Source organism: Tasmannia lanceolata, unplaced genomic scaffold, assembly GCF_043159265.1.
Source record: "Tasmannia lanceolata isolate RefF3 unplaced genomic scaffold, GAP_Taslan_0.1 ptg000003l, whole genome shotgun sequence".
Taxonomy (NCBI): Eukaryota; Viridiplantae; Streptophyta; class Magnoliopsida; order Canellales; family Winteraceae; genus Tasmannia; species Tasmannia lanceolata.
The window spans coordinates 37,938,430-38,010,518 of NW_027518680.1; the positions used below are offsets into that span (position 1 = coordinate 37,938,430).

At 41.2% G+C, this 72,089-nt stretch overlaps 1 protein-coding gene across 3 annotated transcripts; it reads right to left on the bottom strand.

Annotated features, from left to right (window-relative positions):
- Positions 1-8,726: 8,726 nt before the first annotated feature.
- LOC143854341 (protein WVD2-like 5) lies at positions 8,727-55,049 on the bottom strand. 3 transcript variants are annotated; one of them, XM_077364241.1, is made up of 9 exons: positions 54,699-55,049; positions 53,316-53,588; positions 52,898-53,236; positions 52,691-52,749; positions 52,398-52,472; positions 52,199-52,298; positions 52,030-52,101; positions 51,833-51,943; positions 8,727-9,435 (listed from the first exon to the last, which is right to left on the bottom strand). In XM_077364241.1, the coding sequence occupies exons 2-9, from the start codon at positions 53,580-53,582 to the stop codon at positions 9,019-9,021; spliced, it is 1,440 nt and encodes a 479-aa protein (XP_077220356.1). In that variant the 5' UTR covers positions 53,583-53,588; positions 54,699-55,049; the 3' UTR covers positions 8,727-9,018. The 3 variants fall into 3 exon arrangements, with proteins under 3 accessions (XP_077220356.1, XP_077220363.1, XP_077220346.1); XM_077364248.1 differs by having other exon boundaries at positions 53,316-53,519; positions 54,699-55,048; XM_077364231.1 differs by having other exon boundaries at positions 53,316-53,637; positions 54,699-55,048.
- Positions 55,050-72,089: the final 17,040 nt, after the last annotated feature.

The window sequence follows — 72,089 nt, forward strand, 5'->3', positions numbered from 1 at the left end:
GAAACTGAAAAAAATCGGTTCTTCGGTTAGTTCGGTTAAAGAAAATAATAGATAAAAGAATAAAGAGGGGAAGAAGAAGATATAATTACCCTCTCTGATTTTCTTCTTACAATTCTAAAAAAATATCATTCTCTGTGTTCCTCCTTGAAACCCTAATAGAACCTCTCAAAAAACTTTCTCTTTCAGTCTACCTCATCCAAACCCTATTTCTCTTTCAAATGAACCAGAAGTTGTTGGCCATGGAGATGGGGTGCCGGAGTTGGAGTCTTTGAGAGGCGGAGGCCGCGGAGATGGGGTTGCCGGAGTTGGAATCTTGGAGAAGCGGCGGACAAACCCTAAACCAAGAGTAAAGAGAACTAGATAAGAAAAGAAAAAAATGGCTTTGTTTGTGTGACCTAGGTCACGAAAGTGAAATAGGAATTTTAATTTAATATTACTTAGTAATATATTCACTCTTAAGTTTACACGGGACAGCCTCTTGTAACTGTGTATTCTTTTTAGTATAGCGGGGGCTTTCCCAAGTAAAAAAAGGGGTGGATATATCAATTCACTTAGGGAGTCAGGGTTGTTCAGATGAATGCAATTAAATATATTGACCTGTTGTGGTCCACTCACTACTCTTTTGTTCACTTGCAATTAATATTCACATGTCCTATCTTATATGTCACACTATCTGCTTTTTATGGCCACTGGCACAAAAGTCCCCTCACGCCTTGAAAATATTAGAGAAACTAATGCAAGTGGACAACAATAGTGATAAATATTGTTTTCGGTTTTTCGGTTAACCGTATTTATTTATGTTGGAAACCGAAACCGAAAACCGATTAATACCAAGTTTCAAAACCGAAACCGAACCGATTTTACAGGTAACCGAACCGGAACCTAAAATCCTAATCGGTTCGGTCGGTTAATTCGGTGTTAACCGAATAGTGCACACCCCTAACAAGGAGATCACTTCACTGCCATTACAATTTTTTATGAAGATAACAGTCATTTTATTAAAGCTAAAAAGCAAGATACAGCAGCCAAACCATGCAGGGGCGAGACATCCTGTGCATGATTAATACCAAGATGATACAGGCCTCACAACAGTTCGCCATGATACATAGATCAGCTTCAAGCCTTAACACCATACTGGTTTGGATGCACCTATAAACTATCCAAACCATCGAATGTGCTCCTCTGCCCAAACCATCAAATGTGCTCCCCTGCCCCCTTAATAAGGCCTGCTATAGCCAGAGAATATTTTTTCACCCTTGATTATGGGGGAAGCCTTCACACTCCAGACATCATTTATATTATCAGCTGATTGGATGTTGACCTGTCCCCTTTCTGCGCCTTCCTTTACAAGCTTACTAGCCTCTTCGTTCGAAGATATGTGCATTTGTCGGAACTTTGGCGCCATTGATGCTGCAAGAGGGTCCTATCACCTTCGAATTAGATGAGCCTCTTCGATAATCAAGTGACCCGATCCATTGGCTACAAATTATTTCTATCCCCATAGGAGTGCTCTTGCTTCCACTTCATTTGCATCCATAGACCCCTGTCGGACCAGAGAAAGATAAGAAAAGGCAACCATCGGATCGAGTCTCAAAAAATTCCTCCAGTACCCATTGGGCCTGGATTTAATTTGAGCTTCCCTCAAATTTGAATTTAATCCACGCATTTGATATCGGACACCACCTTGGCGTATCCTTTGCTTTTTATTTTTCTCAGAGGTTATAGCCTTCAATTCTTTAGAATTTGCCCCACGCTGTAGCTAGGGCTTCCTTACTACTTTTAACCCACGCTATGAGGTCGGATTTGGTGTCAAACACTAATCTCCCCTAGTTGCACGTTTTTTCTATGAAGATGCAATTGTTCCTCAGCAACAACTATTGAGACGTGAAAGATGGAGTTCTAGGCTACTAATTACTCTATCTTTCAAGTTACACCTAAACCTAAGGTTCTAAAACACCCTCTCCACCCCCTCTCTCCCTCCCTCCCTCGCACCTAGTAGTCACCCACTCTAACTTCCCCAGTTGTCGCCCCTAGGAATAGGCTCGGAAATGCATGGCACAACACTTGTAACCCAAAACCTTATCCCCCCTGCTACAAACCTAACATAGGGTTTAGATACAGACCTGGATTGACATATAGACTACCATGCATCCAAGCCCTTGCCTAAAGATGTGTCTCTACTCTCCCAATCCCCCCAACCTGCCCCATATCTATCCCCAACCAATTGATGCCACAATGAAGACTTCCTTCCCCAAATCTCCATGGCCATTTTTCTAATAAAACCTTGTTTCTCATTTTTATGTTGCCAATCCCTAGCCCACACTACTTCTTCAACAGATTTACCTTTCTCCAATTCATTAAATGCTTGAGCTTTCTCTTATTCTCCCCTTTCCATAGAAAATCTCTTTGAAGCATTTCCATTTTCTTGCTCACTTTGGCCGGCACTTTATAAAGTGATAAGAAGTATACAAGAAGGTTGGCAATGCCACTTTAATTAGAGTAATTATTCTGCCAAACTACAAGTATCTTCTCTTCCAAGCCGCAAGTTTCCTCTTCATCCTTTCAGTTACTGTGACCCATAATGTAGCTTTAGGTATCCCAAACCCCAATTTTAGCCCAAGATGAGTAATAAGAAAACCTTCTACTCTACACTCCATTATAGATGCAAAGGCCACCACTTCCTTCTGATGCATATTGATATTTACAATGGAGCTCTTTGAGAAATTGATCTTTAATCCATAGCACATCTCAAACCATTTAAATGCTCTCTTTAGATTATTCACATATTCTTGCTCGTCTGATTAAAAAAAATAATGTGCCATCAGGATTTATTTTTTTTGAAAGTTGACAAAATATATTTATTTATACTATGAGAATTACATTGGGGACTAGAGGTCCCAACTTGCATTTACATAGCATAATTGGTCAAGAGCATACTCCTGATTCTAGAGGTGAAACAAAATAGAAACTACTCTTAATTACAACATGATGAGGATCACTAATTCATCCAGCTAGATCTAACACAGCAACTTTGAACACACGGGTCTATGACCAAGCCAACTTCCGAATCCACCTAATTTTCTTCACTCCCAAATTTCTTAGGACAAGTACAGGCTCTAAGGAAGGACATCACCCGAAGCAAATGACCAAAAAGTCTATCAAGCTAAAGGGAATCAACTTCCAAGCGTATGCTCCACAAAATCCAAGTAAAGATCAATGCCTAAAACAGCCAAAGATATTGAAGCATGGTGAAGATCTACATCATCTCATTCGCTCATGTACTTCCTTTGGAGTAATGAAATCCACCCTCTTAAGAAACAAAACACCCTGTAAATTAAGCAACCACCCTCTCACCGACCACAACCATCACATCCTCCTTACAAAAACACTCTGAAGATACCACCACCTATTGAACATAACCTTCATACAAAAAGATAGCACTTCAACAACTACAATCCCACTCGATCTGAGAACGAACCTCTAATCACCGATAGTAATAAAGTCTTAGCACCACGGCCGCGGCCACTTCGCTAACTATCTGTATCCAAGCATGGCAAAACCCACCTATTCCGAAGAACACAAAACAAGAAAAACCTAACACAAACACACAAACAACCTAAAAACGAACTATTTACAAGAGAGGGCCCGGACAACAGTTTCTTCAGGGTTCTCGACCCTTGGCCCCCCCTTTTCTCAACCCGCTTCCCGGTATCCTTATCATTATGCTTCTCCCTTTTTTCCTTCAAATCCCTTGTCACCATAGCCACAAACATCTTTTTTGTAGTATCAAAGTCATCGTCATAGCCTATCCCAAATACGTCTCCTATTGCCATCATTTCATCAAATTCATCAGAGAAATAACCGCTTTCCTCTGCAACCCCTGAACTTTCCTCGACCATTTTTCCTTTATCTTTAACTTCTTCTCCCTTTCCTAAGCACTCTTGAACCTCCTGGCTTGCTTCCATATCCAACGAATCACGAGACTCCTTAGATTCCACTACCGGACTTACCACTAGTTCTTCTAGCCTTTCTATCTCTGCCGCCCTCTCCTCCTCCCAGCGCTGACGACAGATCATCCTTTCCACTTCTAAAGCGTCCTTGAAATGAGGGAGCTTATAGACGGGAATGAACGCATTCTTGACATTTCTTTTCCCAGTTAAACTAAAAAACTCTTCCATGTTATCCCTTGCATCTTTTTTGAATTGTTTCCATTGTCTTTTCAAAAGCCCCATTAATATTTCCCTCGGAGTGGGAAACTTCTCCGATGCCATTTGCTCGTCATACTCCAACTCCTTTAGCAGCTCAAGATCCCCAACTTCAAAAGAGCTTTCCTGATTACCATTCCTTTTCCTAGTATGGGGTCCTTCCTCTTCAAACATGGTGGGAGAGGACAGTTTGTCAAAGTCTTTCAAAAAATTGTTTACTTCAGAGAGAAAATCTTTCTTACTATTGTCTTCTTTTTTAGGACGGCCTTGAAGCTATCTTTTAAACAGAGAGAGACCGCCTTTAGTAGCCAATAGATGTGCCTCGACACGCGTGACCGTCCTTTCCAACACGGGGACGCTTCTTTATCTGGGAAAGATTGACATGGACCTCATGATCCTGACATTTATTAGATTTCGACCCCCTCGATCTTCCTTTGTTCTTTTTGTTCCCATTAAAGAATCTATTTTTTAACTTGACAGCCTTTTCGTCTACCGCCGATTGCAGATCAAAATTGTCAACAATATCCTTTCGGATAGCCTTCCCCATGAAACCGCGTGCCTCAGCATTTAAGGATTTTTGGTTCGCTCCTTTTCCATGTCTATCTATCATCCCTCACAATGATGATTTCTTGCTCTCTGATTTCCCTGACGGCTTTTCAATACCCAAAGCAAAAGGCGGTTCAAAAAACTTTGAGGGCCCATCTAATGGCTCCCTAGCATTGCCAATTTTGCCCTCAGAATTTTCCAGTGGATTTCGTATCTTTTCCGGAGAAATGTCTTTCTCTGACAACTTTCCACTGGAGACATGAATTTCAGGCCCCTCATGAGAAATTGAATTATCCTTGGCACTGGAATCCCCTACCACCGACAAGTCCACATTATTAATAAACTCCTCAGCTTGCATTATCTCCCACCGGATAGATATTGGAATCTACCTTAAGATTGATAAATGGGGCAAGGATTTCCACATCGATGTGAGGAGCTTAACAGATGCAAAAGCCAAACAATGATCATGGTTGCCAGAGAGCTTGGTCTCTAGGACATGACCAAAATGCTGAGCCAAGGCCTCCACAGTGAAGACTGACAAGGCATGAAGAGGGATATCGTAGAATCTAAGTCTAATAGTCATCGCACCAGTATTGAGAGCGGGGAACCAGGGTTGAAGAGATACTATCCACCCAAAGCATCACCACCGCCCATCAGGATTGATTTGGCATGGGATTCATATTCAAAACAAAACAAAATAGCCGAAGGGCTAATAAAGAATGGTTTTTTAAGCAGAGGAAGGGCCCAGAATCGTTTGGCCCATCCCCAAACCTCCTCCAAGAGCCAAGCATTATTTTTTAAACTACCAACAAGATAGCATTTAAGGGTCCACTTTCGTTCCTTCACTAGATCCAACGGTATATTGATTACCGGAGAACCATCCTTCTTTTCAGCACAAGGGGGTTGATTAACCTTGGGAACCCAGACCTTTGCCACCTCAATTTTCTCTTTTAGCCCAGAGCATTTCCTACAAACACTGCGCGATCCGAAGTTTTTATATCTACAATTCAAACACATCCGGTCGCTGCCATGTTGATGCGAGGGAACATTATTTTTTAAACTACCAACAAGATAGCATTTAAGGGTCCACTTTCGTTCCTTCACTAGATCCAACGGTATATTGATTACCGGAGAACCATCCTTCTTTTCAGCACAAGGGGGTTGATTAACCTTGGGAACCCAGACCTTTGCCACCTCAATTTTCTCTTTTAGCCCAGAGCATTTCCTACAAACACTGCGCGATCCGAAGTTTTTATATCTACAATTCAAACACATCCGGTCGCTGCCATGTTGATGCGAGGGAACATTCCTATTAAATTTTGTATCCCATCTTCCAGGGAATTTTCTAGTTCCGAATTCAAATCTTCTCGCCAGAGTATCCATGTCCTCAATGCTCCCCAAGGACCGGGAATGGGATCTGGGGGAGGCCCCATGGGGTCCCACAAGGCTACCCCCTTGACCCAGCAAGATCAAGGATCTACGACAGCAGAGGTTGAAAATTCCAAGTGAATGAAATACTTCCAGAGCAGAGTATCCACATTCATCAAAGGCTAGAAAAGACTCGGCCAACTGCTCAAAGATTGAAACCGCAACTACAAATTACCATACTAGGTGCATTGTCTAAGCTTTGGCCAACTGCTCAAAGATTGAAACGGCAACTATAAATTACAATACTAGGTGCATTGTCTAAGCAAAAAGCCACCGTGGGACTATCTCGGCGATGACTATAGTATGTTAAAGATTTTTCAAAATCAAGTGTTTTTGGTCAAAACAATTTTTGGAAAATATTTTCTTCAAGTGTGTTTTGGAAAAAGAAAAACTTTTCTTTGGAAATAGTTGCTTTTTGCAAGAGAAAGAGAATAGTGTAATGTAGTTGAAAAGATAGTCCCAAATCGGATGAGAGAAAAGAAAGAGAAGGGCTTATAAAGCACTACACTTTTCTATTACTTGTTTGATTGCACATTGGGTTGAACCCATGGTTGGACCCGCGGGACGGTGCAACGCACCGTTCGCGCACGCGCACGCGCACACGCACGCGCGGCGTGGGCAATGGGCTATAGGGCGCATAGTGGCGCTTTATTGGCGCTTTTTTAGGCGCACTTTGCACTTCGCACGCCGCATCGTAGCGAGGAGCGATTGGAGCCTTTAATTTTTCCAGATCTGATCTGGACCGTTGGATCTAGACGATTGTGGATCGGTCTAGTGGGTGGGCCGAATAGTTCAAAGGCCCATCAAGCCCAAGCCCAGTGTCGAATAGTTCGATTGGGTTGGGCTTTGATTCGAGCACAACGGTCGGCCCAGCGGGCCCAGTGCTCCAACGGTCAGTGGGTGCGATCCATTGGGTTGTGTCCCTTCCCAACGGTCAAGGATCTAAGGGGTGCGATCTGTACCATAGATGGATCATCTAACGGTTAGATGGGAGGACGGGAATTTAAATATCCCAACAGACTCTCTAGGATTGATCTGGTTCGTTGAATCGCGTATGGGCGCGATCTAACGGCCAGAATTCAAACCGATCTGGAAAGACTCTATACAGGGGTGCTTTTCACACTGAAAAGACACCAGAGGCTCTATAAAAGTTGCAGAACCCAACCATTTCAAAGGACAATCGAATTTACCCATTTCTGGATAAATTCTTAAGACTTCTAGTGCATTATACTCTCTTTCTTGCTCCCACCAAAATTTGTTTTACTAAACTATTTTCTTATTGTTTATCTAATTACTGTTATACTGCAGTAACAGAAATTAGACTGATTCTCTCAGGCTTGTAAGATTCTAAGGGCATTTCGGATTTGACTCCGCTTGTGCATAGCGTCGTCAAATTAGTAGGACATTCCTACTGGCTTCATTGTATCTTGGAGGCAGTTCGCGGATCCCCTTTGCACACTTCTAGTGGGGGCGAAATCTGTCTTAAGGAAAGCGATTTCGCGCCTTGAAGCAAACTGGTTACTGCTTTTTCTTTCCAACAGATACAGAATTATTTCTCTAACATAGTATTCCCTAATGGTCATCCCGTCATCAACAATTTTCAAGTGCGTTAGCATCCATCGTCACCAAAATGGCTCCATGCCTTTAGTGCATCCTTTCTCCTCTGCCTTTTCCAATAGTAGGCTAAGGGCTTTCGCCACCATAACGAATAAGCATGGAGAGATTGGATCTCCTTCCCTTCGACCGTAGTAATCCCAGAGAACCCTACCGGGGATCCATTAAGGAGAATCGAGAACGAAGCTGAGAATATGTATTCTTTGATCCATCCCCTCCATCGATCTCCAAAACCAATTCTTCTTTGGATATGTTCCGGAAACTTTCAATCGACACGGTTTTATAATTTTTCTATACAGATTTTGCATAATATTCCCTTTTTACCATGTAGTTTTTGCTTGAATACACCACCTCATATGCAATAAGCATGCCATCTAGAATTTTTCTGTCTTCCACAAATACTCCTTGAAATTTAGATATGATATTTCCCATTACCGCCTTCACCCTTCTTGAAAGAACTTTGGCCAAGATTTTATGAATACTACGAACCAAGCTTCTAGGTCTGAAATCCTTGAACTCAATTACTGTCTCCTTTTTTGAGATTAGAGTAATGAAGGTAGTGTTGCTTTCTTTCCCAGCCTTCCTCTTTGATGGAACTCCTCCATGAAGGCCATCACATCCTTTCTTATGACCACCCTACCTTTGAAAGAAAGTACATACTTTTTCATTTAGCGACTAGTGCCCTCAAGGCCATCACTTGAGGGCACTAGTAATAGGCTCGCAGTTATAATATTGCCCAATAATATATTTCATTTCGCTACTATTTTTTGAAAGGAAAGTAAACTAACATAGCATGTAACTGCTCACTGATCAGACTGCAATTCTGCAATACGCTTCATTCCTAGCTTAGCAAAAAATTTTGCTATGAACCTTTAATCACCGTCTGCAAAACACAACTCCCAGCTTTACTCTAATGTCTACTTACACACCAAAAAAAAAAAAACACGTTAATGTATACCAACAGCTCTGTAGTCAGGTTACAAGAAAAAAAAGGAATGAGAATAGCAAATGTACTTCAAAATTAAATACAGGGGAGAGTTTCAATCACAAATACTAACACACAAGAGTGGCAGCTATGAACATAAAACATCACAACAACCCATAATACAAATCTTCTTCAAGCCTTCATCAGTCTATCAAAAGTACGTCTACAGTCTTATTGGCGACTTCCTCCTTTATTATAGAAAAACGACATCGATGGCTCTGTGAATACACCACACCCTTTTCAATGCTGCTCTGTGGAAGGCTCACAGGACACAGCTTCTTCAATAACGGGTTCCTTCTCAACATGATTTGGTTGCTCTTCAAATGCAGATGGCTCATCTAGTTCGAACTCGGCCGGGCTGGGTTCAGCTTTTGGAGCCGACTGGGATTCTAATTTGTGTTGTTCTGGCAGTTTTGCAGGAGTTTCCTCATCTGGATTTGACAGTGCAGATTTTTCAGAAGGCAATTTGGGGAGAGACTTTCGATGTTGCTTCTTAAAATGTGGGGAGGATTCTTTGGTGGGACCATTCCGGGAGGTTCTCTCGTCGAGGCTCAGCCGGGCTGATCCATGGGTGTGGTTGTCATTTCCTTCGCCATCGGTTGATGGAGAACCCTTATGGCGGCCAAGCTTTGGAGATTTAGCCCTTGTTGGTGGTATCTGCATCACAAAACACAATAACAATCAAAAGAAGTTCAAGATATAGAGCTCTTGATTGCTAAAGAAAGGCAGACTGAACTATGAGGTTCAAAAACTTTATAGAGCTCTTGATTGCTAAAGAAATGCAGATTGAACTATAATGTTCAAAAAACTTGACTCGAATTGGGAATTCTCTGACTAGATGCAGTTTGGCCAGTCCCTGTAGAATCTAAACACTGATTTTATTAAAACTTATACAAGTTGGGGTCACTAACTCTGTCAAGTCAAAGACAGAAATAAGAATGATCTTGCCTGTGATAATGAACGTTTATTCGACCTAGGGCATGTTTTGCAACCATGAAAAAAAATTATGGAATATTTGTGAGCCCAAGGTGAGAGAAGGGTAGACTCCGTACTAAGAAACCACTTCAGTTGACAGCCAAACACTACTAGTCTACAAGGAGACTATTTCACTGCCATTATATTTTATTTTATTTTGTGAAAGATAACAGTCATTTTATTAAAGCTAAAAAGATAAATACAGCAACCAAACCATGCAGGGGTGAGGCATCCCGCACATGATTAATACCAAGATGATACGCCGCTTACAACCGTTCACCACAATACATAGATCACCCTAGAAACTGGTTTAAGTGGTAACACTACAATGACGAAATAGAACTACACATTCTATTATATATTGCACATCAATAGATCACATCATAATATAGGTAATGCTAAATGCATCACCTCACTTTCATGCATGTGTGGACCGTTCCCGCCAATGGGAAGAAGTGATACGGTCGCACCCTTCACGGCCTGGGGTGAATGAATGATAATTACAGACCCGCTTCTGTCAATGGGAAGTGATATGTTGGTAACATGTGCGGCCGGGGTGAGAAATATTGGCATAGCCGCTCCTGCCAATGGGAAGGATACATTGGTACCCCTGGCGGCTGAGGTCAGTTATAAATGATACATTAGCATGAGTGTAGTATATGTGAAGCTGAAAGTGAGTGAGCATGCATGAAAGTGAGGTGATGCATTTTATGTTGTTGAACATTACCTATATTATGATGTGATATATTGATGCACGATACATAATAGAATGTGTAGTTCTATTTCATCATTGTAGTGTTACCACTTAAACCAATTTCTACTTCTTCAATTGAGCAACAAATACGGGATTGATTTTCAATTTTAACAAAACATATTGATAAGTAAGAGAATAGTTATAATTAAAGTTTATTCTGCACTTATTTAGAAAGGAAATTTATTTATAAAAGGATAGTAGTTACTTAATACCAAGCAAAAGCACACCAAAGCGAGGCCTAGAAAAACGAAAGAAATGAACAAGAACTATTGGGACTGAGTGGCTGACTGATTGGAGGCCTGATTGGTTGCCTAAACCGCCTGAGTGACTGCCTGAGCCACAGCAGAAGGAGCGCAACATCAGAGGTCCGTCTTGCAACTTGGCTTTTGGTTTTTAGCCATCACCACTGTGAGCAAGGTAAGGAGCAATCAGAGAATCAGGAAGACCAATTTCTTCATCTTCCAAATCATTCAGAGATGAAATTGCAAACTCGTGTAAACTTGAACGACTCTGGTCACCGTTTTATAACCGAGAATTTAAACGAGATTAATTGACGTTGATACAAAGGACCCATAATAATTGAATCATTTTCACTTAAATGACCCCTACAATATAAAGGTGCTTTTATTAATATTTTACTTGAAATAGAAATAGAACTTAATGGGTTACAAACCTATAGGGCAAAATCCTAGGCAGGTGAGATTAAAAAAAGGTAAAAGAAGTCTAAAGGGAGAGTTAGTGGATGACGCTTTGGGTTTGAGAAGAATAGAAAATAAAAAAAGTGGCACGCGAGTACGGAGAGAAGAGTAAGACATGTGTATTGGGAAGACAGAAAGAAAAGAAACTGGAACAAAGTGGCTGCGAACACACCCATTGTTTTTATGCCACCAAGGGCACCTGCAATACTGATCCGATTACTTTATAGTTATAAAGAAAGGATAATAATAACAACACAACCATACCTTAATAATTGCACAGACCCAACTTTTCATTTTCTATTTAATTGCCTTCTGAAAGCTTTTGGGGAAATGTAATAACCTGTTGCCAGGTTTTTGAGCTATTATCATTTCCCTAGGAAATTTACTGATGCAGTGCCAACATGGCAGCCAAGTCATGCCTAGGTGGTTTTGGTGGAGTTCCAAGGTGCATTCCCGCATTAATGTTGCTGGACCGTTTTGAACCTGATTTTTGGGATTTTAAATAGAAGAATCATGGAAAGTGGTATACTACAAAGTTGTAGGTCTCTTTGAGATCTTTCCAACAAGTATTTGTACTCAAAAATTGGCCTAGTGGTTAGAAAGTTGTGGCAGTTTTAGTGGACTGTGTCTGTGGGTTCCCAAAACAGTCAAAGTCAGTGAGTTCCAATGCCATTTATGTAAGTCCCTAAGCTAGCTAATGGAGGAGCTTGAACGAATTTGCTTTGGTTTTATTTTATTTAAATAGTTAGAAACCATCTTTAGAGGGGATTTTGGATGTTAATTAACTTATGTAATTGATGGAATATCAATTGGGCTGAGCATTGCTCCCATTTTCTTGTTCTTCTCTAAGTTGTGTTCTTGAGTTCTATATTTTCTTCTTCTTCCCTTTTAAGCACCCGCATTATTTACACAAATATTTAATAATTATACTGAACTTAACACGTACTAGGCATGTACATTTCCCTTTTTAAATAAATTTTGTGTTATACTCTTTTACTTGTATAATTCCACAAACTCAGCTTGTCTTTTTTGCATTAAGTGGCTTAAGTGATAAAATGAGTTCGTGCAATTATTCAAACATGGTAATGCCATTATCAGTAGCCAAATTTTTTAGCAATATAATTGAATATTTTCGGATTTAATATGATTTCCCGTTTCTTTTGAAAGTGTAGACTTATGAAAGTTTGTGTGCATGCAGGTATATCCCCAAGATGAGTGGGTAAAAGTACAAGTGGAGCCTATTTGTTCAGTGATCTAAACCATTTATCTATTAGGTCATTCGTTGGGTGGCACTTAAATGGATGGTGGGAAAACAAATTGTGTCCACAACAGCAAATTGGTGAGCCAGAATTGTTCGAACCGTGTGAATTTTCTTGTATGGCCCATCCATAGCTAGGCCAAACAACTTAGTGGTTTGGATGATCAAAGAATTGGGCCCCACTTATAATTCAAACATTGTTCGATCTGTGTGAATTTTTTTTCCAACTCCGTTAAGCTGGACCCATTTGTATGCCTGCTTCCTAACAATTTTAAGCTACTCATCATCAGCACAATCAGCACGATCATGACCCTTTAGTTGAGTGATCCTATGATCCTATCACAATTATTATATGTCCGATCAAGGGCTAGTTGATAGTAAACATAAAATACAATACCCTAACCAATCGTTGGAGTTGTCCATACATGACCTAAATTCACTAACTAGTTTCTATAATGGATGGTCGAGCGTTTAATTTTCTAATCAAAATGTCTGAACCCCCGGATTCGATTCATTTTTTCCTTCTAATTGTTTTGACCTGATCAATACATAACAAAAGTTTTAGAGTCGTCAAATGGTAAAGATTTCTAAGCCATAGATTAAGCCTACCATATGAATGAAATAGATCATTAACAAGTCATTAACCACCTGCATGTTCTCATGTTAAGCACTAATCCTATTATTTTAAGAAAAAATAGGTCATCTTATGCGCTACTCATCCAATAACAAGCATATGATTCTCATTTGCATTTGCCTCCTTTCCCAACAGCACCCTCCTTGCCTCCCTTCCCATAGATTAAGCCCACCATATGAATGATATAGATCATTAACAAGTCATTAATCACCTGCATGTTCTCATGTTAAGCACTAATCCTGTTATTTTATGAAAAAATAGGTCATCTTATGCGCTACTCATTCGATAACAAGCATATGATTCTCATTTGCATTTGCCTCCTTTCCCAACAACACCCTCCTTGTCTATCTTCCCCAAAACCCTCTCCAATTCTCTCCAACCCTAATCCAACAACTCTCTTCACCTCTACCATCTCCACCTCCATTCCTAACCCTCTCTCCTACAATCCTAGTCTACTAAAGCCCTAAACCTCTCTCTTAACACTCCTTCCGTAGACCCCTGTTGTTCCTTTCTCTTCCTCAAACCTTCTTCATGACCTAAATTATCTCACCCCTATTTCTCCTCTGTCTCCGTTTGAAATGCAAGTGTGGCAACCCAAGAGGGGGGTGAATTGGTTAATTAAAATTTTTAGCTTAATTAGTTTGAGAGATTAAAATCAATTTGCCAATTTTAAGTTAATTATATTAAACCCTAGTTCAAATATTAAGATAATAAAATTAGAGTTTGAATATTACTATCATGCATTCACTAACCCTTGTTCAATTAAAACATAAACACATAAGGGGGTTGGAGGCATGGTTTTAAATTTTAAATTTCGGATTTCGGTCCGAAATTTTGATAATTTCAGTAATTTCGGTCCGAAATTTCGTTTAAATGCCATTATTTATTTTTATAAAAAAGCGTTAAAAAAACTTCGGCCGAAATTTCAAAAATTCGGTGTGGAATTTCGAACCAAATTACCAAATTTCATACCGAAATTTCGGTTCTCGGTGGGGTCCGAAACGGTTACCGAAACTAAAATTTTAAACCATGGTTAGAGGTTACCAATAACCAAGTGAGAAGAAAGGAGAGAGGAGGATTCACACCACAATGAGGAGACACGATTTTTATAGTGGTTCGGTCTATCAAAATGACCTACTCCACTCTTCCAAGTTTAGCTCCTTGGGTACTCCGCTAATTGTGAGATTTTAAGCCTAATCTCCAAGCTTTACAACTCCTTCACCTCCGAAGGGACAAACCCTCTACGCTCCGGATTCTCCTTTGTTAACAGGCCGAATCCTAGACCCCCAATACAATCAAGCTTCTTCTTCAAAGGCCGAAGAGGAAACCCCTCTTCACGACTCCAAGATTCACCTTTCTTATCGGGTCGAATCGGAGACCCTCTTACAAACGAAGAACAAATAAAAGAAAAACTCTCGAGCCTCTTGATAGGCGGATTACAAAGATTCAAGCTCACAAAAACTCTCTAAGAAAATAAGCAAGTGAAAGCCCTATGGAGATCCTCTTGTTGAATGTAGATTGCAAAATCAAAGCATAGAAGAAGAATAACTAAAAACCTTATATTTTAAAGTGTAAGCTCAAAAGGATTTGAAAATGATCTTCCAAAAGGTTGCTTAGTTGGTCTTGGATAGGGTATAAATAGCCCATTTGAAAATATGACCGTTTAGGGGTAAACCGTAAAAAACTGGGTTGAAAAAGTCAAGCTGCGCAGGCCCCAACGGCTACTTTTTTGAACAGGCGCGGTCGACCGAGGCATCGCGGTCGCCACTCTATCAGGCGCTCACTTTATAATTTGAAATTTCTTATCATTGCGGTCGACCAAGGTACGGCGGTCGTCCGACGTGAGCAACCTGGACTTTCTTATTTTTGTCGAGATCCCTAACCGCGGTCGCCCAGCCCAATGGCAGTCGACCGGCCCGACCATGATGGAGTGTTTCTAGATTTCCAGGAACACCTCCGCGGTCGTCTGGGAAGCCCCGGTCGACCGGCCCACTAAATTCTGGTAGGGGCTGGACTTCCAACCACCTTACCGCGGTCGCCCAGGGAACCCCGGTCGACCAGCCCTGTTTGAAAATTCATTTTTAATCCGAGGGACTGTGGGCCATGGTCTTTGGTCTTTGGTCTTTGGTCTTTTGTCTAAGGTTTTCAAAGATGTTTTGGGGAGTGTATGGTTTTCAAGGATGTAAAAATTGTTTTATTAAAACCATTTGAAAACCTTTGTAAGTGCAATTTACAGAAATCAAGAGGACTCTAAATACAATCTAAAAGTGTATACCATGAGTCTTCTTGGAATGTCTTCGCTCCTTTGCACTTTCTTGGACTACCTTGACTTGTGACTGAACATCTTCAACTCGACTTGGTTCTTGTGACTCCCTCCAATCTTCAAGACATGTTGAGAGGTACATGAGGTGTCACCATGTTGGTTCATCTCCAAGCTTCTTCTTGATTCTTGCTAGGTATGCTTGAGGGATCTTTATCTTGAGCTTCTTGACTTGAACATCTTCAAATGATGATATCTTCACTGTAAGTGCAAGCTCTTGATCATTATGTGTGTGGATCCGCAAGCCATGTGTTGTGTTAAGTTGTGTAATGACGATATGACATATCAAATTCCTGTATAGAGCACAATAGCTCAAAGCAACACATTAGTCCATAAATGCTAATCAATTTGGGTTTGCTAGCAATAAAACAAGAAGGTAAAGGTGAATGTTTGAACCCATGGGAACCCTTGGGCTTACACCGTTGCTCCGTTCTCCTTGGATTATCTCTATACTCATTCTGGGTGGTGCTATTATGCACTACTTTCACTCGATCTGTGGATCAGTTCGCTGATGTGTTTACCAAGTCATTGAGTAAAGCAAAGCTAAATGAACAGTTAGTTGTTCTTCAATTGAGCAATAAATACGGGATTGATTTTTTATTTTAACAAAACATTTTGGTAAGAGAATAGTTATAATTAAAGTTTATTATGTACTAATTTAGAAAGGAATTTTATTTATAAAAGGATAGTAGTTACATAATACAAAGCAAAAGCACACCAAAGAGAGGCCTAGAAAAACGAAAGACATGAACCGCCTGAGTGACTGCTTGAGCCACAGCCGGAGTGCAACATCGGGGGTCCGTCTTGCAGCATGGCTTTTGGTTTTTAGCCATCACCATTGTGAGCAAGGTAAGAAGCCACAAGAGAATCACGAAGACCGATTTCTTCATCTTCAAAATCGTTCAGAGATGACATTGCAAACTTGTGTAAACTTGAACAACTCTGGTCATCGTTTTATAACCGATAATTGAAACAAGGTTAATTGACGTTGATACAAAGGACCCATAATAATTGAATCATTTTCACTTAAATGACCCCTACAATATAAAAGTGCTTTATTAATATTTTAATTGAATAGAAATAGAACTTAATGGGTTACATACCTATGGGGTGGAATCCTAAGCAGCTGAGATTAGAAAAAAGTAAAAGTCTATAGGGAGAATTAGTGGATGCTTTGGGTGTGCAAAGAATGGAAAATAAAAAAAGCGCACGAGTACGGAGAGAAGAGTACGACAGGTGCATTGGGAATATAGAAAGAAAATAGACTGGAAAAAGTGGCTGCGAACACATCCTTTGTTTTTACGACACCAAGGGCATCTACAACACTAATTCGATTACTTTTTTTTTATGGTTGGGCCTCCTTTCTTTTTTAGGCCACCCTTTCTCCTTTTTTAGGGTGTTTCTTTGGCGTCCTTTCTTTTTTAAGGCCCCCCTTTTTCTAGGGTTATTTTTTTAGGACTCCTTTCATTTTTTAGGCCCCCTTTCTTTTTTTAGGCCTTCTTTATTTTTGAATTGCTGGAATCAGGTTGTCTTTAAAGTTCTTGTTAAGTTTGAACTTTCTATATTTCTTAACCTTTTGTTTTGTGCATTAAACAACTTTGTTAACACTTTCGGATGAGTACTAGCTAAGTATTAGGACTTCAGTTTTCTTTCAGCTTGCAACACCGAGTACTAGCTAAAAGGGGGCCTATAAAAAGAAAAGAGGCCCAAAAAATACCTTGAAAAAAAGAAGAGAAAAAGGGGCCTAAAATAGAAAGGAGGCGAAAAAAAACCCTGAAAAAAAAGAGAAAATGGGGGGCTAAAAAAAGCAAGGAGGCCCAAAAAAATACCATAAAAAAGAAAGCAATCGGATCAGTATTGCAAGTGCCCTTGGTGGCATAAAAACGACTGTGTTTGCATCCACTTTTTCCAGTTTCTTTTCTTTTTATCTTCCCAATACACCCGTCACACTCTTTTCTCCGTACTCGCGCGCTTTTTTTTATTTTTCATTCTTCGCAAACCCAAAGCGTCCACTAACTCTCCCTATAGACTTCTTTTACTTTTTATTTAATCTCATCTGCCTAGGATTCCACCCTATAGGTATGTAACCCATTAAGTTCTATTTCTATTTCAAGTAAAATATTAATAAAAGCAATGTTATATTGTAGGGGTCATTTGAGTGAAGGATTCAATTATTATCGGTCATTTGTATCAACGTTAATTAACCTGGTTTCAATTCTCGGTTATAAAATGGTGACCGGAGTCGTTCAAGTTTACACAAGTTTGTAACTTCATCTCTGAACAATTTGGAAGATGAAGAAATCGATCTTCGTGATTCTCTTGTGGCTCCTTACCTTGCTCACAATGGTGATGGCTAAGAACTAAAAACCATGCTGCAAGACGGGCCCCCGATGTTGCACTCCGGTCGTGGCTCGTGCAGTCACTCAAGCAGTCCAGGTGGCCACTCAGGCCCCAATCAGCCAGCCACTCAGGCCCCGTAGTTCTTGTTCATGTCTTTCATTTTCCTAGGCCTCGCTTTGGTGTGCTTTTGCTTGGTATTATGTAACTACTATCATTTATAAATAAATTTCCTTTCTAAATAAGTGCAAAATAAACTTTCATTATAACTATTCTCGTACTTACCAATATGTTTTGGTAAAATCGAAAATCAATCCCGAATTTATTGCTCAATTGAAGTAGAAACCGGTTTATATAGAGCTCTTGATTGCTAAAGAAAGGCAGACTGAACTATAAGGTTCAAAAACTTTATAGAGCTCTTGTTTGCTAAAGAAATGTAGATTGAACTATACTGTTCAAAAAACATGACTCGAATTGGGGATTCTCTGACTAGACGCGGTTTGGCCAGTCCCTGTAAAATCTAAACACTGATTTTATTAAAACTTATACATGTTGGAGTCACTAACTCTACCATGTCAAACACAGAAATAGGAATGATCTAGCCTGTGATAATGAACATTGATTCGACCTAGGGCATGTTTGGCAACCATGAAAAAATATTATGGAATATTTGTGTCCAAGGTGAGAGAAGGGTAGAGAGTGCTAGTGAGAGAGAGATTGGAGAGGGCTGTGACCTATGAAGCATGGGTACTCTCCGGAAGACTGCGCACCCGTGTCGAGTGCGTATTGGGTGCAGATGCGCCCAGGTACTCCTTGGGTGAGTACCCAAACATCATCGAGAGGATGAGGATGTACTCGGGCGCATCCGCACTTCAATCTTTAAAAAACATTCTAAAGAGAGAAGAATACATTCTAAAAAAACTTAAAAAGCACTTCATTCTTCTCTTGAACTTCAAGACTTCAAGTCAACTTCACTTCTTAGATCTTCCTAGTTTTGGCACTCTAAATGCTTTCCAATTAAGCTTGTATGCCTCGATCCAAGCTTCTTTGAATGCAAACTAATGGGATCTGTTAGGCCTAAAATCGGTAACAGTTACGGCAGTGAGGTGTGAGCTGAGCTGGCAGACCTGAGGGGCTGAAGTGAAGGAACTAAGTCTTGCACAAGAGTGCACAAGGTCAGAAGACCAACCCGGAGTCGTTGCTCCGGACGGGCCCTTCGACACTCAAGTCAGTATGAGCAGGAGTGCAGAGCCAAAAGTTTTAGGAGTGGTGGTTCAGAAGTTCCCCCTTGCTTTGAGCCTTGAGAGGCCTTTTATAGCGAGAGCCCTGGGTGGTTGGATTACCTACCCTAAGACAGGTGTCGGCCCTTTTGTGGGTTTAGGTTTACCTGCTCTTGGCAGATTTACCAGACTGCCCCTGGCAGGTGTCGAGTTCGTGGTAGGCCCTTCTGGGGCCACGTGTCGACAGCTCATTAGTTGTTGTTTGTCATACCCCATCAGTTGCCCCCCAGTTCTCCAAGTCATTATAATGATTTGGGGAAATGCGATGAGTTATGTTCCTGAACGGTAGAGTGAGCTGGTGTTCGGGATGGCACGATGAAATGAAGTAAGAGGTTCGGTTGGAACTAACCGGCCAAGCCGTCTGTCCGGCCTGTGACGGCCAGAGGTTGAAGTGTAAAATCTGTCCGGTCAAGCCGTTTGTCCGGCCTGTGACGGCCAGAAGTTGAAGTGTAAGATCTGTTCGGCCAAGCTGTCTGTCCGGCCTGGGACGGCCAGAAGTTGAAGTGTAAAATCTTTCCGGCCAAGCCGTCTGTCCGGCCTGTGACAGCCAGAGGTTGAAGTGTAAAATCTGTCCGGCCTGTGACGGCCAGAAGTTGAAGTGTAAAATCTCTCCGGACAAACCGTCTGTCCGGCTTATGACGGCCAGAAGTTGAAGTGTAAAATCTGTCCGGTCAAGCCGTCTGTCCGGCCTGTGATGGCCAGAAGTTGAAGTGTAAAATCTGTCCGGCCAAGCCGTCTGTCCGGCCTATGACGGCCAGAGGTTGAAGTGTAAAATCTGTTCGGCCAAGCCGTCTGTCCGGCCTGGGACGGCCAGAAGTTGAGGTGTAAACTCTGTCCGGCCAAGCCGTCTGCCCGGCCTATGACGGCCAGAAGTTGAAGTGTAAAATCTATTCGGCCAAGCCATCTGTCCGGCCTAGGACGGCCAGAGGTTGAAATGTAAAATATGTTCGGCTAAGCCGTCTGGCCGGCTTGGGACGAACACATTTTTTGTCGTTTAGTGAATGCGTCATATTCTGGCCGGCTTGGGATGGACACATTTTTGTCGTTTAGCGAATGCGTCATATTCTGGCCGGCTTGGGACAATATCCCGCACTCCAGCACTTCGTAGATAACCCTCAATCACTTGGAAGGATTTTTTTATTTTTCACTGTACGTGAGTAGTCTATACGTGCGCATTTACTCGCCCCTTGCCTCGAAGTGTGTGCCCTCCATTAATGAGTGACACGTGGCGCTACCTGATTCATGAATGCGAACCGCCTCAAGCCTAGAGGCTATAAGAAGAGGTTTTCACCCTTCATTTTTCACTTTTTACTTTCGCCTCTTTGCTTTTTCTCTCTTTTTGCTCTGCCTGTTCGGCTCGGGTAGCTTGTGGTTGTGGTCGTCTACGAATTATGAGCATTTCTCTTCAGACCGGTAATCTTCTTTCAGCGTGTCTTTATTTGATTCTTTTCCTGTGTCCCTTATGTCCGGTAGTACCTCTAGCTCTGAGTCCGGTTCTGGGTCGTCTTCACGGGAGTCCGCGTCCTCGGGCAGTTCGGTGTCTAGTTCGTCGGAGAGGACCCAAACGAATCCGCCCAGGGTTCCCGGCCCGTATATGGTGAGTCCTAGTGTTAGTGTAGAGGTTGTAGATAGTGGGGACGAGGTGATTTCGGATTTAAATACCACCCCGCTTCCAACGGATAGCTACTTCCGAGCAGAGGCGAGTGCAGATAGTGATGCTGCCGAGGCGTCCACCACATTCCTTCCGGGCCGGGCCGTCGAGGTCACTGCTAGGGCTCGGATGGACACCGATCCCAAATATAATATTTAGGCTCTTTACGAGGAGAATATCTTTGATGAGTCCAGACTAGGGGACATTAGAGATAGGTATTGTATTCCCCAAAGGTTCAGGCTGAGGGCCACGATAGAGGGAGATAGGGCCTGCAACGACAGTACCCACATCTGTATATATGATGAGTCGTTAAGAGCCGGGCTCAGGTTCCCTTTGCATCCATTCTTCGCCGCAGTCCTTCAATATTACGGCCTGGCTCCGGCTCAGGTCGCGCCGAACTCATGGAGGACGCTGGTCAGGTTCATATACCTCGTCCAGGGCCGGCTCCAAAGGAGCTTGTCCATACCGTTGTTCCGGATGTGTGCGCACCTGAAGAGGCATAAGGATGGAGGTTGGATTTACATCAGCCAACGCCCTGAGGTGAAAATGATTATTGGCATTCCATCCTCCTTACACCTATGGAAGAACAGGTTCTTCTATGTCGAGGACGGCGAGCCCACTGAGCCCTGGTCGGTTCCTTTGAAGTGGGACACCCCGAATACACTTGCGTTGAGCCGCAAGCCGCTCTTGGAGGGCGAGGATATGAGAACGTTTACTCTAGTCTGTGAGGAGTTGCATCGGGAGGGCCTGATTCATTGTGCGGACTTTTCTAGGGAAGAGGTCCTGGTCGGGCTCGGCATTAGTACTGCGACCCCGGCACGTATGTTGCTAGTCTTGCTTTTGAGCTCCTCTTTTCTTTCTTTGTCTCTGACCGGTTTTTATTTGTCCTGTTGAATTTCAGAAATGCAGACGCAGTCAAAGCTGGAGAAGGTGAGGCAGGGGGCCTTTGGTAGGGGCCAGGGCCAGCAAGGCCAGAAGAGGAAAGCCCCTGAGATTTCAAGTCCCGCGCCGACTAAGGACGCACCGCCCCCCAAAGGCAAGCCCACAGTAAAGTTGGTCGGCTCCTACGGCCGGGGAGCGGGGACCTCTAAGTCAGGGGACGCAGCTACCGGAGCCCGCCCCACCCCCGCGAGGTCCAGGGACAACGTCTTCCGGCCTAACTGGGCCGTTCAGAAGAGCGACACCGGCCTGGGTGACAGCCGGGTGGCTATGGAGATCATCACCAAAGGCCTACTGAACCAGGATCAGCTCCGGGTTTTGAACGAGCCTCCAGATGCGGCCGATGAGGCCATTTTCTCCTCGCTTTATCAGATCGGATTGTATTATCACGACTTTCGCGAGAAGAGTCGGAAGTTCTCTGCCGCGATCACTCAGTCCGAGGAGGAGAACGGCAAGCTGATGCAGGAGGCTGCCGAGCCCCATAGGTCCATCGGGGAGAGGGATGAGGAGATAAAGAGGCTCAAGGCAGAGATGGCCGCCCAGAAGCAGAAGGCCACCGAAGCCCTCAATGCACAGAGGGAGAGAGCCCGGGAGAGGCAGATAGGGGCCGTGGCAGAGGCCGAGCAGAAGAAATAGGACGAACTCATCAGTTTGTCCACCGAATCTTACAAACTAGGATTCATGGATTGCCTTGAGCAGGTCAAGGGATCCAACCCGAATGTCGCTCTGACGGGCATCGTCCTTCCCGATCCGCCGGTGGCCAGGGATGATGACGAGCAGGACACCCCTGCAGCAGCTGACGCCCCAGGGGATGGGGGTCACGGGGTGTCTTGAGCTTACCACTTTTCCCTTTGCATCGTTTCAAAATTCTCTTCGTAATGGCCCTTGGAGGCCCCACTTTTTGTAATGGTCTTTGGAGACCCAACTTTTTGTAATGGCCCTTGAGGCCCAACTTTTTATGAATAGAAGTTACATTTTGCTGTCTACTGTTTCCGCTTGTGTGCCTTTGACTAGTATCGATTAACTCAACACTGTGTGCCTTTGCCAGGGCCCGTTCCTGACCAGGAGTGCGCTCCCAGTCTTTGTGGAGACAAGCCGGGGCGAACCAAGCAGCAAGTACCCAAGTTTCGGAGGCGGTTTGGTTTTTCTGCCCGAGCCCGTTCCTGACCAGGAGTGCGCTCCCGGTCTTTGTGGAGACGAGCCGGGGCGAACCAAGCGGCGAGTACCTAAGTTTTAGTGAACTGGGTTTCGGAGGCGGTTTGGTTTTTCTGCCCGGGCCCGTTCCTGACCAGGAGTGCACTGCCAGTCTTTGTGGAGACGAGCTGGGGCGAACCAAGCAGCGAGTACCCAAGTTTTAGTGAACTGGGCTTCTGAAACGATTTGGTTTTTCTGCCCGGGCCCGTTCCTGACTAGGAGTGAGCTCCCGGTCTTCGTGGAGACGAGCCGGGGCGAACCAAGCAACAAGTACCCAAGTTTTAATGAACTGGGTTTCTGAGCAGGTTTGGTTTTTCTGCCCGGGCCCGTTCCTGATAAGGAGTGCGCTCTCAATCTTTGTGGAAACGAGCCGGGGCGAACCAAGCAGCGAGTACACAAGTTTTAGTGAACTGGGTTTCTGAGACGGAGTGCTCGGAGATTTACAAAGAAACAATATCCTCTTTATCATTCACATTCGAGCGTACTCACAACGGCATTGGCTTTTGCGCCAAGTGGCCAGCTATTGATAGTATTTTCGGAGGTTCTTTGAATTCCAGGCGTGGGGTAGTTGGTGCTCCCCAAGTGTCTCCAGCTTGTAACTCCCCGGGTGAATTATCTCTTTCACTCGGTACGGCCCCTCCCAGGTCGGGGAGAGTTTGCCTACCTTCTTCGGTTGGGAGATAGCAACCTTTCTCAGGACTAGGTCCCCTGCTCGGAATTCTCTTGGGCGTATCTTCAAGTCGTGATAGTTGGACACTTTCTGTTTGTAGGCCGCGACCGTGATTCGGGATTCTTCTCGGGCTTCCTCTAGCAAGTTGAGGTTTGTGCGGAGCCCATCTCCATTGATCTGCTCATTGAAGTTGGTGACTCTAGGAGACGGGACGCCAACATCGACGGGTATTACGGCCTCAGTTCCAAAAGACAAGTTGAATGGCGATTCCCCCGTAGCGGTGCGCGGGGTGGTACGATACGCCCAGAGGACGTGATAAAGTTCGTCTGCCCATCGGCCTGCCTTCTCGTCCAGCCTCTTTTTGATTCCCTGGAGTAGGATTCTGTTCATTACTTCGGTCTGCCCATTCGTCTGAGGGTGCGCCACTGAAGTGAATCTCTGTTCGATCTTCAAGTCAGAGCAGAATTTTCGAAAGTTCCGGCAGTCGAACTGTCTGCCGTTATCCGTTATCAAGACGCGGGGTATCCCGAATCTGCAAACGACTGACTTCCAGAAGAAGGTCTGCACGTTCTGCTCTGTGATCTGGGCCAGAGGTTCAGCCTCCACCCACTTGGTAAAATAGTCAATGGCTACCACGACGAACTCATGTCTCCCGAAGGCTGGCGGAAAGGAGCCCAAGATGTCCATCCCCCATACTGCGAAAGGCAGCGGGCTGATGATCAGGGCTATGGACACAGCAGGTTGATAGATGGTGGGAGAGAACTTTTGGCATCTCTCGCACCTTTTGACCAGGTCCAGAGCATCTTGCCTCAAGGTTGGCCAGTACAGGCCTCTCAAAAGTACTTTGATGGCCAGGGCCTTGCCCCCCAGGTGTTCCCCGCAAATTCCTCCGTGCGTCTCTTGCAGAGCGTATGCGGCGTTGCTTGGCCGGAGGCAATTTAGGTATGGAAGGGTGTACGACCTTTTGTACAGGCTCTCATCATCGAGGAAAAATCGGGCTGCTCTCTGTATCACTTTGCGGGCTTCCTTCTTGGCTTCGGACCCGCTACGTAGGTACTCAATGATTTCGTCCATCCAGAACGGCTCGTGCTCGACCTGCATTACTTCGACCCCCTCATTTTCGATACTAGATTTCTGCAGAAATTCCATACATATACTCCCAAGAGTGGTGTAACCGGATGCAGCCAGCTTAGACAGCACATCCGCTTTTGCATTTTCCGTTCTAGGGATTCTAATGACCTCGAAGTTTTTGAACTTGCTGGCTAACTGGCGGACCTTGGAGAGGTACTTGATCATGCGCTCGTCGCAGGCCTCATAGACTCCTTGGATTTGGTTTGCGACCAGCTGGGAATCGCAATACGCCTTCAGCCTTTGGGCGCTGGTCTGGACTGCTAGGTTCATTCTGGCGATGAGAGCCTCATATTCTGCCTCATTGTTGGACGCATGGAATCCGAACCTTAGCGCACAATCCTGAACAAAGTTATCGAGCCCAGTGAGAATCAAACCGGCTCCACAACCAACCTTGTTTGAAGATCCGTCCACATATACTTCCCAGAGCGGCTCGTCGGACAATGGGTTCTGTTCTGCCGGTACAGGGATGTCTTATGTTCTTCCTGGTTCAGTCTCAGCTTCCGTTCGCTCCCCAGTTGTAATTGCATTCTCTGCAACCGGGGTTTGGACGACTTCGGATTCGATGCTTTGCTGGTGGATGGTGCACTCGACCACGAAGTTTGCCAGCACTTGGGCTTTTATCGCCGGCCTAGGCAGGTACTGGTTATCAAATTCGCTTAGCTCCACAGCCCATTTCACAAGTCGCCCTGAGGTGTCTGGTCTGTAGAGAACCTATCTGAGCGGCTGATCAGTCAGGACCTTTATTGTGTGAGCTTGAAAATACGGCCTCAGTTTTCTGGCCGCCATGATCAGGGCGTATGCCAATTTCTCAACCCGCTGGTACCTGATTTCAGCGTCATGTAGGACTTCGCTGACATAGTACATCGGTTTTTGCTGGTTGTGCTCTTCTCAGATTAGCACAGCTGCCAGTTCCTGGGGGCTTACGGATAAGTACAAAAGCAGCTCCTCCCCCGGCTCTGGCTTTGTCAACAGCAATGGAGAGGACAAATACTGTTTTAACTCTTCGAATGCGACTTGGCACTCCTATGTTCATGGTGCCGTTTTAATTCCTTTGACAATGTTGAAGAAAGGCAGGCATCTCTCTGCGGACTTTGAGATGAAGCGCCCCAGTGCGGCTACCATTCCGGTTAGCCGCTGTACTTCTCTAATGGTCCTCGGTAGAGTGAGCTCCACCACGGCTTTGATCTTTTCCGGATTGGCCTCTATCCCTCTTCAGCTGACCATGAATCCTAAGAATTTTCTCGAACTGACACCGAAGGTGCACTTCGTGGGGTTGAGCTTCATGTTACGCTACCTTAGGACTTGGAATGTCTCTTACAGGTCGGAGACATGATCTTGTGCACTTTGGGTTTTGACTGGCATATCATCTACATAGACTTCCATGTTACGGCCGATCTGTTTCTCAAAGAGCTTGTTCACGAGCCTCTGATATGTGGCCCCGGCATTCTTTAGGCCGAAAGGCATGACGCAGTAGCAATACGTCCCCTGGTCTGTTATGAAGGAAGTCTTTGGTATGTCTAATTCGTACATTCTGATCTAGTTGTACCCGGAGAAGGCGTCCATGAAGCTCAGCAGTTCGTGACCTGCGGTGGCATCTATCAGCTGGTCGATTTTTGGGAGCGGATAGCTGTCCTTGGGACAAGCCTTGTTCAAGTTGGTGAAGTTGACGCAGGTCCTCCACTTCCCATTGGCTTTCTTCACTAGGACCACGTTCGCCAGCCAGTCCGGATATTGAATTTCTCAAATGAAGTCAGCCCTCAAGAGCCTCTCCACTTCTTCCTTGATCGCCTGCCGCCTTTCCAGGGCAAAATGTCTCCTTTTTTGTTTCACCGGTCTACAAGTGAGATCAACACCGAGTCTGTGCGTGCTGACCTCCGGATCTATGCCGGGCATGTCTGCGGGAGCCCATGCAAAGACGTATGCATTGTCTTGAAGAAACTGGGTGAGGTTCTGCCGGATGTTACTGTCCAGAGAGGAGCCGATTTGGACGACCTTCTCACTATCGCCTTCGCACAGAGGAATAGAGATGAAGTCTTCGGTAGGCTGATTCACCTGGGCTTCATCTCTCAGATCAAGTAGCTCAATCGGCAGCGACTGAGGCGTTTTTGCCTTTGAGTGCCATGGCATAGCACTCCCTGGACTGTGGTTGATCTCCTCTGACTTCACCAACGCCGTTTGGTGTTATAAACTTCATTTCTGGTGATATGCTGAGGCGACGGCGCGGATGAGGTTCTGGCCGGGTCGTCCCAAGATAACGTTGTAGACCGAGGTGGCCCTCACTACCAGGAAGTTGACCATCGCGAAGGCTTGACAGGGCGGCTCCTCGACGAGGACTGGGAGTTCAATCTGTCCTTCTACTTTTACGATCTCTCCCGAGAAACTGAACAGGTCGGAGTTTGCTGGCCTCAAGCGGTCGTCTCCTATCATCATTTGCTTAAAAGCATGATAGTACAGGATATCAGCCGAACTCCCGTTGTCGACAAGGATTTTCTTCAACTCCCAGTTCGCGACGAGCATGGTTAAGACTAGTGCGTCGTCGTGAGGTAGTATCAAGTTGTTGAGATCGGCATCTGAAAAGGTGATTTCGTTCTCCGTCTTCATCTTTTTGCTGCATGTGTGCACGGCATTAACTCGGCGTGCGTAGGCTTTTCGAGCAACAGATGATGTGCCCCCGGCGGTCGGTCCGCCCATAATTGTATTGATGACTCCCTTGGGCTGGGATCGGTGTATCTCCGGCTGTGGACTCGATGGTGGGGGAGATTGATTCCGCGCAGGGGGCGGTTGTGACCGCTGAGGGCTCTGGCCCTGGAGCCTCTTCTCCTTGCACTCTCTCCTGTGGCCATCATCTTTGACATATTTTTTCAAGTATCCCCGACTGATCAGCAACTCGATTTCTTCCTTGAGCTGCCAGCACTCGTCTGTGTCGTGCCCGTGGTCCCTGTGGAGCAGACAATACTTCGACTTGTCTCTCTTGTTTCCCTTGGAGATCATCCTGGTCGGCCACCTTAAGAATTCTTCTCCTCTAATCGCGGCCAATATGTGTCTCCGGGAGGTGTTGAGAGGGGTAAAATTTTCCTCCCTCCTCTGGGGGAACCTCTCTCTTCTGGGGGCCTATCATCCCTACGCTGCTTGGTAGGGTTCTTTTCCTCGGAGGTTCTCCTCCGGTTTGAGTCTAAGGATGGCAGAGTCTCCTCCACGGCTATGTATTCCTCGGCTCCGGCCATCAGATCCGCCAATGAGGGCGGGTTCTGGCGAGCTACTAATCGGCGGAAGTCGATGGATTTGGCGCCTGCGAGGAGTGCGTTCATGGCGGCTGAAGGATCCAAATTTGGCACTTTGAGAGCCTCCCTGTTGAAACGGCTGACGAATGTTTTCAGAGGTTCATTATCCTCCTGCCGCAAGGCCATCAGGGATGCTATTGTTTTCCTCGGTTTCAAGCTGCTCATAAAATGGCGGACCAGATCGTCCCCAAAGTCCTCAAAGTTGTTGATGGAGTTCGGCTTGATCCTCGAGTACCAATCCCGGGCTGCACCGGTCAGCGTAGTCGGGAATGCTCTGCAGAGGAATCCGTCAAAGGCGCCGTGGAGGAGCATCATAGTCATGAACGTCTCCAGGTGGTCTACAGGGTCGGTGGTTCCGTCATATTGCGGAACTGTCGGCATTTTGAACCCTTTGGGTGCTGGCGCGTTCATAACATTATCGGTGAACGGAGGTCCGCTCGAGTACGTCTTCGCAGCGGGCCGGACTTTATCCTTTGCCAGCTCTTCTATACGGTGGTCTATCTCTTCTATCCTCCGTAGCATTGGATCAGCCCTCTGGTCTGCTCGGCCCAATGATTTGTTTTTCTCTACTGAGGGACTCGCGGTAGAGCCGGAATAACTTTTCGGACTCCTTCGATGATCCCGGGATCTTTCCCGCGGCGCACGGTCTTCCTTGGCTTGGTGCTTTTGCGCGGAGCGAGATCGTGACCTCTGGCGGCGGCGAGGCTCTGTGTGGGCATGCCCGGTTCTGGAATGATGGACTCGCCTTGTGGAGTGGTGGGTCCGATTTCCACTAGGGCGCGCTGTCTCTTCCTTATGCGCACTCGACCTTTCCTGTACAGGTCGTGGGGCCTCTGGGGGATACTAGGGAGGCGCTTGGATCAGATGTTGGTATTGACCGACAAGAGCGGTCATCTGTCGAAAGAGAGCTTGAACTTGATCCGGAGTGGGAGTGGGATTGAGATGTTCCGAATGAGCCGGGCTCTGCTCTGCTGTTGCAGAGGGAGCTACTACCTGCTAGGCGATTCGGTCACTTCGAACCCCGCGAGGTACCACAGTGCGGGTAGCTCGGGCAGTTGGTACTCAAGTACTCTTCCGCCCTGCCATTTTGTATAGGGGATTTGAACAGCTTTTAGTTCAGGGTCCCACGGATGGCGCCAATCTGTTAGGCCTAAAATCGGTAACAGTTACGGCAGTGACGTGTGAGCTGAGCTGGCGGACCTGAGGGGCTGAAGTGAAGGAACCGAGTCCTGCACAAGAGCGCACGAGGTCAGAAGACCAACCCGGAGTCGTTGCTCCGGACGGGCCCTTCGACACTCAAGTCAGTATGAGCACAAGTGCAGAGCCAAAAGTTTTAGGAGTGGTGGTTCAGAAGTTCCCCCTTGCTTTGAGCCTTGAGAGGCCTTTTATAGCGAGAGCCCTGGGGTGGTTGGGTTACCTACCCTAGGACAGGTGTCGGCCCTTTTGTGGGTTTAGGTTTACCTGCTCTTGGCAGATTTACCAGACTGCCCCTGGGCAGGTGTCGAGTTCGTGGTGGGCCCTTCTGGGGCCACGTGTCGACAGCTCATTAGTTGTTGTTTTTCATACCCCATCAAGATCTACAACTAAAGATAATCAAACTCATTAGTGATACAAAATCACTTGAGATTGGAATCATCAAAACAAGAATGAGATGCCAAGGGTGGGAACCATTGAGCTTACATTCTCCCTCTTTTCAATGATGACAACCACAAGGGATTTTCCAATAAAAGCATATACATTTCTCTCCCCCTTTGGAATCAACAAACAGTTGGGGCAAGAGACAAATAAAGAGCATAAAGTTTTCAATTATTAAGCTCCCCCTAAATCAAGGAAATTTTGAAAAACAACAACTCTCCCTATTAGATTGACAAATATAATAGATGAGGGATTGACAAAAAGATATACAAAATAAGTTAAAGCTCTCCCCTTTTGTGAAAATAACTCCCCCTATCAAGGATAAAAACTCAGAACAAGAGGGAAACACCCTTTTTTTTTTTGATAAAAAATAAACATGCCAAGGTAAGCAAATAACCAAGAATATATTTGAACCTTGGGCTTTAACTCACAAACTATGAAGGATATTCAAGATTTAGCACAAGCCCCTAAACTAAACCAATTTCAAAATGAAATCAAGTTAGGGCTTTGGGAGTCCAAGCTTTCTTGGTCCCACATCTATCCCTACTTAGCTTAGATGCCCATTGAAATTGATAATGTCCATGAAGGCCACAATAATGACATCTAACTAAGGGGTTAGCAAGAGTAGTTCGATTATGATAGACGTGTTGAGGTCTTGAACTAGCCTTTTCGATGATTATGTCTATAATTTTGTCTCCATTCATAAAACCATATAAACACATCCTTAGCCTCTCATTTTCATTTTGAAGATGATTTATTTGAAGATTAAAAATTCAAATTTTTCATCTTCAAATGACTTGGATGAACTTATCATATTTTGAAAGCTCAAAACATGAGTCAAGTTCACTCAAGCGACCCTTAAGGGTCTCATTTTCAAGCTTTAAGTCATTTTTCATTTTGGCATGGGCTTGAAATCTAGAAGAAAAGTCTTGATTTAAAACTTCAAGTTCTTCTTGAATTTGAGAAAGATTTTTCTTTAAAACTTTACTTTTAGACATTTGCAAATCCAAGGTTTGGCAAACTTCATTATAAGACATTTCATTATCACTAGAACTTGAACTAGAAGATGGATGGGAACATACCTCATTTTCATTCTCTTCGGTGATGGCCATGAGACATACGGTCGGATCAATATGGGCCGAGATACAAAAGTTTGATTTTTCTTCCTTGGAGCTCTTACTTGATGAAGAACTACTCCTGTCACTAAGCCAGTCCCAATTTGCCACATGTGCTCTAAACTTCTTCTTCCCAAATTTCTTCTTTTTGTTCTTGAGGAGAGGGCAATCCGGCTTTATGTATCCGGATTTGCCACATTCAAAACATCTTATAGGGTCCTCTTTCTTTTCTTTCCTTTTCTTTTCTTCCTTTTTCTTCTTCTCTTTTCTTCCCTTCTTCTTCTTCCACATTTTCTTAAACTTCTTGAAAACTTCCAATTCATCGCTATCGGAACTTGAGAAAGAAGATAACGATTTGGCGGTAAAGGCAATGGATTTTCCTTTGTCTTTCTCCTTGAGCCTTGATGCTTCGGCTTGTTGGTTCTCCCTTCTCTTCATCTTCATTTCATGAGTAATGAGGAATCCAACTAACTCATCTAACTTCACATTATCAAGATCCTTAGATTCTTCAATCGTCGTGACCTTGGGGTCCTAACTAAATGGAAGACACCGGAGAAGCCTCGTCACCAATTCCAAATTTGTATAAGTTTTACCTAAACCTTCAAGCTCATTAACAATATTAGTAAAACGAGAATACATTTCTGAAATTGATTCATTTTCATTCATTTTAAATGCTCCAAGCTCACTAACAAGAAGACTAACTTTAGACTTCTTGACTTGTGAAGTCTTCGCATGAGTGGTTTCAATGAGTGTCCATATTTCCTTAGTCGTTTTACAAGTAGAAACCCGATTGAATTCTTAGGGAGATAGAGCACAAAAGATTGTGTTCACTCCTTTAGCATTCAATGTGGCTCTCTTCTTTTGAGCGGCTGTCCACTCACTTCTATCACTTGTGGGAGCTATGTATCCATCTTCAATTAATTCCCACATTTCATAATCTAAAGATGTAAAAAGAAATCCATCCGGGTCTTCCAATACCCGTAATTTGAACCATTAAAGTATGGGGGTCTAGAAGCAGATTGTCCTCCAACATATCCGGATGGGATTGCCATTATCTTTTTCTTTTCTATTTTTGAAATTTTCAAAAACCTAAATAAGAGCCTTCTGCTCTGATACCAAATGAAATCCCAGGGGTGATGGCAACCCAAGAGGAGGGTGAATTGGGTTTAAAAACTTTTGTCAAATAAAATGCGGAAACTAAAAACAATGGCAAATTAAAACCTTTAAGCGCACAAATGAAAACAAATCACAAATGCACAAAGAGATAAAGAGAGATAGAAAGAGTGCACCCGAGATTTATAGTAGTTCGGTCACAACCAAGGACCTACTCCACTTCACCAAGACTTCTTAATGATTTCACTACGGATTCCCTTAATGGTGGGGAATCAACCCAATTACAAAGATGGTTCGGCTACGCCTCGCAAGACTCGCCACGAACCGAAGAAAGCTACACGTCTCCAACACTTGCTCTTGAGATGGCTCCGTGTCTTTTCGCACTCGCCAAATATACAATTGATCTTTGAAGAAAGAAAACTAAAATCCCTTCAAGAGGGTTACAAAAGATGGATGAAAGAAGTACAAATATAAGCCTAATTCCACTTCTTTGCTTAGAGATGAGAGAGGCACTAAAAAACTTTGATTTGAGCTTTTAGATATTCAAGATAATGCAAAAAGATGTTTAAGAAAGATTTGGATAGAGTATGTATAGCCCATTTGAAAATATGACCGTTTAGAGGTAAAACTGTAATAATCTGGGTTGAAAAAGTCAAGCCTCGCAGTCCCCAACGGCTTTTTTGCCAGACCGGCGCGGTCGACCGATCCACGACAGTCGTCCGCCCCTATCGGGCAAACCTTTAATATTTCAAATTTCAAACTGTCGCAGTCGACCGACCCTATGGCAGTCGCCCGGCGAGGACTACCTGTTTGATAAAAACCTTTCCGCGGTAGACCGGACCTATGGCGGTCGACCGGCCAGAACATGCTGGAGTGTTTCTGGATTTCCAAAAACACCTCCGCGGACGCCTGGGAAGCCCCGGTCGACCGGCCCGCTATTTTTCGACAAGTGCTGAATTTCTAGCTACCTTGTTGCGGTCGCCCGGGGAACCCCGGTCGACCGGCCCTGTGTTAAATTCCATTTTAACATATAAAATTCAGAGGCTTTGGGCCATGGTCTTTTGGGCTTTAATCCTACATTTTCAAATACATTTTCAAGTTCATTTTAAACCTATGTTAAGTGTCTGACATCTCTAAAAACAAAGGCGAGGATAATACATTCTAAAAAGACTTGAAAAGCACTTCAATCTTCTCTTGAACTTCAAGGCTTCAAGTCAACTTCACTTCTTGGATCTTCCTAGTTTTTGGCACCCCAAATGCTTTCCAATTAAGTTTGTAGGCCTCGATCCAAGCTTCCTTGAATGCAAACTAATGGGATCTACAACTAAAGACAATCAAACTCATTAGTGATACAAAATCACTTGAGATTGGAATCATCAAAACAAGAATGAGATGCCTAGGGTGGGAACTATTGGGCTTACAATATATTATATTCAGTGCCCCCAACGTACCCGTATCCTTTTTTTTTTTAAATCACGTATCCACGTACCCGTGTAGTGTCCGTTCCCATATCCATGCTTCATAGGCTGTGACTGAGGACAACGAAACAAAGAAAAAAAAATTCCCTTTTTAAAATAGATTTTTGTTTTCCCTGTTTTCCATCCCCATCTCATGCTAAAAATATATTATATTCAGCGTACTCCCAATGCACCCGTATCCTTTTTTTTTTCTTTTAAAAAGCACGTATCCCATCTACCCGTATCGTGTCGTACCCGCACCCCGTACTCATATCCGTGCTTCATAGGCTGTGACTGAGGACAGCATGTGATGTGGTTGGTAAGCAAAGAAAAAAAATTCCCTTTTTAAAATAGAATTTTTATTTTGCCTGTTTTACATCCCCATCCCATGCTCTCCTCACTAACCACCCGTCAAATCTCTCCTCCTCTTCCGCCTCTTTGCCCCTGTCTACTATGTAAACAAATATTACATGAAATTTTATTATCATGGTTGTCAAACATGCCCGTAGAGCCAATAAGAAATGGGAGAATGCCCTGTGAATTAGATGAATTCCCAATTCAACTATAATAAATAACATACAAATACAACCAAATGGAAAAAGTTATGTAACCAGCCAGTTGTAGAAAAATGAAACCCAAAGAACTGACTGTAGCTACAGAAGTGGCAGAAAGTCCCTGAGGGAGAAAAGTAAGAAGTCGAAAATAAGCCATTTATGATGTGAAGCATCTAGCGTTCCCTTGAGTTTGGCACTGGGCTGCACCCGAAGTACAAGTGTGCAAATACACGACAAAGATGCAAAGGGACGAGAGAACTGAATGATAGATGTGAGTTTCCTTGAAATCTGCAGCCTGACATAGGTTTTAAATTTCTAAAAATATTTGCATGGAAGCAGCCTAATTTAATCAACATCGCATACCATAAACAACAGGTCAATAAAAACTAGCAAGTGTGGAGATATAATATAATAGCATCCAATTCCAATATGGTCTGCATGTTGTTTGGACCTAAGGACTACTAGGCTGTGTCAGGGCACTACTAGCATGGTTTCCAACACAGTGCATCCTAACAAGATTTTATAGTGAAAAATTGCTAATGTTACTGAGAAAATTTTGGACATTGTTGGGGTGCATGACACGGATTTTCAGCATATTTTTGTTAATGACATAGGGTATCCCCAACCCATTTTAGGGCGGGACTAATCCCAATGGATGCACGCAATCACCCATAAACCACCCGCATCATGTTTACTACAGGGGGATTCGAACTCTCGTCACTGGGGAGTATACCCATGAGTCCATGACTTTAAGCCAAAGAGCCACACCCATCCGGGTTAAATTTTCAGCATATTTTCCACTTGCACAACAATGAGGCAGATCATTTAGCATGATCTGGGCCTGAGTGTGCGCCTATAAAGATTTTCGAGTATCTTTCTCCTTGAACGTGTTCTATTTTGCTCATTCCTCTTTGTTTTTTGTGTATTATGCCCATCTCGGTCATGGAGGCTTCCTCCTTTCTTTTTATAATAAATTCCCCACCATTAAAAAAACACTTTTTTTTTAATGGTACCATTAAAAAAACACTATGAAATAAAAAAATGCATGACAAACAAGAAATGGGAAGCGATATAAAAGATAATTGAAAACATTCATGAAATATCTAATGTCCAGCGCAATAGAAACCAAAAATGCATGACAAACAAGAAATGAGAAGAGAAATCATATTAACTATTATTTGTGGACACGGACACAAGTGTCGCTTGTCGACACGGACACAGAGTGTCGGACACGGCGAACTCCGAAAATTTATAAACGGGGACACACCTAAAATAGAAAGTAAATATAATCATGATTTCTGGATATGGATTCATGTGCCGAGTTTCGACATGGATATGAAGTATCTAACATGGCAACCCCTAAAAATCTAGAAATAGTGTCACACTCATACATATGCATACATATAAAGTTACTGACACTTATAGCAGTACACTTACAAGTGTCTAAAGGAGTGTCGACACGTGTGGACACAGGAGTCGTGTCGGACACGACACGACACGTGTCAGTAATAAATTCAAAGTGTCGGCCAAATCATAGCTTATTATTGTTCTTTTGTACTTTGAGGAAAATTAGCAGTTCAGCACTCATTTAGGAGGACAAACGTTCTGAATCTCATCTCGCTCATGCAATCAACTTCTAATACCGTAATCTAGCCATTGGTGCAATGACTTTAATGCCATGTCTTTGGCTACTTAGCGATACGATGTCCTAACTCCAATCTGTCTTCAATCACTATTCTTCTTCTATACAAGCATAGAATCTTCTCTACCCCCCAATCTATTCACTCCTTGTTAAAATTCGTGCACTTACAATCATGTGGGTTGTTGATTTCATTCAATTAGTTTCAATCGATTGATCATTGCCATTGATCAAACGGTCAGATCTGCGTAAGACTATGGTACTTTTTTAGACCAAAGTCGACCAACCAGAATTAAATTTCAGCCTGATCCAATGGTTATATTGTGGTCTATGAAAGGTTTCTGATCTAAAAACGAAAATCCTATAGTTTTTGAAAAATCACACATATTTGAGTTTTTGTGATCAGATTGATCTCAAATTTTTATACTAGTATTCTAAGGTAATTTCCTATCCCATTCTAAAGTTTCAAAGAGATCCAACGGTCAGATCATTGTCAACCCAACAGGCCAGTTTCTGTTATTTAAAAAGGTGTCACTCTTTTGCAGCTTGATGATGAGACTCTGTCAAGAACCCTGCTAGATTGATGAGATACTCTTCTGGATGGATTTAAACATGAGCTTTGGTAAAGATGGCAACGCAAGATAATAAGATCTCTATGAAAATGTTCACTATTAAACAAATGAAAGAATTACTCAGAGCTCTCAATACAGCGATGATGATGGATCAGATCCTCCACTAGATGAAGTTAAGTCATTTCAAGCCGGGGAAAAAAGAAGGGGAACAGCCTTCATGAAAAACATATGGGAGTTTAAATCATAGTTACTAGAAACTTCCTAGTGGGATGGGCAGCCCGCTTCCCCGGAAACTCGCTTTGGAAGCTAAGTTCTTCTTGCTTCCAAATTTAGGGGAAGCGCGCTTCCGAGATGCTCCCTACGTTTTTCTTCCTAATTAAGAGTGTACTTCAGATTAAGGTGATTATTTCTTCCTAAAAGAATATTCTCCTTTCGATAATGTTGAAGGAACTTATTGACAAAAACATATATTTAAAACTTGGAAACTCGTCTTAAGTTTCGAATGTAAATTAAGTGGAACTTTTCCCAAAAAAAAAAAATTTTTGAATGATAACTTTTTCCAAATTCTTAAATACTAGATAGATATGAATAAAACCTATGAAACTGTAAATTCATAAAACTAGTAATTCTAATTAGTGACAAAGTCTTCTTTTCTTCTTGTAATCCTTACTTATATTAACCCATGCTCCCTAATCTACAACAATCCTACTCTTCCTATGTACTTATTTGCTTCCAATGAAGCTTATTATATGCTTCATGTTGACTTTCAATGACGCTTCCTTGTTTAAAACTTTTCGCTTCCCGCTTTTTCACTTTTCTAAACCTCTCGCTTCCCACATCGCTTCTCGTACTCACTTCCTAATCTGGCACTATGGTGTAAATGTGTCCAGAGTGTTGTTGAACTGGCCTTTTTTTTTATCTTGTGTATTTTAATTTTATTGTGTCCATGTAACCTTGTAATTATGCATTATAATTTGGTATGAGTGTTACGAACTCTCATTAAAGGAGAACAACGTGTAGTTATATACATCTCTCATCTTCTCTTGTCATGTGTCCAACTTCATTAAAGGATAGCATCAAAGTAGTTGTACCCATCTCTCATCTTCTCTTAAAAGAGAATGTGTTGTACAATGGCAAGAGCACTATGTGTCCAACTCTCATTAAAGGAGAACACCCAAGTACATTATTTTCAATGATAGATAAAGAAAATAAGGATTTAAGCTTTTGCTTACCTGGATGTCACTTAATTACTCTTAGGAGTGATGCTCATATCTAGTCATTGATGTGATGCCTTTGTTGCCCATTAGCTAGTTAGTGGTGCAATGCCCTAACTCCTACCATTTCTTAAGTGAGTTCTATTTTCTCCTCAATCACTATTCTTCTTTTATTCAAGCATATATTCTTCTCTAACCTCCTATCTATGCATTCTTTCTTGTTAAAAATCACGAACTTACGATCATGAATATTGTTGATTTCATAATCAGTTGCAATCAATTGATCATTTTCGTTGATATAATGGTCAAATCTGCATAAAACAATAGGGTTTTCTTAAGTCGACAAAACATATTTTAATTTCAGCCTGATCCAATGGTCGGACTGCGATCTATGATTGATTTCAAATCTAAAAATGAAAATCCTACAGTTTTTGAAAAACCACAAAGAATTGAGTTTTTAATAAAATTGATCTCAGATTTCTAATATTGTCATTAGAAGGTAGTATTTAAATTTCAGCCTGATCCAATGGTCGGATTGCGATCTATGATTGGTTTCAAATCTAAGAAATCCTACAGTTTTTGAAAAACCACAAAGATTTGAGATTTGTAATCAGATTGATCTCAGATTTTTAATATTGTCATTCGAAGGTAATTTCCTAATACATTCTAAAGTTTCAAACAAATCCAACAGTCAGATCATTGCCGATCTATCGGGCCAATTTCTAAAATTAGTTCTTTTCCTTAATCCAAAAAATTTCAAAGTGGTTTTTTCTTGAAATATGCAGGGATCGGATTCATTCTATTTTACTAGAACTCAATCGCCGCCCATTCCAAAACTTGAGCCTTTTCTTCACTAGAAAGGCCATGCATCACCCCCTAAAGCTGATATGTTACTTCTGAGTTAGCTTGCTACCAAGTCGAAGTGGCAATCAGCGGTAAGCCCTTTTGTAACTATATCTACAACCTGAAATTTGCTATAGACAAGGGAGGACTTTCATTACTATCAACCTTCTCTCAAATAAAATGATAATCAATCTCAAAGCACTTTGCTTGGCGTGAAAAATGGATTTTTAGTTGCATGATTACAATTTGCGTATGACAATCTAAGATATGAGAATCAAATCTCAAATTTATCTCCTATTAGAGATGGCTCCGTCAAAGCATAGTAGCTTTGAGGAAAAAGAAGACAAGAGAAGGGAGAAAGAAGTAAACAACCTGATGAGAGTTTAGGACTTCCCCTCAATAATCAGTTACAAGCTCTCTAGCACCTCTCGATGTACCTCCTCAATATAGTGGACAAAGGCATCAATATAGCGGACAGAGGCATCAGCCCTGGCAATGCCTTTCGTAGGAAAAAAAAATAGAGGTACGATCTAGGAGATGTGGAATGTGAAGATCACAAATGGTATCTAAGGAACGTGTAATGTCATGGATACAATGAAATTTCATCGATATGGAGGTTTGGAGAGGAACAATCGCATTTGTGGGTAAAGGTGATTGGGAGTAAATATGGTTGCAAACCGGGGAAGTGGGAATCGATTAACCTTTTTAATAATCCAGGATTGACCGTGTGGCATGATATATTGAAAATGTCTCACTCATTTAATATGAGTATTAGGTTTGGGGTCTATTCTAGGGATCGTATTAAATTTTGAGTGATGTGTGGTGTGCTTCTGAGCCTCTTATGAATTTGTTCTCGGATTTATTTATTGTTGCTACTGAGAAAGAGGCTTTTGTTTGTGACTGCTTCATTCGTAGCCATGGTAGCTTAGTTTGGTCTCCAAGGTTTAGGAGAAATTTCTTTGATAGGGAGTTGGATTCAGCATAGGGATAGACCCAACAAGTTGCTAGCACTTTCACAGGAAAAGTATTTTGATACAGTACTAAAGCGTTATGCAATGGGAGGGGCAAAGCCTATGGACACCGCCTATATCAAGGGCGGAAAGACTTAGTAATGAGTTTTGTGCTAAAACTCCTGAACAAAAAACCGAGATGGAAAAAGTTCCTTATGCCTCGGCTGTGGGAAGCTTGATGTACGCAATGTTATGCACGCGACCTGACCTCTGTTTTGCAGTGGGAATGCTTGGTAGGTACCAGCAAAACCCAGGACCGTTGCACTGGAAAGCTGCAAAACGTGTACTTAGATACCTCAAATGTACTAAGGAATATTCTCTTGTTTACAAAGGAACAGAATTAAAGCTACTGGGATACTCCGACGCGGATTGGCAAGGAAACTTGGATGAAAGGAAGTCTACTACCGGATACGTCTTCACGTTGGGTGGAACGGCAATATCTTGGTGTAGTAACAAACAATCCTCAGTGGCTCAATCGTCTATAGAAGCTGAGTACATAGCGGCTGCAGAATTAGCAAAAGAAGCAGTATGGTTAAAAACGTTCCTGATGGAATTAAAGGTCGTGGAATCTGCAGTGGAACCAGTTACACTATATTGTGACAATCAGGCGGCTATATATATCACTAAAGACCCGAAGTTTCATAAGAAAGCCAAGCACATAGAAGGGAAGCATCACTACATTCGTCGGGAAGTAAACGAGACGAGGAATATCCAAATAAAGTTTGTACCTACTCGACTCATGTTGGCGGATCCCCTGAGCAAGGCTATTGGAACAGAAGCATTTGAAATGCATGTTCAGAATATGGGTCTTAGGAAGTTAGAGTAAATTGGTCTTTCAGGCCAAGTGGGAGATGTTAGGATTTTATGACTTTTATTGTAGCCTTTCAAGACAATTTAGTCATTAATCTAATTTGTCCTTTAATACTCTTGTGTACATCATGTGTATGATGGAATATGGAAAATCCCCTTAACCGGTTAAGACCTATATTTCTACGGTGAGTGTGGTGTCAGGAATGTGTACTGGCCCAGTTAGTCCAGAGACAAGACCACCGAATACATCATGCAGTGGTGATAGGACCATGGGACCTGCCGATGGAATATAGCCCTTGAACGTGATACTTGGAATGTACCGCTAGGGTCTTTCTGAAGGGATCGGCTATAAAGACTGGTGGCCCTATGTGTTTGAGGAAACACGTGGATCGTGTGATAGTGTGTCTCACACTGGAAAGTAATCATTCACAACATGTGGAAATACACGCGTCTGCGATGGATCGTAAAGTAATTCAACGGAATTGGGCTAATGTACGTTTTTCCAGAATACATTGAATTACGTGCACTGATATGACGGAGTGAATGCAGTACACTTAACTAGAGAAGCTGTTGTGGTGAAATCTTTGGGAAGGGACATAGTGCACTATATTGTAAAGAGTGACGAATGCCCATGTTGGGACTCATTGCAACGCGCCAATCGAAGTTGAGGAATTAACTGTGGAATTTCCTGATTAAATTATATTTAATTATATTTCACTTAAGTGTGTTTAGAGCGCTCAACAAATACATGAAAATTAAATATAATTACCTTAATGATACTTGATTCTTTGGTCAAGCCAAATTGGATTTTATTGGAATGTCTTTGACGAAAAATAAGCGACGTAATTTTTCCAAACTTATTTTGAAATAATTATGTTGCGAGAATTTATAAAACGATTAACAATTTGGCTTATCAAAATCGAGGAACACTTTGACTTGAGGAAATCCGGAAATATGCGAAAAATTGGAAAAACGGAAATGTCCCTTGATTTTACTCGATTCAAGGTAGGGGGTTTAATAAGTATAATCGATCAGGAAATTGTCTGAGGGTGTGCACACTTGGCTTTGTGGAAATTATTGATGGATGATGGTTAAATCGGTAATTGTGGCACTTGTTTAAGGAGAAGACCAATTTGCCCCTCACAAATTGGGAAATGCCAAACCTAACCCTAGACCAAGGGTTTTAGGGAACGTCTATAAAAGCCAGAAAGATTCAATTTTCTTAAGCTTTTAGATGAGTGCTATATTAAGAGGAATGGGTTGGATAAGAGAGTATGGATTGCGGAATCTTCAGATATTTTCTCTGTTAAATCTTTCTATTCTCTCTTGGTGCCTTGCGGTGCATTCTCTATCTCTGCCAAGGTATGGAATATTCCTTGCCCGCCTAGAGTTCATATCTTCGGGTGGGCAGTATGTCGCGATCGGATTCAAACGATTAAGTTCCTTCGAAATCGTGGTATGATGCTTCTTGACCATTGTCCCCTATGCTTGGAAGATGGTGAATCTGTAAAAGGAAGTTAATATTGGTTTGTTAAAAACAAAAACCAATCCCATATTAAATGTTTCATTAAACAAAAAGATAGAAACGGGATATATTGGTAATCCCAGTTGATGAAGATAATGTGGACCAATAGGGGTGTCCTTACGGCTGTTTTTTGCAAAGATGCCCTTCAGTTTATCATTCCTTATATATGAGGAAAAGGATCGTGCGCTCAAGCACACCAAGCTTAGGTGCGCTCAAGTGCCCCAAACTCATGTGGGCCCACTTTGTTAGGATGATCCAAAGCATTCATTTGAAAGGCCCTTACATAGATGGGGTATGTTCCAAAAATTAACTCTATAGGAACATCCTAACCCATCCATTTGTGGAGGTCAAAATGGACAGACTCTGTTTCTCCACAAATCTGCCCATTTTTCCCCTCCACTTTTGGAGGGGTTAGGATGATTCAATGGACCTGATTTTTGGTACACACCCTATCTATGATGGGGCCTTGCAAATGAATGGTTTGGATCAGCACAAAAAATGTGGGACCCATGTGATTTGGCACTCGAGCGCACCTAAGCTTAGGTGCGCTCTATGTTGCATGGATTCTTTGCCCTCCTCTGCCGAATCCGTGTCGACACGTCTCCGCATCCGAATCGAACATGTATTCGCTTTGAACACACCCGGATTCTTGTCGTAGCCGTGTCCCGCAGAATCATGTCTTTTTTCGGGCGAATCCGATTCATCTTGTCTCTTTTGAAATGCGAATCCTATATATTTTCCCTTTAAACGTATTCTCAACTCTCTTTTTTTCTATGAAAGCACAACCTGTACTCTTTTGACAAAAACCCGAGCTCCTTGACCCTCGAACATTGACCCCCTTCTTACACTCTCTTAATACAAAACTTGCCCCAACCCTCTACCCTCAAAATTTTCATGAATATATATGCGCGCGCGCACACACTCACACACGCACACAGATATATATATTTTTTTTTTATTTTTTTATTTTTTTTATATATATATTAAATTTTGAAATTTTTATTTCATTTAAAAATTACTAAATCTAAATCCTACTTTTGGGGGTTTGCCAAATCCGACACCTCGAATCCCTGTCGGATCCCGACACGTGAATCTGAATTCATGTAATACTGGGTGCGCTCAAGCGCACAATCCTTTTCCTCTCTCTCTCTCTCTCTCTCTCTCTCTCTCTCTCTCTCTCTCTCTCTCTCTATATATATATATATATATATATATATATATATATATATATATGTGCGCGCGTGTGTATCCTTATGTGCCTTTAGAATACAAGCATCAGACCAAAATACCCCCATACAATACAACATATTCTAACACTCCATCTCAAGCTGGAGAATATGTCAAATAATCCCATGCTTGGAAGAAATAAAGTCAACAAATCCTCGAATCAAGAACATAGAAAATAAATCAGCTAGGTGATCTTCAAGCTTCACAAAAAGGAGTAGATACATCTCTCAAACTAATAACTTCTCTCCCATAAAATAACAGTCCGCTTCAATATGCTTGGCACATTCATGAAACACTGGATTAGAAGCAATATGCACAGTAGTCTGATTACCAAAACACAACTATATAGGTAGACCTGGCAAAAGTGACCCGTGCCCGCGGGTTGACCCGGCCCACCCGCAAATTTGCGGGCACGGGTCTAAGTTTTCGTGACCCGTGAAAAATCAACCCGCGGGTGACCCAACCCACAAAAACACGGGTCGGGTGGGGTCAACCCGCGGGCACCCGCATTTTTACAGTATGTTTAAATTTTTGTGAGAATGTTATCGTCACTCACGCTGTTTGTTTTTTTATGAGGGAACTCCTCACTTTATAAAAAGTACGGTATGTCCGGCACCCTAGGATTATCCAAACCGTCCATTAGATGGGCCGTACCCTAAATAGGTTATGCTCCAAAATTATTTCCATCGGTTGATTCTAACCCTCCAATCTATAGAGGGTTAGGATCAACCCTCTAACATCAAGATTGGAGGGATAGGATCATCCTATGGAAATGATTTTTGGAGCATAACCTATTTAGGCTATGGCCCATCTAATGGACGGTTTGGATCATCCTATGGTGTGGGCCATACCATACTTTTAATAAAGTGAGAGTGCCCAGTAGTGTTGTTAACATTTCAATGTGATTTTTATTTTATTATAATTTGCTATCAAGCTTCTCTTTTGGTAATTTCTCGGCAAGTGGGCATTGTGGGTGCACATATACGCTCATCAAAAATGTTGGTAGCAAATGTAAAAAGTAAAAAAAAGTAATCATTACACCAGAAAAAAGTGAAATAGCGAAACTATAAAGTGTTAAATGAAAAATTACTTAGAAATGGTGATAGATTGTAAAATTACCAAAAAAATACAAATAACCTGTAGAATGTTATGACAATTACAGGAAAATTATATGCTGTCAAATCAAAATAGTGATTACAATCCCATATTTGCGGGTGCCCGCGGGTGACCCGCGGGCCGCGCGGGTCACAAGAATTTTGACCCGCAAAAATGCGGGTCATTTGATAACCCGACCCGTATGACCCGCACCCGCATCACCTGCGGGTTGACCCGGCCCGGCCCACCCGTTTGCCAGGTCTATATATAGGGTAGCTTCAATGGAAATCCCAAATCCTTTTTTTTTTTTAATGGTAGAAATTCCAAATCCTATAACAAACAAATGCTTCAACAAAACCAACTCACAGACCATAGCTCGATAATCAACTTCAACACTAGAATGGGGAGAAACACTTGCTTCTCACTATTCCACGTCAACAAATTATCACCTAAAAATTATATGTACCCAACAGGTTTATACACAAAACCACTTTTAGGGGCTCCTTTGACATATCGTTAAACTCATATTACAGCTTTCCACTGTGGAGCTTTAGGAGACTCCATAAACTGACTCAATTTACTAATTGGAAATGAGATGTCTGGTCTAGTAATAATAGTAAAGTAATTCAACTTCCCTAGTAAATGACGACATCTACCCAGATCCCCAAGCAACTCTCCCTGATAGAAAATATGAATCGTCTTTGGAACCATTTGAGCCTCAACAGACCTTGATCCAATAATCATGTCTCCTCCAGCAAGTCTGAATCATACTTCCGTTAGATCAGGCAACCTCAATATCAAGAAAATATCGCAGCTTTACCAAGTCTTTGGTGTTAAACCTATGTGGAAGGAATGCCTTCAATTCTTCCATACCTTTAGTATAATTGTCGGTGATGATGAAGTCATCCATATACCACTAGAATAATCCTTCTACACCCTAATCATGACAAACAGAAAGTGATCAGATTGGCGCCTCTTCATTCCAAATTATAATACAGCATCGCTAAACTTGCCAAAACAGGCATGAGAAGACTTTTTAAGGAGATTGCTTAAGGCCATATATCGTCTTCAACCTACACATTCCAATGCCTCCCCTAAGCAATAAACTCAACAGGTTGCTCTGTATACACCTTCTCTTGTAAATTATCGTAAAATAAGGCATTCTTCACATCAAGCATTTCGGTGGAAATCCTGTAAAATCTAGGAAACGTATTGTTAAAGTATAAAAGATAAATAACGCCTTTCTCCAACAGCTTAAGCTATTGGAGAAGTTGGTAAGTTAGCATGGTATCAGAGCCAAAGGTCTCGAGTTCAAACCTCCGGGATAGGAAAAATCCACAAGCGATGGTCGGCCCAAAGTGGGACCACATGCGCCACGTGTTTGCCAAGTGGGCCACACATGCAAGGGAGTGTTAAAGTATAAAAGATAAATAAATAATGCCTTTCTCCAACAGCTTAAGCTATTGGAGAAGTTGGTAAGTTAACACGTATGAAAAAAATGCAAATGATAGAATTTAACGATGAAACTTCAGGAAGGATACAATAAACACTAATACACACATAGAAATCATCATATAAGCAAGACAACCATCCATGATTTTTTAAAAACATCAAACACCTAATGGCATGCACTGTCGCGCATGTCAAACAATTTAGTACCTACCAAATTTCACTTGTAATTCATATAAATATTTATAAATAATGTATGCACCACATTTTGCAGTCACTTCGTATAAATATAATTATATGACACATCCTAATATATTATACAACTATTACAATTACGATTTTGATTTTGATTTATGCATTTTGGTTTCGGTGGGGATGGAAACGGAAACATTTCATGTCTTTTTCGGTGGAAATTTAAAACCATGGTGGGTACAGAGGATGATGGAGATTAGCAACAAGAGAAATAATAGCACGCACAAATGAACTCTTAGCCACAAGAGAAAAAGTTTCAGCAAAATCAATACCATAGATCTATGCATACCCCTCTGCAATAAGACGTGCCTTCAATCATTCAATGGAGCCGTCTGGGTAAAATTTAATAGTAGAAGCCCAATGGCAACCAACCACATTTTGCAGTCACTTCGTAGAAATATAATTATATGATACATCCTAATATAGTATACAACTATTACACTTACGATTTTGTTTATGCATTTCGGTCATTTTGGTTTCGGTGGGGATGGAAACGGAAACATTTCATGTCTGTTTCGGTGGAAATTTAAAACCATGGTGGGTACAGAGGATGATGGAGATTAGCAACAAGAGAAATAATAGCACGCACAGATGCACTCTTAGCCACAAGAGAAAAAGTTTCAGCAAAATCAATACCATAGATCTATGCATACCCCTCTGCAATAAGACGTGCCTTCAATCATTCAATGGAGCCGTCTGGGTAAAATTTAATAGTAGAAGCCCAATGGCAACCAACAATCAATTTCCGAGGAAATAGATTCCAAGTCACATTACTGTGTAGAGTATTCATCTCATCTTCACTGCTGGTTTCCAAAGACTAAATGGTGTGCGAAAACAAAAGGTGGCGTTAAGATCGATAGTTGCTTCAAATATTTAGAGAAATTCCAACAATCAATTTCCCAATAAATAGATTTCAAGTGCCATTACTGTGTAGAGTATTCATCTCATCTTCACTACCAGTTTCCAAAGACTAAATTGTGTGTGAACACAAAAGTGGCTTTAAGATCGATAGTTGATTCAAATTGTTAGCCAAAGGGTTCAACCCTACATATATTTTGATGATCAACAAACCCAAATTGATTAAGTTATCTACTAATGGCTTTGCTAGATGTTGTGTATTAGACAGGTTCATTTGAATTCAACATCTTGCACAAAGGCCAAGAGTCAAAGCTTGAAGATGAACCAATGTTGGTGACCTACCCATGCATTTCAAAGTGAAGATCTTTGAAATGGTGGAGCCACATGGACCAATCCAAGCCAAGTGCTCATTCGAACCAAATCAAGCTTCACAAGACCCTTGAAGGCCAATGCAATCCAAAAATCAAGTTTTCTTTCCTTAGATTGTATTGGTGATCAACCTCAAAGTGGTTTTGGCATTTTCAAAGTGATGTCAAATCGATTTTCAAAACAACCCATAGCCTTAGAGTTTTTCATTAAAACCCACTTCAAAGAGGTCAATAGGTCTTGCACAAACCCTAAGAATAGCCGTGGAAAGTACCAAGAATTTGGACCACAAAAGACAAGTTTTGGAAAATCAAACACTGGTAGAAGGAATCGCAGACGTCTGGATATGCTTCTATTTTTCATCAGAATGCAAAAATCATTCTGGTCCGAGGTAGACGCCTGCCCCAATAGGAATATAGCCGTTGGGCTACAACAGCTAGTTCATTTTTAAATCTTTTTGAGTTGTAAAAAGAACATTATGCCCCCAAACAGTCATATCTTGGTTTGGGCTGTAAATATAAGTCCTCTTAAGGCATTTATGATCTTTTGGAACTCTTGAAAACCATTTTTGAGCTGATCTTTTTAAATTCAAAAAGATCTTTTGAATATCCTCCATTCACTTGAAATTTGCAAATCTACTTGATGAAGATCTCCCTAGGCATTCTTGTATTCTTTCTTTTGGAGAGTATTGTGAGCTATCATCATTATATCAAGCCTACTAAAGAGGCCAAGAGTGTTTTCATTACTTTATTCTTTGTATTGGAAGATTATGGGAAGAGGGGATTGTATCCCTATTTGGAAGATTGTAGGAAGAGGGGATTGTATCTCTAGTAGGAAGATTGTAGGACACCCTCGATCCGGGCTTAGTGTGGTGTCAGATTTAGTGAAGAAAATCCCAAGGAGAACAACATGGGGAATGGAGTAGGTCTCTCTGTGGAGGACCAAACCATGATAAATCGTGGCACCTTCTCTCTATTTGCTCTGTTCCCTTCTTACATATCTTGTGGTGATTGGTAATATCACAACTTTTCTATTCTCAATTTCTCAATTAAAATAAGGGTTAGATAATCTTTGCAAAATCCTAATTTGATTTCAAAATTGTAATTACCCAATCCCCCCTCCCTCCCCCCCCCCCCCCCCCCCCCCCCTACTACAACGTGTAGTTGAGCTGGGACAAGAAATCCTGCCACCAAGCCTGCTTTGGTGTGAGCTTTTTCTAAGTATTGGGTGGGATAACCCAATTCATTGACTACTCTAGATAATTCTTAGCGCGGTAGGTCTGTAATTGACAGAAACCCAATCTTTTGAGCATCAAGGCTCGATTCCTAGCCAATATTTGATTCCCTTGGCATATCGGTGGGTGGTCGTGATGATGACCTATTCCCCCCTATGGGTTTGCCTTTGGGATTTCAAAAATATTTAAAGAAATTCATAAATTAAATAAGGGAAATGATATCTGCGCCAAGGTGTTTCAATAAACAAGCGCTCCACTTGTTTGTCGTGTAGTATTTAAAGGGATTTCAGAGAATATTACGGTTCTCAAAAAGCTCTTTAAACCCTTTAAATACTACACGACAAACAAGTGGAGCCATGTTTATTGAAACACTTCGTGCAGATATCATTTCCCTTAAATAAATGGAGAAACAAAGCCTCATGATATCATGTCGGTGGGTACAAATTTTTGGCAGTTGATCCAATGTTATCTAAGGGTCAATTCCTTAATGAAAGTACTTTATTGATTGATTTTAACAAAGGACACCTATGGGCTATATTTATAAAGCAATGAGCAAATTGAAACGATGAAAAAGAACCTCGGCAATGTGAACAAATGATATCTAGTTATCTACCCATATTATTGGTGAGCGTCCAAATAAACAACTTCACATACCCTTTCATGCAATTGGTTATTCATTGAATCTATGTTTTAAGTATGATGAATGCTTTGTAGAAAATATATAGATCAAGCACACATCGTCGGAATGCATTGAAAGAATGGTTCGAAGTTTAAGAGATTGGGTTAAGGCCGATGAATAAGTGGAGTTGGTAAAAAAAAGGCAAATAATTTATACGGGAGAGAAATGACACAACTAACAATTAAAGGTAACAAAACTAGTAGGTAATTCTTCTCGTATTACGGCTGTTTATTTTAATGTTGTATTTTAACCACGATTCCATGGTATGTATATTGCAAACATAGGTCTACAATGAACTCTGGAGCTATATTAGTTATGGGTTTTGTTAACGAGGTGCATTGAAAATGTAAATCTACAATAAATTTACATAGGGATTAAGAGTTTTACATGGCTTTTGAGTCTTTTTTTCTCAAACAATGTGTAGATTTACATTCTCAAACAATGGCTTTTGAGTCTTTTATTCACATCTTAAGTCTCATGTTAAATTCTGATGGTAGTTTGTGTAAATGGACCACATTTGAGCATGTAAATTTGAATTACTATTCAACGACTTCACATAAAAAATTAAATATCTTAGTTTCTTGAACATGCTAGTTGGACTTTAAAGTCTTAAATACCTTAATATTTGAGTTAATCACAGTTGAAGAGGAAGAAAATACAAGTGCCATTTAAAAAAAAAAAGAGGAAGAAAATAAAAGTTCATATTGGAGATTTAAGATATAAATTTCGCAAAAAAATAGGTCTATGATGGGCTATTGGAGCTATAGAATTTGGGTATTCATATCTTAACTCTTATGTTCAATTCTACAAATAGTGAGTGCAAATGGACCACATTTAAGCAGGTAAATTTTAATTACAAATACATGACTTCAGATAACAAGCTAAATTTCTTAGTTGATTGATGCCTTGATCATGCTAGTTGTACTTTAAATACCTTAATGTTTGTGTTAATCAAACGGGGGGAGAGGAACTAATGCAGCGGATCAAACGGGAATCGTAACCGAAGCGTACGATCCAAACAAAAATCGCAGCCGAAGCGTACGATCCGAAATTGTCCTAGAATCCACTAGGAAAGAAGAGAGATAGAGAGAGACACAACGTCTTTGATATTATTCCATTGTTCATTCTCACTCACAATTTACAAACTCTTATATAAAAGAAATGCAATACCTAAATGATTAAACTTCTCCTAAAAGAAAGATATAGAATCCTAACAAATAAAGAAAGTGACTAAATTAGAACACCTATAATTAGAAGGGTAATCCTACTACACTTAGGAAACAAAATCTTAATAAATGAAGAAACATATCACCTACTTTCTAAAATGATAAAATCCAAATAATTAGCAACTAGTGTCCTACATCGAGAACATACACAAACAAAAGAGGACATGACGTATACATAAATTGCAACCTTTTTTAGTACACCGCAAGAGGAAGGGAGAATAAGGGATTGATCCAAATTGAAAATACAACAAGATGATGAGTGGATAACCCAAGAAGGAAGATTGGATGTTCACAATGATACGACATGGATGGACATGGATGACACCTTTGTAGAATAATTTGTATAATTAATTTTTACTTCTACCAATTAAGAAGGATCATACAATCCAAAACATTAGAATCAAATGGTATGTCTTACATTTTACTAGTCATACATGCATGTAGCTAATGGTATCAGTTTCTGAACATCAATCTCTGTCAATATCCATAGGAAACTCAATAAATGGAAGAAAGATAAGAACCACGAGGAGATTTTCAAAAAAAAAAGATAAGAACCACGAGGAGAAAGAACAAGGAAATGTTTCCTCATCAAAATCTAGGACAAAAAGGGAGCAGCATTGCATATGCCTAGGAAGACAGCAAGGACATAGATGATGACACAAAGATTCATGATGTCTGATGCTTTCACATGGAGATGTTTTATGAATTCTAGTTGTATAGAAATCTTCTTCTAAATTGTTGCCAAAAACATATGAAAAATCTAGCAATTCAATGCTATCTGACTCAGTACCACCCATAGTGAAATCTACTATTCATTTCTCACCTTGAGAATATTGTGTCTAATTATTCTTGCATGTCACATTCCTAACACCATATCTATACCTGTGAAACATGGATTCTCTGTCCACAAGGAAAAGATAAAACATATACATAATGGTGAATAAAAGAGATGAAAATAACTGCAGACGAAGCAACAAATTACCAATGGAGAATACATGAAATTACTTCAAAACCGCTCAAAGGTAAACTCTATAATCTATCAAGAAGAGAGTATCCGGTACTGGATGATGACCTAAAAAAACACAGATACCAACTAAAGTTTGCAGTAAAGAAGACACTCAATCAGACAACACTAAATGGGAAATAGGATACAAGAAAACCCCTAACCTTTAGAGAACATAGTTCTAAAAAAACATTCCGAATCTCAATTGGCTATGAAACAAGATCCAAGAGCATATGACAGGTAAATTGAGGTGCAGACAAGAGGAGAATCAGTAGTTACCCATCAATGGGTGCTAGAACATATTATGTTACTCATCATGCTTCCACATTTCCTAGCCTTCCCTTAATATCAAGATAACTTTCTCCTACGTATTATATCACAGAAAACTTTCAACAGAAAAATCCACCTGATAAGAAGCTGAAAAGATTATTGTGATGTCCTAGAATGATATTACGCACAGATCTCCCAAATGGGAAGTAGAATGGTTTCGTGCAAGGAAGCAGGAATCGGACCCTGCATCGGGGAATCGCCTCGGAACGTGATTCCGAATTGGGAATCTCGACGCTTACCCAAAAACTGGGAATCGCGCTTCCCCAAAATGGGAACATGCTTCCCCGTCGCTTCCCATCGTTTTAACTTTATGGGAATCACAAAAAAGGGGATACACGCTTCCCCGTCGTGCTTTCCCGGCACTTCCCTCCGCACTTCACCCTTCACACTTCCCGCTTCCCACCACCCCGGGAGCCTTCGCTTCCCGCTCTGGCAACTTGGGTTTGTGTCCTTCCATATCAGGCAAAAGAAAAAAAACAGTCTATGCCATACCATATTATATGACATCATACTTGTATCTATTCGGAATACAAAACTCTATGACATGCATAAATATTACATATTGCATACACATAAACACTAGAAACGGTGTATCATAAATGAATATGGAACACAAACCACTAAAATATAAATTGAAAAAATAAAAGAAAATGGCATCTGACTATGTGTGTCATCTACCAAGTGCACTATGCCAGACAAAATTAATGAAAACACCACAAAACTGACCTTCTTTAACTCCATCTTGGGAGGTGCAGGTTCTTGATAAAAACTGGGCATGGGTGTTGCTTTAAAAGTTAAACTCTTTCTGAGCAGTTTAATCTCTGCCTCTTGGGTTTCCTGTACCAAGATAAGAGATAAAACCATAAAAATCAAAATCAGAAACAACTGTTCACCTCATAAAGATGGAGATATAAAGTTAATACCTTAGATTTTGCCTGCATTGAAGTTTTTTCCACTTCCTTTGCATGGATCTTTTCTTCAAGCTTAGAGAAGTACTGGACAAATTAATAGAAACCACTTTCAGACTTTCAGTTGATTCATTGCAAATGCTGGTGGAAATAACAGAATCCTAGAAGTACGCATAAGACTAACCTCTCTTCTTTTCTCAGCTCGTTCATCACATTTAAAACTGAAGCTATAACTAGGAGTAGTGCCTATTCTTCGGGGCTTGGAACCTGCTGCCGTGGGACTTCTGAAAAGTTATTAAGGATAAACCATGCCTTCAATTAGATGACATGGATACAAAATAAGTATAACAACTCAAAAGACAGTTTATAGCTGTAATGGATACGAAGAAGCAGAAAGGGAGTGTTCAACTTTGTCGAGAGTTCCTTGTTTCAGAGGCTTCAGGGTTTTTATCTGCTCCCTGCATTAGTATAGCCGACTTGTCAAATAGGATGATAAGTTTGTGCAATCAAGTGGAATAATATTCAGAATTTACAAAATTCATGACGAAGAACATTGGGTTCTATACATTGGAGACAATGGTGAAATGTGTACAATAACATCTAGAAAGAAAAGCAATGTCTGAGGAGCTTAGATCAGAGGCAAAAGCCATAAACCATGATTGCAGAGAAAACATACTTCAGGCCTTCAGACTGTGAGGCATTGGAGGTCGAAGATGCCGATCCAGATTTTCCAGACTGCAGTTCAAAGTAAATATGAAGTGCTTACCATGACATACTGGTGATGATGACATTACAAAGACAAAATTAATAAATAAAAAATGACATCGGCTTTACCACATTACTAAGCTATCCTTGCGAGAAACTCAACTTCCAGCAACTTTACCTTGGAATTCTGAGTAGAACTCGGTGCAGATGTTGATCTTGTAGGCCTGCCTGAATCAACACTGTCATTTCTATCGACACTTTGCCTGCCGTTAAATGAAACCCTGTTGATTGAAAGGGAAAAAGGCTGCTTTGAGCGTGAAGTTGAAGTCAGTGAACCATTTGAAACATGAGAAGTCGCATCTGCTTGTTTCCCATCTTTGGTCTTTTTCACCCAAGTAGTTACAACATGTTTGGGGCTTGAAGGCATTTCTGTCCCAGAAGATGAGTTCTTGATCTTCACTTGACCCTTCTGTGATCTGGAATGGTTTGCACGAACAGGATCCTTCGTCACAGATGCCTAGAGAAAAAGAAAGGCTCTAAGTTGCAATTCAATCAAATATATGAATGCTATTTCAAAAGATTCAAAAGCAGCCCACCATAGAAATGGTTGAACTTTTGTTGTCCATGCGAAGAAATGATCCACCTTCAACTTCCCCTATGGACGATTGAGCTGTTTCACTCTCTTCCAACTGGGTTATACTTTCTGAAGTAACATCTCGTTGGACTGTCTCTATACAACTATCAAGAGTCCCATTTACCTTGTCCATAGAAAAACCATCCACGACAGGAGAAGGGAGTTGCTGAACACCATTTGCAACATCCGTTGTGTTCCCGTTATCAGTTACAAGTATATCAGCATCCATTGCATGCTAGAATACAGCAGCTCCAAAATCGATATCTTATACTTTCCAATCAAATCTTTAGAAAAGAGCACATACCATGCATAAATTAGCAGCTTCACCTTTTTGAGTACTCTCATAAACACACACACACACACACACACACACACAAAGAGAAAAAGAGAGAGCCCTAAAGGAATTCCAATGGCCAACAGCAACAACCAAAAAGAGAAATTCCTAATCCAATTTCAGGCATCAGCATGAAATATTTCGGTAAAAATTTGAATTCAGCTATTTGTTAGGCATAAAATCTTTTTGACAATAATGAGAAATTTTCTTGGATCAATCCAAATCACTTACTAGAAAAGGTAATAGAAGGAAAATTATGACATTTCACAAAGGAAGATCAATGCAAATGCCACAGAAATTGCCTTCCTAAGAAAAACAAAGGCGATTCCGAAGCTACAATAACTAGGAAAACATACTTTTAAAAAAAAATGGAAAGCAAATGGTAACATCATTATTGCATTATTCGATTTTAAATGTAATGCGAGATCCAATCCAGAGGATCAGCAAAAAAAAAAAACCATTTCACTAAACATCATTAAGGACTAAAAGGGAGGATATTAATATTGCAAACTTGTCAGATATTTAGTAACAGATTTGAATTCCTGGCAGCTTCAACTGAACTACAAAGATTTATATTATATTTATCAATTAATATGCAAGATTAGGTCAAATTCAAAAGATATATGATTATATAGAGCAAAAATTCAAACGCTAGGGCACCAAAGAGGATCTATTCAAACGCTATAGTAAATTGCATATTCGTTTAGGTCAATCAGTAAAATTAATACTATTCTAGGGCATAAAGTCCTGTTTTCCAGCCTTTTACAACCTCCTAGTTTAAATAAAAAAGCAAAACCCATTAAAAGTAGAGAGTAAATCAATCGACAGAAGAGATCTTCTACTCTGATAAGGATTGCATTATTCTGATTTCAAAAACTTCGAACTCAAATAGACGAGAAATCTCAAGAACAATTTGAAAAACAGTCAGTTCAAATGGATCGATTCGAATCTTACGACATTCAAGCTGCTCAATTTCAGAGAGAAGAATCACCGTATGAGCATTATTCTCACCTCTATCTAGGGATTCGAGCAATAAAATGCCATTAAAGCTTCAGATTTGAGGAAGAATACCACGGAATCTGATCGGAAGAGGTTTGAGAGTAGAGAAAAAGGGTCCGAGATTTGATTTCTGCAAAGATGAGAGACCGATAGCAAAAGGTTTATAAGATTGCAGAGTCAGATATCTTGTACACCATTGTTGTACGGATTCTCCAAGTAGAGATCGAGGTTGGGGGAAAATGATTATCTGTTTTTTTTTTTTTCCTTTTCTTTTCGGAAGATCCCACGAGACTTCTTTTCTCTCCAAGCGCCTTTGAATCCCAGGCCAGACAGAAGGAGAGGGACGGTTAGACGGGTAAATAAATACGTAAAAACATAGAAATACGGTTTTTCTTCTCCTCTCACACTGTTATTTTTGTTGTGACTTTTTATCCTAGTAGTCGTATTATTAAAAATGAATAAATTATTTTTCGAAAAGAAAATGAAAATTTTCATTTAAATATTTGGGAAAATTACATTTACACCCCTCCAGTATCTAACACATTCAACTCTAACTTTCAAAACGTGACAAGTACACCCTTGAAGTTTTTTTAACGTGACCGAGTAGACGGCGAGTTGGAAATGACCAAAATACTTTCAAAACGTGACAAGTACACCCCTTCAAGTTTTTTTAACGTGACGGAGTAGACGGCGAGTTGGAAATGAACAAAATACTCTCGTCTTCCCCAACTGAAAATTAGGGTTTTCAAACTTGAAAACTGAAAATTGGGGTTTGATTCAAACCCTTGTTTATTTATCAACATAAACCCTCGATTTTTTTGTTTTATTTGTCTTCATTCAAACCATTATCATGATTTGCACATAAACGCTAATATTTTAGGGTTCTTTTTTTATTTTTATCAATGTTTTTTCATGAAATGTCAGTTTGATGTAGCCATGGGTGGGGTTTCATCGTCTATGGTGGAGGTGACAGCGGTGACCGAATATGGCGACGGCTGCGGTGGCCGAAGGTGGCGACGACAGCGGTGGTCGAAGGTGCGACGGCGGCAGTGGGAAATGGCGTAACCCTAATCCCTCTACAAATGAGGGTATTTCTGTCCTCAAAATATTAACCATGGTTAGTTTCAGTCCTTCCGTCAGGTTAAACTGACGGACCATTGACGGAGGGGGTGTACTTGTCACGTTTTGAAAGTCAGGGTTAGAGTTGAATGTGCCAGAAGCTAGAGGGGGTGTAAATGTAATTTACACATTAATATTATATGGATCTATAGACATTGGGGAATGATGCATTGATGTTGTTCTATCCAAGTATCCAACCCATGAGACAGTAACACAAATAAACAAAATAAAAAGGAAGAATAAGGAAGATGATGGTTGATTCGAGGCAACCAGGACCTCCTAACGGCTCGATTCGAGAGGAGCTATTACTCTTCTAGAAACGTAGTCTGTATTTTGCTGTCAAATCTCTTCCCTTTATTAATGATAAACCTGCCATTTTAGTACAGCACTTCCCCACGTTTTAAATATACGTGGACAATAGCAAAACTAAAAGATAAAGCAGAAATGAGAGAAATCAGGAAACTAACAATAATCACAATTCTAACCGCAACCATAACTACGATAAAATAATTTAAAAAGCCTAAAAAGTTAGGGATTTATTTGTGGGAAGATGTGCACGCATCATTCTCCCCCCTGAAACAACCTTGTCCTCAAGGTTTAATTCCTCACTAAAGAAAATACTTCAAAAATCCTATTGGGCATAGTTTTGTTGAAAAACATTGGCTTTTCATGATCTTCAAAAATGGCGGTCACGATCATTCGAACCCCTGTGATCGAGGTTGGAAAGGAATATGATTTTTCAATAAGCCGCATCAAAATGAAAGAAGAATCAAATAGTTGAACAAACTCAATATGCTCTTTGTCACTGTGTTCAACTAGCCCATCCTTGTCGTCATCTACTCGAATAACAACGTTTTCAAGATTCTATTCTTCTTTGTCTTTGCACATTTCCTCGATTAGTATGTTGATTTTGCCCAAGCCTTCTTCAAATCGTTGTTGCTCTTCTATCCTTTTCGAAAAAGACACTTTGAGCTTCTGAAAATCTTCATGCACGGAATCCAAACTCTCGTGGAATATAGCCATGGCGCAGGACCGATGGCTCTGATACCACTTGTTACGTGCCTAATCGGCCGTGACACAAATAAACAAAATAAAAAGGAATAATAGGTAAGAGGATGGTTGATTCGAGGCAACCGGGACCTCCTAACGGCTCGGTTCGAGAGGGGCCATTACTCTCCTAGAAACGTAGTCTCTATTTTGTTGTAAAATCTCTTCCCTTTATTAATGATAAAGATGCCATTTTAGTACAGCACTTCCCAAACGTTTTACGTATACGTGGACAATAGCAAAACTAAAAGATAAAGCAGAAATGAAAGAAATTAGGAAATTGCCAACAATCATAATTCTAACCACAACCACAACTAAAATAAAATAATTAAAAAGCCTAAAAAGTAGGAATTTATTCGTGAGAAGAGGTGCACAACCGACTGCTCTGATACCAATTATTACGAACCTAAATCAGTCCGCAATGGATTTGATCTTGCTAGAGGGAAGATCAACCTCTTGATCCACTTCGAGGGAAGGATTGATCCTCCTTTGTGCACTAGACACAATTTCTGAAACAATTTTCTTCATTTATCTTTCAAGAAAGGCTACGTACAAGTTATTTGTAGAGAATCCCTAATCTAGATAACCCTTATCACAAAGAGTCCTAGCAATACCAAACAACTAAGAAAGCAAGCTACAAAAGCAACAAAATCTAAACTAATTTATTTCATCCAAGTGGGACCCATCTATGCACGTAACACTATATGTTTGTGGTTTGGGATTTGCTAGGGACCATCACAGAAGGCATTTCAAGGATGGGCTGTTGCATGGGAGAGGAGCTGGCTCGGATGAAATAAATGAATAAGACGAAAAGTGAGTGTGGCTACTATCTTATGCAACAGACCGTTCGTGAAATACCATCTGGGATGGTCCCTAGCATATCCCATGTGGTCAGTGGTTATACACGAAACATTCTTCAATCCCTTTAGTAAAATTTGTTTGCTGTGTTTGCAAGCGCAATGGACTAGCAGTAGCGGCGACATTAATGGTAGATGCGTATAGGTCAACAATACTAGTATTTGTAACAGGAGGTTGTTGGGTTTTTTTCTTACCAGTCAAACATGTATAAAACTTGGTGCACCTGAAATTAGGGGCAAGAAAGTGTCACGTGACTAGGAGTGAAGGGGAAGGTGGTCATGTACAACACCTACAATACCTATATGATAACGAACACACTCTAATAACTTATACAAAATGTGGTCACCGACTGTATTGATTATTAGAGCCCTTGGGGCAGTTTCCTTTTTTAGTAAGAGCAAAACCTTGACTTGTTTCTCTTCTCAGACTCTCAAGGGCGAAAATAAAAGTAGAAAACCCTAGAAAGCAAAAGAGAAACATGTAAAGGGAGAAAAAAATAGATATTTTTTAGGGGAGAGGGAGAAAAAACAAAAGAGAAACGTGTAGACGTTTCTTTCACTTCATTACACTGACACTTTCTCATCACTGCGGTGGGACCCACAATCCATGCATCATTATGATATTTCTCTCTCTCTCTTACACAGTTTTTATGTATATATACCATACATAGTTTTGTCTCTCTCTCCCTCTCTCTCTCTCTCTTACATAGTTTTTATGTATATATACCATACACAGTTTTGTATGCTATACATAAAAATTATCGGTTTTCGGTTTAACCGAAATTTTTAAATAGGAAAACCGAAACCGAAACCGAAAATCGAAATTCTGATTTTTTTAAAACCGAAACTGAACCGCAATCCCTACAAACCGAACTGAAATAACCGACCGACTTCGGTTCGGTCGGTTATTTCGATTATAACCGATTTTTGCACACCCCTAATCGCCCCCGTCTGGCAAAGTAGCCGTTGGGGCTTGCGCGACTCACTTTTTCTTGTCCAGTTATTTACCATTATGCCCCCAAACGGTCATAAATTTACTTGGGCTATATATACCCTATCAAAGACCTTCTAAAGAACCTTTTGAATCATCATTCTACAAACCCTAAAGCTTTTACTCTTGAAAATCAAAAGGATTCTTCTTCTTCCTCTTGACCATTTAATCTTACATTTACTTATGGTCAAGAGGCACTCCATAGAGCATTGATTTGTAATCATTAGGAGTGATTATGAGCCTTGAGTGTACTATATTTGCCTTTAAAGAGGCTTAGGAGTTTTCATTTTTTTGTTGTATTTGAGAAGAAGAGTTGTACCCTTTGAGGCAGTGTTGGAAGAGGGTTGGCTTCCTTGGAGGCGGTTCTTGCAAAGAGGGTTTGTTCCCTTCGAGGCAGAGTTGATTGTAAAGCCCGGAGATTCGGCATGTGGAATCTCTCAATAGTAAAGAAAAATCCAAGGAAAGACAAAGTACTTCGGTAGTGGAGTAGGTCCGTTTGTGACCGAACCACTATAAATCGTTGTGTGGTCTCCTCACTCTTCATTCCCTCTTTGTGGTGTTTGGTAATCTCTTTCTTTTATTTACAATATTGATTGAACAAGGCTTAGAATAATATAGGATTGTAGACACCCCCATTTTGCTATACTTCAAAAAGCAAAAGATTTGGTAATTTGTCAAGTTTCGAGTCCATATTCCACCTAGGATTAAGCATCTGTGCATTTTAGGGTAGATTTTGCCTCGTTGAAGGAATTATGAAGTTGATTCGCGATCCTAAAGGTTTCTAGGGTATTCCAATGGTATCTAGAAGATGAAAATTCAAGTTTTCAACCAAATGAAAAAAACCTGTTATTTTTAGAAATTTTGGGTTTTCCCTCATTTTTGCCCATTTTTACACTACAGGAGTATTTTGGTCATTCACGATGTGTCTCGTTTGACCCCCGAGTTATATTTGAGAAATCTTGAGTGATTTTACAAATTTTGAAAAAGCTGCTATTTTTAGAAACTCATGGGGCTTCCACATTTTCATCATCTTATGGATATTTCAATCATTTCTCATATATCCAAAACCATCTCGAGGGTACGGCTGATGGATTAGGCGTAATTTCGTAAGATTTGGGAAACCTGCTAAATTTAGATCTCTCAAGATTTTCTCTTAGTCTTGCACTTCGGGGGTATTTTAGACTTTTCCAACATATCATATTTGGTCCCTAAGTTGTGTCTAAGAAATCTTAAGTCCGTCCATAAATTTTCAAAAATCTGCTATTTTTTTAATTTCTCAGGGTTTTCCCTAGTCTCGCCAAATTCTAGCACCTCGGGGTAATTTGGTCTTTTCCTCTGTAATTCTTTTGATCCCCGATATACGTCTGAGAGATTATGAATGATTTCCTGAATTTTGGAAAACCTGCTAAATTTAGAATTTCTCAGGGGTTTCGCTTAATTTAGAAATTCTGAGTGTTGAGGGCATTTTGGGTATTTTCAGGGGATACCAAATGATCCTGTTTAATATTGCTCACCTAAAGGACCCAATTTTAAAAGTTTCTATTTTTGAAGTTTGACCACAAACACTTTCTATTTTTAATTTTTCCCTTTAGGGGTGAACCAATCTGAGGATATTTTGGTCGCATTTGGATGTCTAACAGTCAAATAGGGGCATTTTGATCCGAAAAGTTATTTTCCAAAAACGATGGTCCGATCATGTGTGAGGGATGTACCATAAATATCAAATGGGTTGGGTCCATATATAGAATGTTGAATTTAGAAAGATTTTATTGAATTTTTACGAAAAAACCCGAAACCTGTGGGAAATGGCCCATTGGGCTAAAGCCCGCAAAGATGGAGCTCATGTGGGTTCACCCATATGGGTCAACCACCATAGTGGGCGCCCCACATGGCTGACCCACATGAGTTGAGCACCCAACCTTGATGATGTCACAATGGTGACATCATATTTGTTAAAAGAAAAATAAAAAGAATAAAAAAAGAAAATAAGGAAATAAGGAAAAGAGGAATGATTGCTTAAAAATGTTTTCTTCCAAAGAAGCAATGTGGAATCAGAATAGCATGTCTTGATTGACAAGAAATTAATATTGGAATCAAATCCAATTTGAAAACGAGAAAGAAAGAAAGCAAGAGGGGAAAATTGGAAACAAGCCAAAAATGGGAGCTCTCACATTGGAAACTACTATTTCTCTCTTAACCCTAGCTTTTTTGTATAAAAATCAAAGCAAACAATCTTAGGAAGGATAAAAAAACAATCAAAATTCGTTTTTTTCTCTCTCCTCCCAAAAAACAAAAAAAAAAGTAAAAAACCTCTTCTCTCTTGAAGTGTGTTCATCTCTCTCAAAGGTTCTTCACAAAAGGGATTCTTGAATTCCCTTTTCTTCTTCAACAAATCACACATCAAGGATCTTTGGGGTGTTCTTTGGGTCTTCTTCATCATATAAAAGGGTGCGACAAAGCATATACCTCGGATCTACGCACCCTAGAGACAAAGAGCGCGATCAACGGTAGGATCTTTATCTTTGTAATATCAAAAGTAGAAAAGCATGCTAGGGTTTTACTTTTGATAGATCAAATCAATAAACTTTCCTTGAAATTTCAGTATGTTATAATATAGATTATAAGTTTTCAAAATCCAAAATTTCACCAAAAAATTAATTTTCCTCCATTTAATAATGATTTTCTTTCATTTTTTATTCAATATGGATTTAAATCGGATTATCAAAGCAAGTGTTTGAAAACGTGGGTTTCTTTAAAAACTGATATTTTTTAGGATTTCTATAAAATAAAATACTACTAGAAACTTAATTTTCAATCGCGATTATTTTGCATCAAATCTTGATAAACACCTTTGAAATTTTTAGAGTAGTCTAATACCATGGATCTATCTATACTGTAACAGTTTTACTTGATTTGCAGTTCATATGCTATGAGTTGATTTGTTAATTTGCAATCTGACCTATATTTTGGAAATTTCGAAATTGATAGCAAACCTTATTCCAAATTCATGAAACTCTTCCAGTAGTCTAAACTCATTCATATCTTGTTACTGAAAAAGTTGCAATAAATTTAGAGTTTGATTGCTTAGGGTTACTGTGTAATCCTAGCAATCTGGTCTTAATGTTAATAAATTACAACTTAATAGCAAATCAACACAAAAGTCAGTGAAAACTTCTAGAAAACCCTAATTTTTCATCATATATTTAACCTTAAAATTGTTTGAAACAGAAACCCTAGAGGTTATAGATTCCCTTTGTAAATTGACTATGCTGTGACAGTTTAACTGCCGAGATCGCATTCATAATCGTATACTAATTGTGATCGTTCCTGCATAATTTGAGCATTTAAATTATAGTATGTTGTTGGCTCCGAGGTCCACTGTCCACGAAAATCCTGAGAATCATGCCAGGCAATAATATACTATAATGTATGTGTTAAATTATACAAAGATTGAGAGCACGATGCCCTTCCATGGATGCAACTCGAGGCCGAAACTGGTAAACCATAGAGCCTTTGGTATTCCTTAGATGCTAGGAATCGAAAATCTTTGAAAAATTGAAAATTATTTACTTAATAAATTAAGATCATTTGATCAATGCTTTTGGAACCGTTGGATAACGGTATCTCTTCGTAAGGACATTTACAACCAATTAGAAACACTTACCTCGCATTGTGTCCTAGGTTTTAGGGTGTCCCAGAGTTAGGGAGTTCAATTATTAGCAATTGAGTCATAGATCTAGTTACACTAATTACCCATTTTTCCAATAGGAGAAGCCTAGTTACGTAGGATGTAGGTTCACCTGCATTAATCTAAGGGATGTCTTGCACTTAAATAGGACCATATAACATCTTAGATGGAGTCCTAGGATAATAAAATCTACTCAACTTGAACTAAATAATCTCTCTTAAACTGTTGAAACAGTCCTTCCAGTCTAGATTGGTGTCCTAGATGTCTTAGGCACGTAGCTTAGTTCAGGCACCGAACTACGTCGACTCTGATTCTAGTGAGGCTTGGGTACGTAGGCAGCTTGGATGCTTGATGACATACCAATCACGAGTCGGCTCCACACATAAGTAGTGGGGTTTTGTATATTAGTTTTTTTTTAATTCTTAATTAAATTAACTAAATATATAAGATTTTCCCCAAATTAGAATTTTAAGAGAACTTTCACTTACATTGAATTCAAACAAATTAAGAAAATTAAGATACACATTTAGGAATTACATTGAAATTAGATCTTAGGATGCATGTCACGTAGTTCGCACATTAATATAGAGTTAAATGAGCCATTTAAAAGAAATTCAAAAGAGTTAACTTTTGGAATTGAAGACCGATTATCGGGCAGGAATGGTGCATGTGGTGGTAACTCCCCATACCTTCCATTCTCGTAACCAGGTAACGAGTCTAGATTTCTAGTCAGTTATGGGTCCTAGATCCCTCATCTAGGTGGCGATTCTGTCACTCTCTTTTGCGTGGAATTCGGATTGCCTTAGTGATCCTAAGTTCACGAAAAAGATGAATTAAATCACACCTTGCTAGGCTTGGCGGCTTACCCCTGCCCTTATTGGTATTGGGTTGCATATTTGTTTGCACCATATGGCTTGGTTGCTGCCTGCTTGGTTGGGTAATTAAAATCAATAATAAAAAGCACACGCCATTCGCGTGGGTACGAGAGACCAAGAGAGAGTGTAGCTCCTCGCGCGCTGTCGCCCCTCTCGCCGATCAGGTCCCACAAGGATTTATTTCACACTCCCTTGTAGTTTAAGAAAAAATTAACTTACCCAATTCACTCCCCTCTTGGATTGCCCTTTGGGATTTCAGACTATCATAAGTAATTAAGACCATTTGATGCACGTGGATGTATAACAGGAAGCGATGACCTAATAGAAAGATAGGCCATTCAAGGCAAGGCTAGTGGTGAAAACTTATAATAAAAAAACTAAAATTTGTTACTAAGAAACTTTCACTTATGTGTCCATGCAAAATTCCATAAGGCCACGTTTGGATACCTCATGTTTTTGTATTTGGATTTGGATTTGAGTTCTGAATACAAAATACATCAATCATGCTCATGATCATGTTGTACAAGAGAGAGGGAGGGAGGGAAGGAGGGATGTCTGGCTGCTGCTGCAGCAAGGTCGAGGTGTTAGAGTTATTGCCCTAAAAGCCAGTACATTTCGTATATCTTGTCACATTAAAATAATAAAGGAAATATTTCATGACAATTATTGGGTATTATCAGATTGAATATGTGTGATGTGCTTATTATTATCTGGCACATATTCTTCCTTAGGTAGCGATGTAGGAATACCATGCTCAATGATTCACAGATCCTACGGAGCAGGGAGATATGGTATCTCAGTTCTTTGCGGACCTTAAAAGTTCATGGTTGGGGTCGAGATTGGACATCTCCTCATGTACACAACCAACACCAGTCTTGTCTACATGCACGTGTCGTGGAGTGGCTTATCTCAGTCACTTGGGTAGTAGACCCTAGGCAAGAAGAGTGGGTACATCAATAGGGTTGCGCACTGAACACGATCACACTAGAATAGCCTGTGGACAGGAGTTAGTAAGGCTATTCTACTAGACAGGACCCTTTACATGTCCTTAGACCTGAGGGGTCATATTGGTCTGTGGGCTCAGCCTTGATTCTTGGTCCATCTAACCGTGGTCCTTCTAGGGGTCACCAGAGGGTAGTACCGGAGTCTTGGACAAACCCACGAGGCTAATAGTGATACCCGACATGGAATTTTCTGCCCCAACTATGGGGAAATAATCTACAGTTTCCATCAGAGCACTGAGCCTATAAAATAGCTTGGCCAAGTGTTTGATAAATGGTTTATCAAAGGTTTTACTAAAACACTTGATTGTTTTTTAAATGATTTTGTAAATGCATTTGCGGGCCCTAACTGCTTGACTAGAAGGTGTACCATGAGTGGGTCTAGGAGATATTAGATGCCCACCCCTCGTAGGACCCAACTCAGTAGATTAAGAATGGAGAAAGGACTTGCACATATTAAATGTAATTAGAGGTACGATGAGTTGGCGGTCATCTTCAAGGTTACGTCTCGATGGAGGCCATTGATCCAATGCGATTGTAGTTATTGACTACCGAGCAAAGTCGCAGTGGGGCCCATGATTGGGTTCTACAGGATCGACCGTCGGATCCTGAAACGATCCCACTCATAACTCGGATGACTTGATCCTTTTGATAAGGGTTCCGCCTTTACTAGATTGCACGGACGGACTAGATTCATCACATTTGATGAGAGGGAAAAGATTCATGTAGTTCCTTTGCTGTATACATACTGTAGGACGCATTTGGAATACCCAAAGAGTTAATTGTTAATTTAGGGGTATTTTGGGAATTATAGAAAAATATGGATGGAGCTTTTATCCCATTGGATGGGAGGAAATATGTTTATTTAATTAGAAAAATTAAATAACAAGTCTGTCTTTAGCTTATAGACTCATTTTACTAAAACAGTGATAACTTTCTAACGTTTTGGCCCAAATGAGAGTGTAAGTACTCGTTTAGCCTCTCTGACCTTGGCCTTGACTATCATATCATCTATGTAGACCTCGACTTCCTTGTGAATCATAAGCATTTTTTAAACCAAATGGCATGACCCGATAATAGTAAGTTCCCCATTGGGTGATGAAGGATGTTTTGATCATGTCGTCGGGTGCCATTTTGATCTGGTTATATCCTGAAAATCCATCCATGAATGACAATAAGGCATAGCCTGCTGTGTTGTCAACAAGGATGTATAGGTGTGGTAGAGGGAAGTCATCCTTAGGGCTTGCTTTATTTAGATCCTTAAAGTCGACACAGATTCGGATTTTTCCATCCTTTTTAGGTACTGGCATGATGTTTGCGAGCCATTCCGGGTATTCTACAACTTGCAAAAACCTTGAGTCTAGCTGCTTCGTGACTTCGTATTTAATTTCCAGGACCCACTATGGTTTCATCCTTCTCAGCTTCTGTCTTTTAGGCCTTGCTCATGGTACTAATGGGAGTTTATGCTGGACAATTTCTTCGCTGATTCCAGGCATATGATAAGACCAGGTGAAGACTTCTTTGAATTCTCTTAGCAGGTTTACTAATTCTTCCCTTTCTTCGGAAGATAGGATTCTTCCGATTCGTATTTCTTGAATTAGAGACTCTGTACCTACGCTTATTATTTTAATTTCTTCTTCGAGGGGCCTGGCCTGGCGCTCCTCCTCTTGTTTAAGCATTTGCTTTAACTCAAGGGGAGGTTCATCAGCCTCCTCATCCGAGGAATGATGTTCAATTAAATTATCGTAATTTTTATCAAAAGCACACACAGAAGAGTACTGGGAAGGGGAGTTCATTGATTCGAATGTGATTACATCGTTATTGGAAATATCTACATTATTTGGAATAGAAGTAAGTGCAGAATTTTCAACGACAAATGAGTGGGGTAGGGGAATGGAATTCCAATTGAATAATCCTCCTTCGGCTGCAACTATGAGTCTGGGAGAGCTGGCGACATTGTCTCCGACTGTAGCAACCATGAGAAAACCTTCCAGAAAAAGAGTACCAAGAATATCGGGAACTAAATAATCCTGACAGTCATCTTCTGGCCTTGCTTTGACTGAGAAGAGAGAGTCTAGGAGACCCGGGGTGAGGTAATGTGTGTGGCTTCGAAAACTTTCGAGCCCGGGAAGTATTTTGCCGGACTTTGGTTCCAGCCAAGTCTCTAAAAAACTATTGTACAGCTCTTTTGATCCTTCCTTGACAAAATACCCACTGAGTGACCATGAGTATGGGAGCATTGGTATTACGCCCTCGTTTCTGCTGATTCCGTTCCTTTCTCTAATCAACTGTTCCATTGCATCTCTTTCTTCTTCTGTGGGTTTGTACCCCAAACCAAATGTGCCTTTCTTTTCCTGAATTTCTGGTCATGCTGTGATGCCTTGCTGATATCGCCCCAATCCCATTCTGGGAAGAATCCTTGTTCTCTCATCATTCTGGTGACCGCCGGATTTAGCATACAGATGATTATAGGAAATTTCTCCTCTACTGCTTCAGCCCATGAAATTTGAGTGATTTCCAGCGAGAAACCATTGAGGGGGACATCTAACTCAGCTGCTGGAAATGTGACTCCTCCTGAGATATTTGAGTGACTTCTGAATCTTCATCACCCCTAACTGTGACTATTTTTTGTTTTTAGATGAACTTCAATTTTCCGGTGGAGTGTGGACGCTACCACTCCTTCATGGTGTAACCATGGGCGTTCCAACAACAAGTTAAAAGATGTTTTGATGTCTAATACCTGAAAGTCCACTGTGAATTTTTCTCCCCCAAGGATAATTTCTGTAGTGAGGATCCCGATGACGTTTCTCCTGGTGTTGTCGTATGAAAGGATCCCCTGTTGGGAGGGTGTGAAACTTTCAAGCCTAAAGCCCAATATGGTGGCAATTTTGAGAGGGCAGACATTGAGGGCCGACCCGTTGTCAATAAGAACAGATAAAATTTGCATCCCTTGGCAGAGAATTGTGACATGAAGCGGCCGAACATGATTTTGGCCTTGTGGTGGTAACTACGAATCTATGAACATGAGACTTTTAGTGGCGCTGACCATTGCTAGTAGATCGGACAACTGTTCTGGTGTCGTATCAATCTCTGTGCTTCTGAGAGGCTATGAGAAGGCCCCATACTAAAACTTGGGCCTTGTTTTTCTTCAACTGATGAATAATTGCATCATCTTCTTCGTCTATTCTTTTCTGGACATTCTCTTCACTTCAACACACAATTCCATAGGCTTAAATACCCTGTGCCCTGGTGACATGCCTGACTTCGTCACATCGGGCTTCAAAGGGGTCCAAGTATTTGTCTTCGTACTTGAAGACACAAGGGGTGGAAGGTTCGGTTTGGAGAACTTCTTTTTATTCTACTTCCTCCCATTGAAAGCAATAGGGGGAGGCACTAATGGTGCAAATAAAAGGGAGGGATCAAACTGTGGGTTATTAAGAGAAATCATATCGACTTGGGCTGGTGGTGGGGTTGCATGATTGGGGAGAGGGTTATTGGTGATATGAGGCCTGGGAGGGAAAACAAGCTCATCCTTCTCGAGGAGGTCCTGAATGGTGTGTTTTAGACCCATGCAGCGGTCCGTAGTATGGCCTAGACCCTGGTAATAGTCACAATATTCACACGCATTGTAGGTTCTTGGGAGCGGATTTGGAGGAGGCTGAGAGGGAGGCAATGTGACTTTCTTTCTAGCCAAGCATTGTTTTAGGTCTGCGGAGGGGGAAACATGGAGGGGAGTGAATTCTCTTTTGGGTTTTTGTGGGGGTTTGGGAGGCTCTTGATTGAAGTCGAAGACAAATGGTTTTCGAGGTTGGCTAGAAGAGGCTACACTATTTACCTCTCTAGCAGGAGGAGATGGTTTCTTGAAATCTCTCGAGGGGACACCATTCTTGGATACTATCCCTTTTGACATAGCGTCTTCGATCTGGGTTCCAACATTTTTGAACAGATTGATGGTTGGATGATAGTTTATTGACATGAGCTGAAGGAGCTGGGATGACAGATTATTCAACATGATATTTACTTGTTCTTGTTCCTCAGGACGAGCCATCATGTGGGCTGCTTTCTTCCTCCACCTTTTTATCAAGGGGAGGAACGTCACGTTATGTTCCTGTTTGGTTGCTTACAGGTCTCGGATCGTGCCCTCTGACCCATCGTCGTAAGTGAAATGCTTTACAAATTGCTTTGCAATTTCCTTCCAGGTCCACAGTCTTGATCTATCCAACTCATGGAACCATTTCCGTGCTATGCCTACTAAAGATAGATGGAACAACTGGGCCAGTTGCTTGACATTTAACCCCTGAGAGTGCTGCCTGATAATGTACATCTGTAGATGGGTGGTAAGACACCCGGTTCCGTTATACTTATCGAAATCTGGCATCATATAGTTGGCGGAAGGCGAACTTCAGGAAATAATGTGAGGTTGTCAGGATTGAAACCACCTTGCTCGTGGTTTTTTTATGTCCTTTACTTCTAGGTCCAACTGCTCAAAATTTTCAGCCAAAGACCGATCTTCTCGGGCACAATTCTCTTCAACATACTGCTCGTCAGAAGAAAGGGTGGATCTTTGATATGGCTTTGGTTGAGGGTGGATCTTGATGTGGTTTCGTATGCATGGCCAGAAGAAAGGGTGCCAAACTTTTTTGCCCACTACTTTTTCATTGTGTCATTGTCTTCCCGAATCTGGTTCATCTGTTGAGGAGGTAACTCTGCACATCCTCAATCCGAGGGGATTGGGCTATCTCTTGAAGATCGTCTACTGAGTCATGATTGGAGATGGAAGGGGTGACTTCCTCACCAGGCAGGAGGAGACTCTGACCCAAGTGGCTTGTGATCGATCAATGATGGGGATGGCTACCACATGAGTGAAAGGTTTTTAGATTTCCCTTTTTCTTTTTCTTTTATATTATTTATGAACCTTGCATTGAAAACAAAATCGTTAGAATAGAAAAGGAAAACAAATGAGAGAGACTACACCTATCATCACTCGATATCATCATCCCCTAGGAACCAAATGTAGTATACTCAGGGCTTCTGCAGTGTCGTGACAACCCTATTCTCCCAGGCTTCGGCGAAGGCTTTAGCGGCTTCTTTGGAATACCAAAAAGGTCGGAAGATGGATGAGAGTCTGAAGACGACCTCTTAACGGAGACCGTACTGGTGACTGATGATATAATGAATGTGGTAAGATGAGGTTGTTAATCCCAGCAACGCGATGGAATCTACGTTTCTAGTGCGCAGGATGGCCTTCGTGATTGACCGGGTGTCCTATCGAATGCCCCCTTCATGAATACAGCTTATCCAAAAATCCCAAACCGCCTATATTTTCAAAGCTGACCTCATGATGACATCTCATTGGGAATGCATAAATGGTTATGTTGTCGTGGACACGCGTTCAGAGGATTCTCGTCTTCTGACACAGCCATATATATAGGAGAACAGGACTGCCGGTGAATGGTGCTGTGGGAGTATGACACGCTGCATCTAGCCAATATAATCTCTCGGTGTGGGGGCTAGTTTTTTCCCGTGTGGCGTAGGACAGCAGGGGATCACCACATCGGGTTCTCAAGGTAGTGTGTATTTGATCTACGCTACTTGCGGACTCGGGACCGTGGTCCTAACTTCGTAAATTAGAGAAACTCAGACTTGCCACCTAGGTTAGGACCTAGGACCCATGCCTGTTCTTCTAATGAAATGAGTAGCTATACTCGAATTTCATTGGAAGAACAGTAACCAAAGGGGTTCTTTTGCTCTGGGCCTTTGAACCTTATATTTTGCTCTGCTTGCTTAAGGCATGGTCCTTACAGATATCTGGGTGGTTACAATAGGGGAAAGTGTTAAGCACCCTCTTGCCCGGACGAATCCGGTCTCTTAATTAGATTTGTATTTTTTGAAGAATTTGAACCAGGATAACTTATCTTTTTATCCTTTACGTAGGTTATGCTTAATTCCAGTAAATAAAGATGAATTTACAAAAAAGACCAAAAATAAGTGATAGTTATCCTCATCGATGTTGTAAGTTGTGTACGGCTCTCGAAAGAACTCCCAACTACTCATGATCAGGTTAACTTCAAATAAAAAGAACAAGACAATGCAGAAAGTAAAAGAAAGGCATAGGGGTTTATATCATAAGATCTGAGGGTCGCAGGAGCCGGAGATCTTATGTCACCACCTCGTACCTTACTTTGAAAAGGAAATTGCGAAAATGCAGAGGGGTTTATATCATAAGATCTGACGGCTTATGTCACCACCTCGTACCTTCCTTTGTAAAGGAAATTGCAGAAAGCAAAGGAAATTGCGAAAAGTAAAGGAAAGCTAGAGGGGTTTATATCATTAGATCTGAGGGCAACGTGATGTCACCACCTCATACCTTTGTAAAGAAAATTACATTTATGCAGTTAAATAAATGTAACTTTAACAGTAGATGATCGGGCAGCGTAACCGCGCTGTTTCGGAAAGAGGAGCTCCGAAGTTGTAGAGAAATTGGAGGCGTAACGGTGCTGTGTTGACAAGGAGATTTTGGGTTTGCCGAGATTTAGGCAGAACAACAGCGCTATTTAGATAATAGGGCCTTGGGTTCTCCGAAATTCGGCAGCGCAACGGCGCTGTGTTGGTAAAGGGGCTTTGGGTTTGCAAAGAAATCGGAGGCGTAACGACGCTATATGGCTGAAAGAACTCCGGAGTTGTCAGAATTTTGGCAGAACAACGGCGCTACTATTGAAAAGTAGCTCGTAGTTGTGCGAAATTTGGCAAAACAACGACGTAAAAGGAAGGATGTCGCTCTGAACCTTTGGAATTTCGACAGAGTGCCGACGCCCGGTGTGAGCTACCTAGGGTTTATCTACTTTATGTCTTCTAGAAAACAAAGAAACCAGTGTTTTTTTTGTAATTCAGCAGGGGTTCGGGATAATAAAAAAGGGGGGGGGTGAAAATATCACAAAAAGGTGGGGTGCGAGAACAAAAAACAAAGCGGGGAGAGAGAGAGAGAGAGGTGTGTAAAACAGTTTCCCCCTTCTATTTATAGCTTCGGAGGGGGGGGGGATATGGCTTGGGGATCACTCCAAATTTCGCCCTGGGTGAAATTGGTGATGTCATCTGGATGACATCATCCCCTGGCTTTCGTCTCTTATGTTGTTCCTTTTTAAAACACCCATAACATTTTCGTTTGAACTCCGATTTACATGTAGTCGGGTGCGTTGGATTCCTCGTTCCGAGACTTTCCAATGAACCTAATATCGCTTGCTTTGAGAAACAAAGTGTCATTTGGGTTTCCGTAAAAAGGCGGGTGTTGTGTAAAACAGGCTTTTTGGTTGCCAAAAAAGGTGGGAGCTATATAAAAACTGGGTTTCTGGTTGCTTTTGAGAGATAACAAGTTTTTGGAAATCATTTCCTTTTGCAAATACCCTAAAGAGAGATTGAGAGAAACTGAACTGGTGCTCTAGGACTCATCATAAGGTTCTTCCTCGTGACACATATCATTAGTACCGCCTTGACAAAATTAGGTGTCTACAGATGCCCCTCTTTGGTAGAGGGTGCAAGGCACCTGAATGTCAAAGTAAGGACACAACAAAATTTTGTCACTGGAGACTAATGACAGGCTTGCAAGACTCACATCAGATCCTAAGGCATACAGCCCTCACCGAGGAATCTTGCTGTCAGGTCATCGAGTTGAAACCTCTCGCCGATGATTTTTTCGGTTTTGAAAATACGACCATTAGCACGAGCCTTGGGTGGACGCCGTTACTAACAGCCGAGAGGGTGATCAGTAGGGGTGCTCATTATTCGGTGGTAACGGACCGAACCGAATTATTTTCCGGTTTCAGTTTCG

Coding starts and splice junctions, on each gene's coding strand:
- LOC143854341 (XM_077364241.1), bottom strand. CDS start 53,582: ATGGATGCTGATATACTTGTAACTGATAACGGGAACACAACGGATGTT. Junction 51,944..52,029: donor CAATGCAGGCAAAATCTAAG/GTATTAACTTTA, acceptor ATCTTGGTACAG/GAAACCCAAGAGGCAGAGAT. Junction 9,436..51,832: donor CCAAGATGGAGTTAAAGAAG/GTCAGTTTTGTG, acceptor TTTGTGATGCAG/ATACCACCAACAAGGGCTAA.